We start from the raw sequence: 72089 nt of genomic DNA on the forward strand, positions 1-72089 counted from the left end.
ATAAGGACGAAATATGCAACAATCTGCTCAAAATAAAAATGTGATGCAGCAGAGGAAGAGACTAGGCAATACACCTGTGCTCTGATACCATGAAAGAAATAAGAGAGTGATATTGAGAGAGTAAGAAAACTCTTGTATTCAATATATCTGAAAGTGTAAGAAGAGACTCCATATATAGGAGCTGCTTTATACAACATCATTATGAAAGCAGAACATATAATAATAGAAAGGAGCCGAAAGCAGCCGAAAGTGAAGGCAACCGAGGCAACCGAATATAATCCTATGCTCTGTCATCCTATAACTATATATGATACATTAATATAATATATACATTATTATGATACAGCTATATATGATACATTAATATAATATATACATTATTATGATACATTAATATAATATAATATATACATTAACAATTGCTATGAGATATCCATTCCTTGTATTATCGTAGGGATAGATTTATTTATTTATTTATCAAATGTGGATAAGGAATATATTCGAATAGAGGCAAGTTTCATTGGAATCCAAGGAAGCTTGTTTCACAGTGGTCCACAAGAAGCCTCAATAGTGTCATTGTTAGCAACCAAATTAGTATTTACCAGTAATGTTAGGAATATAGAATGAGTTACAAAGTGATTCACAGAAAATACAATGAAAAGATAGGAATTAAATCCAGTTATAGAGATCCACATTCAGAAGAAATCTCAACTAAACATTACCCATTTTGTGACTAATTTTATATTTTAATAATATGTTCTTAACATTCGTAAATAACTTTTGTTGGGGTGGCATACATAATGTTTTTTTGTTTTTTTTGGGATCTAGTCTCCAGTCCATTTTGTGGATTGGATAGTATGTTGGGTCCCGTGGGGTTCACCACGGGTCCTGTTTCGATAATTCAAATCATTAATGTATAGAGCTCGTCTAGTGTTTTACTTTTATAAAAAATCATGTTGATCGGATATCGATAGCTACTTGATCGGAACAGATTTTTGTCAACAATTTACTTTGAAAATTATATTTACTATTGATAAAAATTTGATCCAATCAAATAGTTATCGATATCCGATCAATGTGATTTTTTTATAGGGATACAGTACTTGATAAGTTCTACACATTATACGGTTTAAATTATCAAAACAGGACTTATGGTGGGCTTCCATGAGCCCAATAGCACACTATCGGACTGGAGAGGAGCTTGGCCTTTTTTTAAGAAATCACATCGGTAGATCTATAACAAAAACCAGTAGCAGTACATGAAGAGAAACAACAGCAAAAGAGAGAAAACAACGACAAACACAGAAAGCAAAACAGCAAAAGAGTTCAACCATCTAATACTCTTTTTGCAAGAGTATAAGCCGTATTTGGCGAACAACAGCATATCACTTAACAAAAAGATCCCTCCCCATGCTGACATTGCAAATCTTGAATCAATTCCAAACAGGCCGTTGCAATTTTGACTCTGCATACATAATGTTGTAAATGAGAGTTGAATCAAGCCAAGTCATGGTGTTTTAAGCTTGTTTTTGAAAATTTATTAAACTTTTAATTCAACATATATTCAACTGTGTTTGGTTGGGGATTTGGGGAGAGATTTGGAAAGGGAAAGGAAAAAGGTGTGTGAAATTAAATGAAATGTAAATATATTTTATTTATATTTCACCTACATTTTCTATTTCTCTTTCTAAATCCTTCAACCAAATATAGCATAATGAATTTATTTTTGAGTGAATCTCATATGAGTTTTAATCAAATCAATCACTAGTCAAATAGTTTGGATAGTTTGACTTTTACAGTCTACATAAATTTATTGAGTTGAATTCAAACCGATCTCAAATAATTAAAGGGTTTTAAAATATGCTCAAACTTAATTTTGACAAAGGATATTGATCTAGACTTCACTTTTCTTGAACCAAGCATGAGTGGTACTCTTATAACTAGAATTATTTTACAACCTTATATATATCACTAGTATTAACACGTGATATGCAAGGATCAATATTACAATTTATATTTTATTAATAAATATGTAGAACTATAATGTTAATTTTAAATATTTATATAATATGTAAGATCACTTAGTCGATTATACTCTACAAGATAGATTTATAAAAACTAACAAGGTTTGATTATTATATAAATAGATAATAAATGTATAAAATCAAAATAAAATATAATTTATGAGATTTGCTCGATTGGTTAGAACTATAATTCAAATTGGGTTTTATCTATGTATTTATTAGTATTATTTATATTTTAATAGAGTACAGCAACTCCCTAACATTTATGTTATTTAACATGTATTGCATCTGCTCAGCATATTTTTCACTCCTAAGGATAATGAAACTAACAAGGATATGTGTACTAACCTTGTCCCACAGCCCAACCCCACCATGGTTCCACCAAATAATTATATATTGTTGTATGGTTCTGTTTTCTTCTTGAAATTTCAAAATGAGTCAAATCTTCTTGGAATTTCTTGTTCAAAAGTCAACAACTCAAGTAGATAATTGTAAATTTGTGTATTTGTTAGTATTCTTAATATTATTCTAAATTTACAAACACGTTTTCTATATTTTAAAATTAAAAAAAAAAAGAATTCAATACATTTTTTTTTGTATGTGCTGATTACAGAATTAATTTTAATCCCCAATTCCAATACTAAACGATGCACCCCACTAGTTTGAAGTTCTTATTAGCACCAAAGATTCACAAGGAAAAGTTTTAAAATGAAATAATATTGTATATGTTTATAAAATTTTTAAAACTAATGAAAAATTTACTCGGTATATGTTTTTGTTTAAGAAAGAGTAAATAATTTTCAAAATAAACTAAATTCTAAAAAACAAAAATTGTTTTCATTTATTTTTAAAATAAATTTTCATGACTTTTTCTCTCTCCCTCATTCCTATTGTCTACCCCGTCACATTTAGCCACTGCAATAGATGACCCCCTCTAACAATCACCACCATCTCTTACTGCTAATAGTCATCATTTGATTACCATTAGTAATTGTTGGTAACAAATTTTGACTATTGAGAATCACATTCATTCACTACCTCATCCTATTTTCAAAATAAATTTTTTAAAAACATGTTTTTAGGAAACATGCTTTTTTAAAAATAGAAACATATTCAAAATAATAAATTTTAAACACAAACAATTTTTTTTTATTGGATCAAATACTACATTATCACACTTGACCTACCAATTTAAATTGTCCCCCCTCGATACCTTGTGTAGGAGAGGGTTCAAGAAAGGAGCTGGAAAATTCGAAGATCTTCGAAGATCCTTGAAGAACAATTTCGAATTCTCTAGAAGAAATGTGAGAGGCTTAGATTCTTCAATGGTCTCAACTCAAGAACACAAGAGTAAAGGAGATGATGGAGATAAGAGATTGGGTGAAGAAGAAGGCAAAAATGGCTAGAGAGAGAATAATGGCAAGGCTCTCCTATGGATCTTCCACTTTCACTCTCAAGGTTGATAATGGAGAGGGGAAATTAGTTATTTCCCAAGAGTTGAAAAATCTCCAAAATCCATCCCTTGTAAAACTATGGGTGGGTGCTATTTATAGGCACCTCATGATGTAGGATGGAGCCCATGTGCAAGGCACATGGGGAATATTCTCTCTAACCACCTTGTCCGAAGAGGTGACCTCTTCGGGGATGAGGAAAACCCCGAAGAGGAGATCAACCCCTCGGCGAACCCTTCTTCTTAGCCACACCTAACCAATGATCCCCAATCATCCCAAAGGGTCAGGGGTAGTCCCAGAGGACGTCCTGCCGCATAAGGGTCAGGGGTAGTTCAAGAGAACGCCCTACCGCAAATATTGCCGAGTCTCAGGGTCCCCCTAAATCGTGCCACCTCGACCCGGGTATAGGCTAGTTTAACCGAAGAGTGAATTTATCTCCACTCACCGTCCTTAGGATCGGGTCCTTTGTTCGGACTCCATTACGCCCATGGTTCTGGTCCGCAGATCCCGAAAAGCTCCGAGCCCGCAAGTGTTATGGGACTCATTAATGGAGCGACTTCTAGATTGCGTCTGAATCAGTTCGAAGCCAAGTCCTTCGGATCTCTAGATTCGTGGATCCGAATCCCTTCGAGTCCGAGTGCCTAGGATCTTTAGGCTTGCTCAATACCCTTTCGAGTCCGGGCCCGAGTAAGTCTCTAGGTTCGTGGATCCGAACTCTTTCGAGTCCGAGTGCCTCAGATCTCTAGGCTTGCTTCATACCCTTTCGAGTCCGGGTCTGAGTAAGTCTCTAGGTTCGTGGATCCGAACCCTTTCGAGGCTTAGAGCCATTTAGCTCATTTGATGGTGACAAATTCGGGCCCACCAATCTTAGACTATTAGACCTAATTAATTTAATGGGCTCAAATTAACCTTCTTACACCTTGTAATGTACCAACATGACATATGGACCTACACAAAAATCATGACTTTCAATTATTTTTCATGTAATGTATGCTCTCTAAAATATTCATGAAACTTACACCTCGTGGCCAAAGCAATAATATAAAATTGGGTGTATCATATTTTTACATTCTTTCAAATTTTATTTTAGTCTTTTATTTTCTAATTTTAACATTTAAATCTTTAATCTTTTGAACCAAAAAAAAAAATTCAATCTCTTGTGTTTTGATGTGATAAGTGAAAGTTAGAGACTAAAAAGTATATAATTTTGGCATATAATTAAAATTTAAGTAAAAGTTAAATGTTGAAAAATGTAATTCATATAATTTTTTGTCTTTAATGTGTCTAAAATGTGCAATTTTTGTCTAAATTATAAAGAATAAGTGATGAATATATCATATTAAAATATAAAGAAGATTATAAAAAAATAAAAATAAAAATAAAAATAAAAATCTTAAGGTTTGATCTTTATAAGAAAATAATTTTTTAATTTTGTCAATTTAAAGTTTAAACTTTTGACTTGTTTTCAATTTAAACTATTTGCATATTTTTATTAAGTAAAAACAATAGAAAAATAGTATTTTACTCATTAAAGTCAATAAAAAAGTTAATGTAGACATTTTATGTATACTTACATTATGTTTAATAATTAAAATATTATTTTTTATCGATTTTATTTAATCAAAATAGGCAAAATAAAGGTCAAACTTAATTTCTTTTTTCTGGTAATTTTTTCTAAAATATAACTTTTTTTTGCAAAGATAGTGTTACCGTGTTATTACTTAGATTACAATATAAATCAATGTCTGTCTGTAGATTTAAATATGAAATTTCACCCTGATACCTAAGACCATCTTCAACGTTGTATTAGATGTTTTATCAAATTCAAATTTGATGAAAAACAGAAAAAATGTCAACTCCAATGTTGTCATCAAAATGATATCAGATAGAAGGAGAACCAAATATTTCTTCAAATGAAGGGAGCGTTTATCGTTCATCAAATTTGTAGATGATCGTTGGGCAGACATCCTCCCTGGACAATTAAGAATTTGATAAAAATTTTGAAATCAACATTGAAGTGTATCATATCAAATCAAACTTTTCATTAAATTTTTATGAACACTTGGATTAGTGCTGGGTAGGGGTGTAAATTTGGCCCGCGAACTCCTGTCAAAATTCAGACCGCCCGACAGGCTATTAAATTAGGCAAAGGCTCATGGGGTATTCGGGCCTCAGGCCTAGGCTTAAGCTTGGGTAGGACTTGAACAAATTTTTTTTTTCTATTTTTTTTACCAAAATTTTATTTTTTTTCATAAAAAATGACACTAAGCCTCAGGCTAGGTTTTGAGTGGGCCGATGGGTCAGGTCCTAAGTAGGCTAGGCCCATGGACCGGCCTAAGTTTCAAAATGATGGCCCAAGCCCAGGCCCAACGTCCTAGACTGGGCTCGGATCTGGGCCTACCCTATGCCGCGGGCGGATTTTGGGCCACCCACGGGTCATGAGTCATTTTTACACTAGCGTTGGGTCTTCCCTAAAATATAAATTAAAGTATGAACAACATTCAATTATTATAATTGAAAAAATAAGAGATTAAAATAAAATAAGAATAAATGCTTGAGAATGAAAAAAATGAATAAATTTATTACCATAATAAAAAAATATGAAAAGCGGCGATGATATGGATATATCAGCATTATTAAGTTTCGTTTGGTTTTAGATTTTTGGTGAAAAAAGTACAAGAAGATAAAAGTAGCTACATAAGTTAATAAGGTAAAATATCACATCAAAATTATAATCATTACATTTTTTCTCAAAAAAAATCAAAAAATTAAAAAAATCAAACCAAACGAGGCTAAAGAAGTTCTAATACAAAAAAGCCAACTAAAAAAACTAATGCCTAACGTTTCCAATTTCTTCCACCTCCACTAGCACCCTCAAAAAGTAGAGCGAGAGTGAGAGGTGTTTTGAAAAATTAGTTAAAAGTTAATTTTTTGACTTTTTTTTAATTATTTTGTCTTTTTATAAATAAAAAATATAAAGTAATGTGACTCAAAATAAATTAAAAACTAAAAACTAAGGTCAAGTTTGGGAAGACTAAATAAGTGCACTTTTTGACTTTTTATGAAATATGGGTTGGATTTGGGTTGGGTTTGAAATGATGTGTTAGAGAGGTGATGTGACTTAAATAAGATGATGTGACTTAAATAGGATAGTGACTTTTTGACTTTTTGAATTTTTTGGAGGATGCCAAACTTAGCCTAAAAACTAATTTTTAACTGGGTTGCCAAAACAATCCTTAGCCACAAAACACAAGTGTCCTCATTCCCCTTTAGAGTAATTATTGGGTGTTTAAGAGTAAGATTCATAATTTTATATTAAGATTTTATTTAAGAATAAATTATTTTAATAATTTTTTTATTTTTTAATTAAAATATAAGATAAAAAATTTAGTATGTTTAAGATAATTTTTTATAAAAATATATGTAAATTTTTTTTGATTTTTTTATATAATTTTTATAATTTTTAATTTTTTAATAACTTTTTAATTTTTAAATTGAAAAATAATACTTCCCAACGAAACTTAAATTATTAAAAAATATTAAAAAAAAAATATAATATATGATTAGGTAAGCAACATAAAACGTAACAGTCGAATTGATGGTGTTTGGGAAGTTTCAGCTTTGGTTTTTTATAATTTTTTTCACAAAAAAATAATTTTTTTTTGTAAAATTAAAAAAAATACATTCAAATAAAATATCATATTTAATTTCATAATTATTTTATTTTTTTTTCTTACAAACATCACATTCAATTATAAAAAAATTTAATTATTTTTTTAAATATAATTTTTTTTTTTCTAATAATACCTTTCAACTAAAAAAACATATTAAAAACTTCCTTCCCAAAACACCCACGTATTTATTCCCCTCTCTTGGGAACCCACGTATTTATTCCCCTCTTCTCTATCCTATAGATAAGCGCGCAAAGGCACACCGCTTCTGAATAAAAACAGTCCTCGCTCACTGTCTTCTCTACTCTCTCTGTGTCTATCAATTCACTGTTATATGTATTGAGCTACATACATATGTGTATGTATATATATATATATATATATAAATAGAGAGAGAGAGAACGAGAAGGCCATGGATGCGTGCGCTATTCATCTGGCGATGGCGGCTTTAGTCGGAGCTTCGTTCGTGGCGGTATCGGCCTATTACATGCACCGCAAAACCCTAACTCAGTTGCTGGAGTTCGCGAAGGCGGTGGAGAGAGAAAGAGAGGACGGCGAGGAAGAGCTCGGCCGTGACGACTCGCCGGAGCATTTCAAGAAGTACGTCGAGAAGCGGCGAAGCCACGGCGGCCGGAGAAAGGGGAATGGCTATTACCGCCGTGTATCGGCATCGATGCCGGACGTTGTGGCGATTTCCGGTTATGTTGTCGATGGCGTTGAGGTCGGGTTGCCGAGGCTGCAGACGCTTCCTGAAGGTATGTGTATATCAGATTTCTGAATGGAGTGATGAAACTGTTCTGAATTTATATTCTTAGTAGCCTATGAGGAAAATGTGCAGTGAAACATGTTTCATTCAGATAATTGAATTGAAATTACTAATGATATAGCTCTGATTGAGCATTTCTATAATTCAATGTTATGCTGAATTGAATTCTTATAAATGTTCCATTTTATGTGTTGTGGAAATAAAATAAAATAAAATAAATTGAAAATGTGTAGTATGTAAGTGGGCTGACAAGTGTCTGGTTTATGTGATCGTTGGATCATGAATGTTCTGTATATGTGAAGTTAGGATCAGGCTTAGTTGGATATAATTCAATTGAGTGCATGTTCATTTTTGGCGTTTGGAAACAATAGTTATAACCATTATTCTCTTTGATCTCTATTGATACAACATTGCTAGCTGTGATGTTGAAACTTTGTTTAAAATCAGGGATAATGCTGTTGAAAAGTAGCAGACATGAGTACAATACAGTTAAGTTGTCCCTTCTAAACCTTTTCGGACAAGGGTGCTTGATAGGATTGATGAGGAGTTAGGATGCAGAAGCAATGAAACTTATAAACAAAAGTCGGGCTGTGATTTTTGATTTTCTAATATGGGAAATTGGGTATTCATAAAAATGAAAACTTTGACAAATACTTTTATTGGTAATAGAAAGGGCCACAACTTGCTTGCAATGGGAACCCTTTGTTTGATTGGTCTTTTTATGTAGCAACTCTAGAGTAGTTTGCTTGCAATGAATATCTGGTATTCAACTTGCTATGTCTCTGTGGATTTTGCATTTACATTTTTTTTTTGGCAGTCAGATTGCTTTTTCACCTTAACAATGGCAATCTTCTGTTTTAGGAAAACCTGCTGGCCATGTGGGTTCAACCAAAAGAACTGGGCATCTACTTAAACCAACTTCTCCCAAGTCTCCGGTTGCCAGTGCTAGTGCTTTTGAAAGTGTGGAAGAATCAGATGATGAAGATAATATGACTGACAATGCTAAACTAAATACGTATACTCATACTAACGGAAATGCTGTAAGTAGTTTGAGTAAACTCTCTCTCCTCCCAGGCCATTGATGCTTCAATTGACATGGTGTTGTTGCATCAATTGCACGATATTATTGCTTTCTGAAGTCCTGATTGCTCCTACCATTTTTCATTTTTTACTGCATTTGTTATTGTGTGATCTCCAAAGACTTCAATTTGTCCTGAATTGTAGTTGAACACCTTACAATGAGCAGGGTGCAGGGTGTAATAGCATGTTCCAGGATGTACCAAACAACAATAATGCGAATGGAGAGCAAATTGCTATAGCCGCATCAAGTATGATCCGTACACATAGTGTATCTGGTGATCTGCATGGTGTTCAGCCTGACCCCGTGGCAGCTGATATTCTTAGGAAGGAGCCAGAGCATGAAATTTTTGTTCGACTTAACCTTAGCCCTAATGGTATATGCTTTTGTTTTCTCCCATTGGTGTATGTCATTCTTCTGTGCACTCATTCTCTTAATACTCTTTAACTTTTGAGGGTTTTGTGTTTGATGTGTTCCAAATATTTATTAATTTTTTTTACAGAATATTTAATGAAGAAATGGTAGGTGGGAGGAGAAAATCTTCGAACTTGTTGTGTTGTTGAACTAGGTTATATTATATCTTGAGGAATTGCTAATCACATCCTTTCTGCATTAGTCTGGAACCAGTCACTTCCTCATATTTTTTGCTGAAAATTGGTGCATTTTGCTATTTCGTTAAGGAGAACAAAAAGTAATAAATCTGTTGAAGTGGGCAGTTTTCTTTGCTTCTAGAATAAAAAAGTGAGCTTGAGATCTATAAGCTTATAAATGCATGAATATGTTTGAATGCTTTCATTTGATCCTTATTGGGATATTTCTAATTTTATTTTCTTTTTTCCCTAAGAGAAGGGTCTAGAGAGGTAAAAAAAACTATAAATGGACCAAAATAGCTTCTAATGCTGCTTTTTGGTGACAAGGTTCTAGATTTTGAGTGCAATTCTTTAATTCTGAAGGACAAGGAAAAACTTTTTGGTTTCTAAAAGAAGAAAAAGATGTTGAACTTAATATCTAAGAAGGTTTTCTATATCGTTAGTATGTTACACACAAGCAGCTCCTCCGACATAGACACGACATGACAAGGAAATGTTGACAGGATAATTTTCAAAACATGTCGGACACAACACATTGGGGACACACATAATAAATAGTGTACATCGTTATTATCAAATTGAGAATTGCATCGTGAATCACATGCCCCTAATTTTAAGAACCATGAATCTAATTGAATCAAGAATTGTGAGATTTAAAATTATAAAAAAATGATGTTTAACAATCTTGTATAAAATAAATTGGGCTTGGTACATGTTGTACAATGGTTCTTATAGAAGGACATGATTACATCATCTAATTAGGAGGACATTATTGTTTTCGTAGCAAGATATGTGGGTCCATATCCCATAAACCATAAAATTATATAAAAACTAATATTTTTGAAAAAGAGAATATATAAAAGCAAGGATGGAGGCCATCTAGGAGAGATGGGAGCCATCTCAACAATAGGTTAACTACAAGAAGAGTTCCAACTAAAACACACACACACACACACAACAACAACAACAACAACAACAACAACAACAACAACAACCAAAAAAAAAAAAAAAAAAAAAAAAAAAAAAAAAAAAAAAAAAAAAAGAAAAAAAAAAAAGGGACAACTAGGTCTAAGCATTTATAAAAATAGAGGTTAGGAGTTTCAATTCTCGTTGAATCCACATATTTGATTGGGTATGGGGAATACCTTTCAACAAGCAGAGGCGATATTGAGCATTCCTCATGATCTCCTCCATGACTGTTTTGGCATCCTAGTAAAGGTTCTTGTAAAGTGTATAGTTCCTCTTCTTCCACACAGTGTACACTGTCGCTGCAAGTAGACATTGGCATAACACCTTTCCCAACATTTTGCCTATATACAATTTATAGTTTCCCAGCTGATCATACCATCCCAACGCGAACAAGGCCATTGCACACTGCACTTACAGCAAAGTTGGTCCCAAATGCTCCAAGTAAAAGGGAAATCAAAGAAAAGTGCTCATGGTTCTCCACATTAGACCTGCAGAAGACACAACTTATAGAGTCTATTTCGTGGTTAATGGTAAATAGTAGCCATGACTGTCAAGAGTCCACAACACCATATCATCTCTACCAGCTGGGGGAGCCACAACAAATTGCGTCTCACGTTTTAGCTCAATCAGTTCCATAGAATTTGTGCACAACCATTGCCAACAACCCTTGCAGATGATGGCGAACACTTTTGCCTCCCTGCCAAGCCCAATCAAACCGCAACAAAAGTTCTATTACCGTTACCCATGCGGTGCTTTATGTAAGGCCTCACACATTCTCGCAGCCTCCTTAATTTCCTCTAAGCCCAGTAGCAATCACTAGGTATCTTAACATTCTGAATGGAATAACTTTTTAATAAGTTAAAGGACTGCCATTTCACCCTAAGAAGAGCTCTTCTTGTCACAGATTAAGAACCACAGATGTTTTTATTCCAGTCGCAAAGGTCTTTGAAACCCAATCCTCCTTTCTTAAGGGGACAACACATAGCAACCCATGCCACTTTAGCACCAATGGTATCATGGTCAACACCTTTCTAGAGGAAATCCCTCAGAATATTCTTGATACTAGCAAGTACCTTCTTTAGGGCCACCCCTTTGAAAAATAGTTATCGATGACAATGATTTTAAGAACAAAACTTTAGGGCATTGTATTGGATGGAGTTTGATCTCATGGCCAATGTTTTTATTATTTTGATTTTTTCTCCCTCTAATTATTATTAGAGGCACAGCCATCACTTGAGGAAGCGGATGTCTATAGGAATCTGCAAGCTTGCCTTGAACTGCGACGAAGTTACGTATTTAGGGAAGTTATTGCTCCATGGGAGAAAGAAGTTATATCAGATCCGAGCACGCCGAAGCCTAATCCAAATCCATTTGATTACACCTCTCAGGGAAAATCCAATGTGAGTTTATACTTTTAATTTTTTGTTGTTATTGTTTTCTTGAATTCTGGACCACAGTTTACAGAGGCTTGTTTCCAATGTTAGTTTTCTGGCCAATGACATATTGAGTTGTCGTGCAGCATTATTTTGAGATGGAAGATGGAGTAGTTCACGTTTATGCAAATAAAGATTGTAAGCGGCCAAAAATTTTGATTACTTGATCCTTATTGTTCAATTTGATTAGTTCAGCTCTGTTTGACTTAGATTCTTTGTCTGTTCTCCAATTCTTTTCGTCTCTTTCACAGCAAAAGAGAAGCTTTTTCCTGTTGCTGATGCAACAACCTTTTTCACCGACCTGCATCACATTCTTAAAGTAATAGCAGCTGGGAACATCCGAACATTATGTCATCATCGGCTGGGTCTTTTGGAACAAGTAGATCTATTCATTCTTTCTTTCCTTTTATTTCTTTAATTAAATGTATGCTAAGGCCTCGTTTGGGAACCCTCCCATTTAGCCAAAAAGTCAAAAAGTTACTAAAAAAGCCAAAAAGCCAACAACTCATACCAAAAAGTCAAAGATTCTCTTTTCTCTCTACTTTTTGCACGTCTTTTCGTAAAAAGCCAAAAAGTCATCCCAAACATACTAGTTTTTTTTAGCTCATATTTTAGCCAAATAGCCAAAAAGCTACTAAATTAGCCTGTTCTCAAACGAGGGCTAAGTTTATTATGTTGAGAAATACTGGTATGATGTATAATAAATGCTTATCTGGACATCCATTCAGAAATTCAATCTTCATTTGATGCTTAATGCGGATAGGGAGTTCCTAGCTCAGAAAAGTGCACCGCATCGTGACTTTTATAATGTCAGGAAAGTTGACACACATGTTCATCACTCAGCTTGCATGAACCAGAAACATCTTTTGAGGTTTATAAAGTCAAAGTTGAGGAAGGAGCCAGATGAGGTAATGGCTTGGATCTGTCTGCTTACGCTTCCCAATGCACTTTTTCCCTGCTTGTTCTGATTATAAGTTTTGAGCAGTGAACTTTGGACTAGTTATGTTTTCTAAGTTGGGTTTCTAGACACATAGGAATTGTTGTACTTGACACTTATCAAATGTAAACAAATCTTTGCTTGCTTAACTAATGATAAAAATTTCTTTAGTGAAGATGATGTGATTAGCAATTTCACTTTTAAATCTGAAGCTTTCTTCTATTTATCAAAAAAAAAAAAAATCTGAAGCCTTCTTCTGCTTGTCTTCAGGTTGTTATATTTCGAGATGGGACATATTTGACATTGAAAGAGGTTTTCGAGAGTTTGGATTTAACTGGGTAATGAAGTACTCCTATAGAAATTTTCAACCGAAGATATGAATATCATCCTCCACTCTGTGATTATTATCTCCATTTTTTTTTTTTTTTCAGTTTGACTGGTCATGAGATGCTTGTAATAATTTTTATTCATATGTATCTAAACAGGTATGACCTGAATGTCGACCTTTTAGATGTTCATGCTGACAAGAGTACCTTTCATCGTTTCGACAAATTCAACTTAAAGTATAATCCCTGTGGTCAAAGTAGGCTAAGGGAGATTTTCCTTAAGCAAGATAACCTTATCCAGGGTATGTACTGTTTGTTTCCTCAGTCATAGGGTGAGATGCTGAAGTTAAAGCTTTAGAAATGATTTATTTCATGCTATATATGTTTTATTCCCTGGACTTCCAGTAACTGCCTTGCATCTTAGTTATCTTCATTTTGAAATCCAATATATAAGCTTGAGTAGTTTGAAACAGTTCTATGTTAATAATAAGTTGTGGTTGAAGAACTACTGACAAATATGATAGCAATTGTGCTGTGTGGCAATTGATTATACTATGTCGCAATGAATTCTATGGCACTATGCAGCAGAGACACTGCTATGGAAGAGCCGTGTTGATGGCCAACACTTTGTCAGAATGGTCACTTTTCATGTCAATGTTAATAATATATTTCTTTTGGTTGGTCTTAGAACTTTGTTCTTCTCATATGCTATTATTAATTTTTTATATATAGTTTAATTATGTACAACAGGTCGTTTCCTGGCTGAGCTGACACAGCAAGTTTTTTCAGATCTTGATGCAAGTAAATATCAGGTGTATTCTTGTTGTTTTTTTTAATGGATATATTCACTACCAGATTGTCTTAGATTTTATGAAAATTTGCTTTCTGCTTTTGTCTCTGTTGTTTGCTCAGATAGTGGGGATGAACGCTGAATATACATAACTTGATTCACATCATTGCAGCAATTCACCTATCCTGTTATTTTATTTTAATTTTTAAAATTGTTTTCTTTCCCTTTTCATGTTTCTTTGAGTTTTTTAATTTTTTTCGTTCTTTGAAGGGTTTGTGCATGAGGGTTATGAATTTTGTTAAAATCCACCTACTCTCCACCTACTTCACCCACTTAAACCTACTCCACTAAACCTAACCCACTACACCACTACCACCTCACCTACTCCACTAAACCTAACCCACTACACCACTACCACCTCCACTTCACCTACTCCTTACCTACTACACACTCACCCTCTTCTATATATAGGAATCATGAATCATTGTAATAGATATCAATACATGAATCAATAATACAATTCTTTATTTCTCTTTATACATTAAATTTCTACATGGTATCAGAGCCATAAGATTTAGGCCCGTATTTTGTTTTCTCACCGGCGGGCAGCCGGCCGGCAACCTTGCCTCCGCTGCCCGCTGGAATTTTGTACACATACCTTCACTTTCCTGCCTCTTCCAACTTTCTTACAACTGTTGTCCCATAGATGGGCTTCATATCTACCGGTCCATCTATGCCTTGTGACACCTCTATACTGTGAAGTCCTCTGTCCAAATGCATCAATGGACTTCCTATGGACAACCTGCTTCTGATCAAGCTTCTCAGACCCTCTTTTCTTCCCCTCCTTGAATGGTGTTTGGTACACCTCATGGCCTCTAAATGCATAGTAATCTGAGTATTGCTGGGCTAATAACGAAGGCCTCTCGAGCAACTGAGATGGGGCTTCATATTCCCTTGCCCATCCAGCATCCATAACCATCACTTTGTCACAGTCCATAACTGTGGGTATTCTGTGAGCTATGCTGATTATTGTAAACGACACAAAGTCCTCGCGAATGGTTTTCTGAATGACAACATCGGTCTGGGAGTCGACAGAAGCCGTTGCTTCGTCCATAAACAGAATCTTGCTGTGTTTTAGCATGACTCTCCCCAAGCACAGAAGCTGTCTCTGTCCCACACTCCAATTGTCTCCGCCATCAACCACTGATGCATTGAGTTTTTCAGGCTTTGCAGCCACAACATCTTTTAGTGGTACTGTTTTTGTGCGAAGGGACAGAAATCATCACATTTCTCACCTTTTTTTCTTTTATTTTGTCCTCCACTTTACACCTCACATGCCTTCTCTCTGTCTAAACAATAATTTTTCACCATCTCCCTCTTTTTCTACACAATATTTTTGTACCACCGCCCACTCCATGATACCAATATCAAAAAAAAAAAAAAACAAAAAAAAAAAATTTCATTCCAGTTAATTTTTCTGCATTACCACACCTACCATTCGAGTTTGCCAAACACACTTGCTTTATTCATATCGGGACTCACCCCGATCACCATTTTACATCCAAAAAAAAAAAAAAAAAAAAAAAAAAAAAAAAAAAAAAAACAAACAAACAAACAAAAAACAAAACAACCGCACCCACAGTGGGATTTTTCTTCTCTACTCTACTGCGGGTCTCTTCTTCTTGCTTTTCTCTTGATTGTCCCGTGACTGCCCAGCCTCCATGCTTCCTAGACCACCAAGCAAGTTGCCTCCTCCCTGCTCCTCCACTACAGCATATGGCGGCCCTCCAAATCGGAACATAACAGTGGCCTTCCGCTTCAGCTCCTTGTTTTCTGCCTTTAGCACACTTATCTCTGCTCGCGCATCCTTATACATGCGTTGGAGCAGAGCCAGCTGGGAGTTTAACTGTTGCACCTCATTTGTCCTGCTCTGCAGCCGGTGCGACAAGTTTGTGACCGCAGTCATGGTTTCCACACATGACTTCAGAGTATACTGATTGGCCTCAATATCAGTTTGCACCGCCATTTTTTGCTCCACCGACCGCATCGGAAAGTTCAACGGAGCAAACACAGAGGTGTTTGGTTGAGGTTCACTGGCCACCGCACCAGTTCTCTCTCTTGTTGACTCATTGAGGTCGGGAAAGAGAGTGAGTAGACCACGGGATGAAGAGGCCATATTCTGGGTAGCTGAACGGGAAGAAGAGGCCATGTTTTTTGGGTTGCTGAGTGTTTCCGAGAAGGGTTGGATACAGAGTATTTACAGATTGTTTCAGAATAACAAGTTCAGAGGTTTCAGTCTGGTTTGGTTTCCTCCGCCTCTGCATTGGTTTATATTGACACTGACGACGCGGCCGACACGCCGCTCTGTCGCTCACGTGCCTTGCCGCGTCTCCGGCTCACCTTTTGATGGCTCGACGCTTTCTGTCGGGCACGACTTTTGATGAAGTGGGCGCGCCTTTTGAGGGCGCAACTTTTGATGGCACGTCTTTTTATGGATTGGGCACGCCTTTTGATGGCACGCCTTTTGAAATATTGGGCACACCTTTTGAGGGTGCGACTTTTTAAGGGTCCGACAAGACTCTGTAAACTGTCCCGACATTGATTCCGGTTAGCTCCTTCATGGGTCCGACAAGACTCTGTAAACTGTCCCGACATTGATTCCGGTTAGCTCCTTTATGGGTCCGACAAGACTCTGTAAACTGTCCCGACATTGATTCCGGTTAGTTTCTACAAGGGTCCGACAAGACTCTGTAAACTGTCCCGACATTGATTCCGGTTAGTTTCTACAAGGGTCCAGCAAGACTCTGTAAACTGTCACAACAACTATCACAACATTGTCTGCTACAACGGTCCGACATGACCCCATAAACTGTCTTGACACCGCCATCCAGTGTCCTCTACACTGTTATGACACCACCATACAGTGTCCTCTACATGGTTATGACACCCCCATACAGTGTCCTCTACAACGTTATGACACCATCATCCAGTGTCTTCACCAATGGTCTGACACGACCATACAGTGTCACCTATCCTCTTTTATTTTTATGTATTTTCTTGTTTTGTTACTCTCTCCAAACTCAAGTTGGTTAGTTCCTATCCCCCTTGAGTTTGCGGGGGGCTGTTAAAATCCACCTACTCTCCACCTACTTCACCCACTTAAACCTACTCCACTAAACCTAACCCACTACACCACTACCACCTCACCTACTCCACTAAACCTAACCCACTACACCACTACCACCTCCACTTCACCTACTCCTTACCTACTACACACTCACCCTCTTCTATATATAGGAATCATGAATCATTGTAATAGATATCAATACATGAATCAATAATACAATTCTTTATTTCTCTTTATACATTAAATTTCTACAAATTTCACTTAGAAAATATGAGGAAGAACAACTCCGAAAATATGAGGAAGACGGAATATATTTCTGTTATATTCAAAACTTCTTATTTTACAAGACCAAATGACACTCCTTATATAGGAGATATTACAAACATCATTATAACCCATTATATGCCACATATTATATATTACCACTATCTACCACTATCATATTATATACATGCCACTATCTACCACCAACACCACTATCATATTCTATACATGCCACTATCTACTACCAACACCACTATCATATTCTATACATGCCACTATCTACCACCAACACCACTATCATATTATATACATGCCACTATCTTATTATATGCATTAACACAAATTTCCAGCACTCCCCCTCACGCTGGTTTGAAGATATCTTCCATAGCCAGCTTGCTAGTCAGCTTATCAAATTGCTTCTTGTGTAGTCCCTTCGTTAGCACATCAGCTAATTGTTCACCTGTTGGAAGGTAGGTCATACAGATTATGCCAGCATTGATTTTCTCCTTGATGAAATGTTTATCCACTTCTATATGTTTTGTGCGATCATGTAGAACTGGATTAGGAGCTATATATATAGCTGCTTTGTTGTCACAATAGACCTTCATAGGTGTCGGGTGAGAAAGCTTTAATTCTTCAAGAATTCTTTTAATCCACATTACTTCACAGATTCTATGGGCAACAGCTCTGAACTCTGCTTCTGCACTACTTCTAGCTACCACATTCTGTTTTTTACTCCGCCATGTAACTAGGTTCCCACCTACAAAGGAGCAGTATCCGGATGTTGATCTCCTGTCTGTAACACTTCCTGCCCAGTCTGCATCTGTGTATACTTCAACTTGAAGATGTCCATGTTTCTTGAACAGTAAGCCTCTCCCTGGAGTTTCTTTCAAATATCTTAAGATCTTATAAACAGCCTCAAAGTGCTCTGCCCCTGGTGAGTGCATGAACTGACTTACCATGCTGACTGCAAAGGCAATATCAGGCCGCGTATGAGACAAGTAAATCAATTTCCCGACAATTCGCTGATATTGTTCCCTCTCTTTGACTTCTTCAGCCTTAGCAGCTTGTAACTTCAAGTTAGGCTCGATCGGAGTCTCCACCATCTTACAACCAAGCATACCTGTTTCTCCAAGGAGATCAAGAACATATTTTCTCTGATTAACGAATATACCTTCCTTGGATCTTGCAAATTCCATTCCGAGGAAATACTTGAGGGCTCCCAGATCCTTAATGTGAAATTCTTTTGCGAGTTTCTCTTTGAGGGCTGCTAACTCTGCTTCATCATTACCAGTTAAAATGATGTCATCAACATAAACAATCAAAATTGCAATTTTACTGTTTTTTGAATGTTTATAAAATATTGTGTGATCTGCTTGACTCTGCGAGAAGCCACAACTGATAACTGCCTTCCCAAAGCGTTCAAACCACGCTCTTGGTGATTGTTTGAGTCCGTATAATGACTTGTTCAATCTGCATACTCTGTCGCTTCCAAGTCTCTGCTCAAATTCCGGCGGTAGGCTCATGAACACCTCCTCTTCAAGATCACCATTGAGAAATGCATTTTTAATGTCAAGTTGATGTAGAGGCCAATCTGAATTTACTACAAGAGATAACAGTACTCTGATGGAATTTATTTTAGCAACAGGAGCAAACGTCTCCTGATAGTCGATCCCATAAGTTTGAGTGAAGCCTTTAGCCACCAGTCTCGCCTTGTATCTCTCAACGCTTCCATCTGCGTTACATTTTATCGTAAACACCCATTTACACCCAACTGTTTTCTTGTCTTTGGGTAGATCAACTATCTCCCAAGTACCACTTCTCCTTAAAGCATTCATCTCCTCCATGACTGCTAATTTCCAATTCGGATCATCCAATGCTTCCTGTATATTCCTTGGAACAAACAAGTGTGAAATCCTAGATGTGAAAGCTCTATGGTTTTTAGACAGTCTTTGATAGGAGAGGTAATTTGCAATAGGATGTTTAATGCAATTTCGGACACCTTTCCTAATTGCTATAGGAACATCAAGGTCGGAAATAGAAGGAATAGGATTATCTAAAATTTCGATGCCAGAACTCGGGTGGACATTCGGGTCATTAGGATGGACATTCGGGTCATTATTCCTCAGATGAAATCGCTTCCTAGTATAAACCTGAAGCTCAGGATTTAGATCATTTTGTAGTATTTCTCCCCCTAAACAAGAATTTTCTTGACTAGGCACCATAGAACTTGGTTCTCCTAAGTGATCATTATCAGACGGATGTGGTTTTTGTGTAGGATAAATGACATTTGGGGAGCGGGATAGAAATATCCCAAAAACGGTCTTCTACTCCACTTGTCTCCCCCTGAAGAGAAGTGTTGGGGAAATAAGATTTTGTTTCCACAAATGACACATCCATACTCACATGAAATTTCTTGGTTTGAGGATCGAAACACTTATACCCCTTTTTATTTGAGGAATAACCCAAAAAAACACATTTTATAGCACGGGGGTCAAGTTTTGAACGAAATTGACTGGGAACATGAACATAGGCAGTACATCCAAAAACTTTGGCGGGTAAATCAGAAAACAACCTCGTGTCAGGAAAAAAAGTTTTGAGGCAATCGAAAGGTGTTTTGTATGTTAACACCTTTGTAGGCATCCTGTTTATCAAATAAGAGGCTGTTAAAATTGCTTCACCCCATAAATATTTAGGAACATGCATGTAAAACATTATAGCACGTGCTACTTCAAGTAGATGTTTATTTTTTCGTTCTGCAATGCCATTTTGTTGAGGGGTATCCCGACATGTAAATTGATGAAAAATTTCCTTATTTTCTAAAAACTCACCCAACTGCTCATTGAAATATTCTGTTCCATTATCAGAATGTAAAATACCAATTTTGGTTTGAAATTGGTTTTCAATCATATTGTAAAAATTTGTGAATAAATTTTTCACGTCAGATTTTTTATTCATCAAATAAATCCAACATAAGCGGGTATGGTCATCAATAAATGGAGCAAACCATCTTTTACCAGAAAGAGTAGTGATTTTAGAAGGGCCCCAAACATCACTATGAATCAAATAAAAAGGTTTGGAAGCCTGGTAAGGTTTTGGCAAATAAGTAGAGCGATGAAATTTTGCAAAAATGCAACTTTCACAATGAAAAGAAGAACAATCAATCCCTTTAAATAATTCTGAAAATAAATGTTTCAGATAAAGAAAACTAGGATGTCCTAGCCTATAGTGCCATAGCATTATTTTTTCTCGAACAGAGATTGAACTAGTACTATTAAAGTTCTGAGCTTTTTTATTACTAGCAAGTACTTCATCAAAGTAGTAAAGACCTTCAAGCATCCTAGCACGCCCAATCATCATCCCCGAGTTCTGGTCCTGAAATTCACAATGGGATTCAAAAAATGTAACACAACAATTAGAATCCTTAGATAGTTTACTGACAGACAAAAGGTTACAGGCTAAGTTGGGGACGTGAAGAACAGCATTGAGATTAATTTTCTCAGTTAGTTTAATAAATCCTTTTCCTGCAATAGGTGAAAAACTACCATCGGCTATTCTGATTTTGTCATGACCAGAACAAGGGAAATAGGTACTAAATAAATGGGAAAAACTAGTCATGTGATCGGAGGCACCGGAATCTATGATCCACGGAGAGAAGTTTAGGCAAGAGAAGGCTTTAGGATTTCTACCTGTTTGTGCCAACAAAACACTAGGAGTACCGGATGAGGAGTTGGATTTTATCAGCTTTAAGAGTTGATCAATCTGCTCTTTGTTGAAGGGACCTGAATCGGCTTCATTAGCGGTAGGAAAGCCACGATTCTTCTCTCCTTGTTTGCTGCTTTTCCAGTTGACAGGTTTGCCATGGATCTTCCAACACGTTTCGCGTGTATGGCGAGGCTTGTTGCAAAAATCACACCAGACCCGTGGCTTATCATCAAACCTGCGCTGGTAATTTGCAGCCTTGTTGGCCGCAACATCGCTAATTAAAGCAGAAATTTCAATTGATTCACCAGTACCTTTTTTCTTAAGCATGACGCTCATTCGGCTCTCTTCCCTTCTGACTTCGGCAAATACTTTGCCAATGGATGGGAGAGGAGGTCTGCCAATAATTCTTCCTCGCACTTCATCGAACTCAATGTTGAGGCCGGCAAGAAACTTGTAAATACGGCTGTCTTCCACAGTTTTCTTGTGGTGGTTGTAGTCGTCAACCGATTTCCATTCGTATGTGTTGAAGATGTCAAGATCCTGCCACAACCTTTTCAATGAATTGAAATATTTGGTGACGGAATCATCTCCTTGACGAATCTCTCCCAACTTCAAAGTTAATTCGAAAACTTGAGATTGATTTCCTAGGTCAGAATACATCTGACTAACATTATCCCACAATTCTTGTGCAGTAGGATAGCACATGTAATTAGAGCTTATATCCTCCTCCATGGAATTGACCAATCATGTCATAACCATGGAATTTTCAGCGTCCCAACTGTCGAACAGCGGATCATTAACAGCAGGAGCTTTCTTGTCACCAGTGATGTAACTGATCTTTCCTTGCCCACGGATATACATCCGGACAGATTGTGACCAGCGGAGAAAATTATCACCATTTAGGCGGATGGTGGTGATTTGGACAGAGTGAGAGTTGGACGTTTTCACCGGAATGGCAGCGGCAGGGGTTGAAGTGGTTTCGGACGTGACTTCCGACATGGCTATGACGGTTTTAGGGCTGCTGTGTTTTTTGTTGCTCTGATACCAACTTAGAAAATATGAGGAAGAAGAACTCCGAAATATGAGGAAGAATGAATATATTTCTGTTATATTCAAAACTTCTTATTTTACAAGACCAAATGACACTCCTTATATAGGAGATATTACAAACATCATTATAACCCATTATATGCCACATATTATATATTGCCACTATCTATCACTATCATATTATATACATGCCACTATCTACCACCAACACTACTATCATATTCTATACATGCCACTATCTACCACCAATACCACTATCGTATTCTATACATGCCACTATCTACCACCAACACCACTATCATATTATATACATGCCACTATCTTATTATATGCATTAACACAAATTTCCAGCCCCTTCGAATTAAATGCAGATGCTCATTTACGACAACTTGAATTAGAGAATTTAACGAGTTATTCGAATATTTGGCACATAATTTTGTTTCAAAATTATGGTTTCCTCTATTCCTAGAAATTGGTTAGGCATTACTTTGTATTGTGCCATTTTCATATTCTCTTGTCAATGATGTTTTCTGCATGCTCTAAGCTTGATCTGGAAATCAATACCAAAATGAGAGTGAAATGTAAATTGTGTTAGGTCTATATGTCTTAAAAAATCTAGTATTTGAATTCTTTGTGGTATAGGTCGATATGTCTTCTTCAACAGCACCAATCCAATTAAGAGCTTGCTTTGGCTGAAAATTTTCGTTGGAGGTTTACGTAAATTTAATGTGGGCTGTTGGGTGGTGGTACAATGGTTAATGCTTGGGTTGCCAAGCGTGGAAACTTGGGTTTGAGTTTTAAAGCTTCCACTTTGTGCAAGTAATGTCAAGGTTAGGTCCATATGCAGTTCACCTCTCCTAGCATCACTTCTTAATGGGGACTAGCATTGAGGGGTGATCTTTTTATATTTTCATTAATTTTTATGTTCTTTCAACTATCTTTAAATAGTGTACTTTCGGAAGTATGGATGTTTTCTTGATGCCCAACTTTTGAAATTTTATCCCATGCCCGGTTTAAGTTATAATATACTCACCTTCTTGTGACTTTATTTTATGGGTCTTTTTTGTTTGTTCATCATTTTATTAGTTATTTCTGATGGTTCTTCCGTGTTAAATTGTTGAAGTTGCTGTTGTTACAGATGGCTGAATACAGGATATCGATATATGGTAGAAAGATGAGTGAGTGGGATCAAATGGCAAGTTGGATAGTGAATAATGAATTGTACAGTAATAATGTTGTTTGGCTTATTCAGGTACTTGATAGAAATTCTGTTATTTAAAATTCATCTTTTCTAATTTGTAGTTATGGTTTTCTATTTTATTTTTGTGAGTGGGGGGAGGGGGTAGAAGAAAGGTTGCTTTTCATGGTGCTTTATGTTTTTTCTCTCTCAAAAGCTACTAGGTTTCTTGTGTGTATCTCAAAAGAAAACCTAACCCAAGTGATTATAGGATTTTCAAGAATCATAAACCAATTTGGACTAAAATTCATGTGCTCATTGAGGGGGTTTTGAGTGCAGCTCGTAGTACTATTGTAGGCCAGTGGAATGAAGCATATGTAAAAATTAATGAAAGGACCAAGGGTTCGTTCTGAAGCACTGATTTTAAAGGAAGATCCTTTCACTTGAAGATTGGCACCACTCAAGGTTCTGAAAAGCGGTTGCGGTCGCCGTAACGGTGGTGGTGACGCGGTTGCGGTTGCGGGGTGTAAAGGCCGTAGCGTAACGGTTGCGGTAACCGGAACCGTGAATTTTTTTATTTTTCGCACAATTTGAAAAAAACTTACCGATACGCACATTTTTTTTCCATGATCATATTTATTGGGTTTTAAAATAAATATTGATTAATTTTTATAAATTTTTAAGTTTGATCCAATATATTTCATATTTTTAAATCACTAGAAATTGAGTTTTTTACATTTTATTTTAATAATTAATGACTTTATATTATACAAAAAATCAATCGCTAACTATTATATATAAGATAAACAATGACAAATGTAAGAGAATAAATAAAAGCCTAAATATATATATATATATATATATATTAATCAAGCCAAATAGATAATGACCACACTTATTATTATTATTATTATCATTTTCAAACAATATATAGATAGACACACACAAACAAAATGGTTGAGTGATAACAGCTGAATAGAATAGCATAGGTCTTACAATTTCAACAAATCAATAACATGTTCTTCATCTTCCCTATTCTCTCTCTCTCTATCTCTTGTTCCTCCATCTTCCCTATTCTCTCTCTCTATCTCTTGTTCCTCCATCTTTCCTTTTCTCTCTCTATCTCTCTTTCCCCATTTTCAACTTTTTTTTTTTTTTTGTATTTTTTCGAAAGAAGCAATTTAAAACCGTTACGTAACGGTGCGTAACAGGCCGTTACGGCACCATTACGACTACTATAGCAGCCGCTACGGCCGATACACCTGTGAATTTCAATCACACTGCAAAAGCGGCCGTAACGGGTGGTGGTAACTACCACAACCGTTACGTAACGGCGTTACGTAACGGTTGCGGCCGCTTTTTAAAACCTTGGCACCACTTCTTCTGAATGTTCTTCTGAAGCTTTCTAGATTTTTCTTAATGGGTTTAAGATTTCAGAGTCATTGTTGCTTATGTCTGGATAGGTGAATTTTCTGTTTTATTTTAATTTGTTATTTTTAGTTTAGTTTACTCAACAGAAAGGTTCTTTTAGTGCTATCTTAAAATCATGGTTTTTCTCTTCTAGCTCTGCTTTTCCAAAGGCTGGAAATGCCTATATTTCATAACGTTAATGGTTCTAAGATAGAAATGCTTTCACAAATTAAAAGCATTCAAATTTCCTCTTTTTCCAGCTTCCGCGATTGTACAATGTGTACAAGGAAATGGGAATTGTGACATCATTTCAGAACATTCTTGATAATATCTTTCTTCCTCTGTTTGAGGTTACTGTTGATCCAGATTTGCACCCTCAGTTGCATGTTTTCTTGAAACAGGTATGCCTTCTCTCCTTTATATAGATTTTTCATTATATCAGTAAATCTTTACTTTGTGCATGTCCAGAAGAATCTTCAAATTGGAAAGATTACTATTGTGTGTTGAACTGAAAAATCATTGTTGGGCTGTTTACTTTTACTTGTGCTCTGGAACAAAGTTTTAGGAGTAAGTTTTTTATTTTTTTTCCCCCACTAATCAGAGTTCTTTTGTATCACTTCTTTCTTTGATGCCTGTTTATGTTTCCTTATTTAAATAGAGTAAAAATCTTTTTTTTAGGCTCCATTTGTTTTGATGTAAAATATTTGAAAACCGTTTTCCCTACATGTAGCTGTTTGGTTGTACAAAAGTAAGTAAAATACTTTTGTAGGGAAAATAAATTTCATTAAAAGCCCAAAACTGATTTACATTTTGGAAGTCTGTAAGTTGTTTTTCCAAGCCGCTCGACTCAGGATGTCTTCAGCTAGTTAAGTGTTGATTGGTTGGTTTGTAGTTTATGATGGATGAAGGATGAGAAGTGCTTACTTTGTTATGGAACATATTATTCAAATGTCAACCAACAATGGGAATTGAAAAGAAAAATATATTTTTATGCAAAATAGAAAAATAGTTTACATCGTAAAATCTTTTAATCCAAATAAAAACAGCCTTAATGTTTTTTTTGTTTTGATAGAGAAAATAGTTTTTATATAGAAATTGTGAAGTACCACTTTTATTTTGGCCATTACTGAGTAGAATTAATTTCCAGCAATATTAAGCAAGAATGACGGCTAGGTTTTGGTCAATACCCCGAGTCTCAACTTTTTAGATGTACAAAGTAGTGTGATATATAGGGATGGATCCATACGTGACATATACGCCTGTCATGGTTATAGTTGAATGGGTGAACTTGTTACATATTGTAATCCAAAAAAGGGCGTTCTAGTTCACAATGTATTCATGTTATTACGAAGATAATACTGCATAAGCAAATTCTACTTTACTATTGTTACGAAAGTGAAAGATATGTATCACAATCTGGTCCTAGTCCCTTGTTCTAAAATCTTGGTGTTGGACAAATCTGAAGACAGAAACTAGACCTAACATGTATATTTGAGTACATGCAATGTTTATGAAACTGCAATCATATGCTGTTGTGTCCATTTTAAGTTGTATTCTGGCTTTCTTTCTGAAGGACTTAACATTACTGACTATGATATTTGTCCCTGTCATCTGTTTGGGATTTCAGGTTGTTGGGTTGGATTTGGTGGATGACGAAAGCAAGCCTGAAAGACGCCCCACAAAACATATGCCCACACCGGCTCAGTGGACTAATATATTCAATCCTGCATTCTCATACTATGTGTACTACTGTTACGCAAATCTTTACACTTTAAATAAGGTGAATTGCTTACCTTTGAAAATAACCGTATAGAACTTTTCTACAAAATGCTAGCAAGACATCAAATTTGGATTCTGCATGCTTTCTTCTCTCAAAGAAAAACAGTAGTCATTATCTTGCCTCATTGCCTCATCCATATCAATACTATTGTTTTGATAGCCATCACCATCCTCAAAAATGAAGATTTTATGGGTTTTGTGTCTGTTTGGTCCTCCATGTTCTAATTTTGTCAGTTCAGTTCCTAAAATTTCTAATTTGAGTCTAAATGGTTCAATTAATAGAAATTATGAAAATTTATTTTTAAATTAAGACACATCTTGGAGTGTTATTTCCAAGACTGTCCAAGAAGTTCAGCATCCAACATGGGCACGGCTTCTCCCCACTACTTAAGTTTCTTCCACATGTCTTGACAAGTACTGGGTCTAGTAGTAGCTGTAGATCTGCTTAGGTTGCCTTTCTTTTTATTCCGATCCTATGCCAATTATGTTTGTTGTTTTTTTTAAACAATAGATACTTGTTTCTTGACATGACACAGATAGATAATCCTCTGCACTTCATTTGGTTCTTGGTTCTTGCAGAAATGTTTAAAACTTAGTAGCAGGAATCGTTCATGCTGCTCACGATTCTTCGTCAGAAGCGTGATTTTGCCTTTTAACTCAAATTCGTTGAAGAATCGCGATTTTGATGCAAAAGAAACGCAAATCTGATCACAAATCTATCTTCTTCTCAGTCGGAGCTCCATCGCTGGCCATCGCAAGACCCACACAGGCCATCGCAGACTTCTCCCTTCCTCTTCGCTGGTCTTCGTGAGTCGTACACAGGCCATCGTGACTTCTCTTTCCTCTTCGCTGGTCTTCGCGAGTCGCACACAGGCCATCGCGACTTCTCTCTCCTCTTTGCTGGTCTTCGCGCGACGTCTCTCTCTCTCTCATCTTCTCTTCTCAGATTAAAGATATATATATATATATATCATATACGTATAATGTATATATATATATATTTGTCTTTATAAATATATGTTTTTATTTATATATTATATATAACCATTATAAATTATATATACATTATATATTTGTGTTTATAAATATATGTTTTTATTTATATATTATATATAATCTTTATAAATTATATATATATATCTGTTTTAATTTATATATTATATATTAGCTTTATAAATTTATGTGTATTTATTTATATATTATATTTATTGAATTAATGTTATTATGCTATTTTTTTAAGAAAATAACATAAAACAAATAATTTTTAACAAAAATATTTTAGAATAAATAAATAAAAAAGTAATAAAAATATTTTAGAATAAATTAAAAAAATTCTAATAAAAGTATATAATTAGAATATTTTAACATATAATTTTTTATAATTCTTATTTATTTATAACATGTATAGTCCCATAAAAAAATATAATCTTACAATATATTTTTATATATTATTTAAAATATATACAAACGCTCATAACTAACGATTCTTGAAATGTCTACGATTCTACGCTCTCGCTCTCGCTCCCGCTTCGTGCAACTAAGGTTTAAAATGCTTGAGAAATGGAGCTTCATTCATCGTTTTTTTTTTAGTTTGGGATGTTTGCAAATTTTCCTGTTCCATTTCCAGTGTCACTAACAAATTTGTTCAGTTCTAGGTGCTTTTTCCCTTATATTTCATTGCATCAAATTCTGAAAGTTTTAATATTACATCTCAGCTTCGTGAGTCAAAGGGCATGACAACTATTAAATTCCGTCCACATTCAGGGGAGGTATTGTTGGAATTTCCATTCAACCTGGTTATGATTGTCAGATTATATTATATGAAATGCTCATTTGTATTATTATGTTCAGGCCGGCGATATCGACCACCTTGCTGCAACATTTCTTACGGCTCAGAATATTGCTCACGGAATCAATTTGAGGAAATCTCCTGTACTTCAATATTTGTATTACTTGGCTCAGGTATAACAAAGAGCCGACTTTTTTTTGTTAGATTCTGGCATGTTGAGTGTATGACATTTCTAGTTATCTATGTTTATTTGTTGGTCAACAGATTGGTCTGGCCATGTCTCCTCTGAGCAACAACTCCTTATTTTTGGACTACCATCGAAACCCTTTACCTATGTTTTTCTTAAGGGGCCTCAATGTTTCCCTTTCTACCGATGATCCGCTACAAATCCACTTGACAAAAGAGCCCTTGGTGGAAGAATACAGCATTGCTGCATCTGTAAGTGGCCTCTCACCGTCTCTTTGCACTACTGATACACGAGGTAATGTTCAAGTAGATTAACTCCTCTCTTACAGGTTTGGAAGTTGAGTTCATGTGACCTATGTGAAATAGCCCGTAACTCAGTCTACCAATCAGGTTTCTCACATGCTCTGAAGGTACACAATCTTATCCAAAAAAAGTATAAGAAATTACTGACAGAAAACTCTGTCCAATCTCTACTTTCACCTGGTGGTGGATCTGCTTCAATCCTCTCTTTTGGGTGGTACCAGCAACAAATTGTGTGGTGCCTGGTGTGATTAGTTATACAAATGACAAAAAAGAACAAGAAAAAAAAAAGAGGATCTGTATTTTTAGGGCTGTTGCATGATTCAAGGAAAGTTTGTATTAGCATGTGGACAAGAAATAGTTATAAATATTTAGTTTAAGCTGAATTATTAAGGAAATAGCCTGTTTGAACTAGATCAGGTAACTTTGAAAATCAGTCACCTAGTTTTGTCCTGTCTATTGAACCCGCTAATGGATTATCTCAAAAAAACTCTCGTAGTCATTTGCTTTTGACTTTATTTACATCCTAATAAGGAATGTGATGGGCAGAAGAAGAGACTGTCCAGAAGTTGATTATTTGCGATTGCACTATCCATTCTAGGCATAATATTCTTCGTTCTTACATTGTTTGGTAGGTTCTCTGTTGACTAGACAGTTTGGTGGATTCAGTAGACTATGTTGCTACTTAGAAGCAACCGTAAGCTATATGTGGCTAGATAGAGACTGAATTTTGCAGTATTTTTTGGTCTACTAACTCAGTTCTTATTTAAGTCGACCCCAAATATTTTGGACAATGTCGATGTCATTGATTGTAATGTGGCTTTTCTTTAGAAATTCAGATTTTTCTCCTTTTGAGGAATTTATGTACTTTTTATTATTATTATGATTTATGTCGATACTTTCGACCTTCCAAATGTTGTATCTGAGCAACTAAATTTTGTGTTCTTAGTCCCACTGGATTGGGAAGGAGTATTACGAGAGAGGACCTAATGGAAATGATATTCACAAGACAAATGTGCCACATATACGGCTGGAATTCCGTGATATGGTATGTGCCAGTTTTATGGAACCTTTATGTCTGGTTTATTAAATGCTATTGTACTCCTTTTTGTAAAGTTCTTTTTTACTTGAAAGGTTCAGTTTGAAACTTCATGGCATTAGTAGTCTGATAATTGTTGATAACAGGATACATTAGAGAATGGATTTCATGCCTCTTTACCTATGTTGTTAACTTCTATGATAAAACATGTTGAAAATCAGAATCAAGTAGAATCAAGTTGAATACATGAGTTGTTCATATCCTTTTCTAATTTTGTTTTCTGCTGGAACAAACCTAGCCTGAGAGATTAACAAGTAACCAGTGAAACTTTACTATTGCAGATATGGAGAGAGGAAATGCAAAAAGTTTATCTGGGGAATGCCAATTTTCCTAAATACAGAGACCCATAATGCGCTTAGCTTGTACATTTGCAGATTCACCATTTCTTACATTTCCAGAGGTAGTTATCAGAGTCTTATTTTGTTACTCTCTTATTAGTTGGTTAGTTTGGGGATTTGGGGTTGCTGCCGCTCCGCCAAAATGGTGCTATTTTGTGCTTTAAAATGTGAAATTGTGCCGTTTGGGGATGCAGCAAGCAGTGACTTATGTTGGGGATTTCTCCTACGCAAAGTTATTCTAGTTTTTAAATGTTATCAATAACAAAATAATACATCATTAGTGGATTTTGTATTATAATGGTTATCATCGCCAAGTAAAATTTATTTGCTTAAATTGTTCGATGTTTTTAGTTTTATGAATTGAAGCTTTCTAAACGTTTTTGTTTTTTAAAAATTACTCATATTGTTAACTGCTTTACATGATAACTACTAATAATTATCAAATTCAATCTATCTGCTTCATCCATCAAATCATCAAAAAATGTTTTTAATTCATTTCAAAATTACACAAAATCATGTCAAAAAATAGTGTTTTTCGGTACTATTTTTTTTTTTAACAAAATAGTTTTAAAGATTTTTGATATATTTTGCTTAAAGCATGTATGGATTATAGAAAATTAAATCACTCAAATTCAACTAATATTTGGTTTGTTAAAAGCTCATTCAAGATTTAACTAATTATATACATAAAATCAAAATTAAACACATTTTAAAACTTGTAAAGTTTTCAAACTAAACTTACTACTCACTCGAGCCAGCTCAGCCTAGCTACAAGCGGTTATTACTCATAGATTAATCGCAGACTTTCAACTCTATGTGTGTACAAATTGCAAAAGTTTATAAGCAAGCGGATAGAAACAGGATGATCCAACTCATTCAAACCAGGGTTCCACATTCTTAGGATACATGCTACAAGACTAACCAAAATGTCATTGACTTTAATAACAGACTACTGATCCATTAACATAAAATTATGTCCATATCTCCCAAAATTACAATACCGCTCCCGCCCATCAGAAGTCAGAGCAGGATGAAACCAAAAGAGAGCTCAAAACTCTTATACAATCTATCTGTAGAACATGGGTTCTAACTACAGCCAAGAATCACTGATTTTTAAATTTCTGCAGCAAAAGCAAGAAACATGTTTAGACAGAGATCATGATCAATGACAAACTTAAAAACTCAGTAACCAATACCAGCACTCTCACCTCAAAGTTTTTCGACAAATCTTTCATCTGATCAGCAAGTTCTTGCTTCTTCTGGGCAGCTGAAACAATTATCCAATAACAACATTAGCATTGTCTTCAACGCTGTAGTGTACAACAAAGAACTATTATTGAATGGAAATGAAAAAGTAAATAATTATATACCCGTATTAGAAATATTCTCAATCGTCTTTGATGTTCTCACAGTGAATCTCTGGAATGCAGGGCTGCAAAAACAACAGAACAAGATGAAATTAGCAAACCCCCCTAGTTTATTTGTTTATCCGTTGATTATTAAATCCTGCCTCTCTACATGTGCACGTTCTCTTCTATGTAGATTCAACAGAAATATATCGGATTTGGAACTAAACGTTAATATATGAAAAAAGACATGAAAAGGGAATTGCCAAAATACACTCAGCGGTGTGGATGGCTAAACCACAATTTAGCTTGCCGAAAAGACAACAAATACGGCTAACCTTGAATGGCAAAGTCGGCATCAAATAGGTCCTGTAGCCAACCAAGGCAACAGATAATCAGCCTAATATCAACTGCCATATTGGCGTGGAAGACTCCTACTGAAAAACTGAACCAACTAACCCAAAGAAAGCCACCTGACACATTATGCAAGGGCAGCATGCCAAAGCAACGTTGGTGAAGTCCTCGTCGGAATGTGAGAGCTAACACATCCAAGCAAGAGCATTGAGGATAGTCCTCATGTGCTCAAACATGGTCCAGGAGAGAGAAAAGGTGTTTATCGCAAACCATCCCACCTCTATAACTAGGGAAGGAACAATGATTGAAAGGTATGTGAAAATATATCCTCTAAGGTCCGTTTGATTGTCCGGATTGGATATAAAGGCTTGAGAAGGATATGTAATACCTAAGGATAAATATGAGATATAATATGTTGTAAGATATGAGATGAATTATATATAATGTGGGGTCACTTATATTATGTTTGGTTTAAATAGGATATAGGATGGGATAAGAGAAAGTAATTAATTTTGACATTTGGATGAAAGATTCTCTATATCTGACGGTGGGAGATATACAATACCATAGGGGATTGGTATTGCATAACCCCTGTTCGGGGCATATACCATCCGGACTCCCTATATCTGGAGCAATCAAACACGAGCTATAAGAAGACAAGAAAACATTTGGGACCCACCTCATATTATATCCGGTCTCCCCTCATATCCGCCCCTTATATACCCTTAACAAGGAAAGGAGCTAACTTAGTCATCAGAGTGCTCCCCTGGCCAAACTTCCAGACAGTTACTCTGGTGGTTTGATTCTTGGGCATGAAATACAATCAAGACCTTAGTCTCACTTTGGGAAAGAAGGTGCTAGAAATCATCCCACCACAAGAATTTTTAGGTTAATTGCAAATCATGAACAACTTCTTCCATTAATATGGCTATGGTCATTTCCACAATAAGTACAAATCTATCAAGTTATCATATCAATACTATACACCCGTTTGGATTAGGTGATTTGGGAAGGAAAAAAAAAAAAAACCTTCTCTTGGTTCGTATCACCTATTTAGATAAGTAAAGAGGAGAGAAATGACCATTTCTCTTATAACCCTCATTTTGAATCTCTCCAAAAGTGGAGAGAAATTGGGAGAGAAAAGAAACCAATAAATTACTACTTTTTGATCTTTTTGATAATACCAAAACTATCCCTTTAGATATAGAAGCAATTAAAAAAAAAATTAACACCTATATTAAAATGTTATTTTGGTAATATATTATGAAAGGATTTCTTTGCTTTTCTTTTATGTAGTTTAATCGAACAAAATAGGAGAGAAATCATTCTCTTTTCTCTCGCTTTCTTTCCTATTTATCCAAACAAGAGGGAGAGAAACCAATTTATGTAATTATTTCTTTTCTTCTCTCCTCTCCTAAGTTCACACATACATGCATGCAACTTTCTCCACATAACCCAACAAGTGCAACAACAATTGTACTCATACCAACTACTTGATAGACAACTAAAACAGGGGGAGGAAAAAAAATTCTTTTTGTTCAAAACAACCAAAACAACCACATCCCCACAAAAGATTTGGATAATCCTCAGTGACATAAAATTCTACTAAAACAAAAATCACTTGATAACAAGTAATAACTAACAACAACACTATCTTAATCACAAGTATATATATTACAAATGATCGAAGGGATTACCTATTTGCAAGTCCATCCACAACGACCTCATTGACGAGGTATGATATGACTCTTTGCATGAAATTCCCTCCCGCCATGATCGGACCTTAGGTAGTGTATATATCTTCTCATACATTCAAAAAATAATTAGGAAAAATTAGCAGTAAAAGCAACTAGATTTCATGATTCGATTGCAAAGATTACAAGAAATTTCAAGTCAGAGTTTCAAAATGTTAAAGGGTTTTAGAGAATTAAATTCCAAGAAGTGATGTGAGAGATTCAATTTCAAGTGTTAAGTGAAAAACTATGCCGAAGCGGAAAACCCTAGCTCCTGCTTCTGCATCTGCTTCTGTTTCTGGAACCCGCTCCAGAATTGGGGAAAAAACTTGCAACGGCCGAGATTTGTCGGGTTTATCACCCAGTTTATTCGGGTTTGGCTTGTCATCGCAATTTGAGATACTGTTTGGACTTCACATATAATTTTTCAAATTAATTTTGATGATTTATTTATTTTTAAAATTTATTGAATAAAATATTTATATAAAAATTAAGATGATTATCAATAATTATAAGTTTGAATTATATTTATTTTTTAAAAAATATATGACAAATATAATTTTAAGAATAATTATTTATTTTTTATATTACAAATTTGATTCAAATATCTACTTATCGATTATCTTATTTTTTAAATGAATATTCTACTTAATAAGTCTTAATGTGACAAGTATAATGCGATACTCTATTGTGGTAGATATTAATGTGACATTCTAAAAAATTTAAAAACTCCTTAGTATACTTTTTTTTAAATGTGATAATGTAGCGGGTATGATTTGACACTCTAAAAATTTTATTCCAAAAAAAATAAAAATTCTTTAGTGCTCTTTTTCTTAATGTGATAATGTGACAAATATGACGTGACACTTCAAAAAATAAAAACTCTTTAATGTACTCTTTCTTAATGTAACAACGTGATAGGTATAATGTGACATTTAAAAAAAAATAAAAACTCCTTAGTGTACTTTTCTCAAATGTGACAACGTGACGGATATTCAAAAAATAAAAACTCTTTAATGTACTCTTTCCCAATGTAACAGCGTGATAGGTATAATGTGACATTTTAAAAAAAATAAAAACTCCTTAGTGTATTTTTTTCAAATGTGACAACGTGATGGATATGATCTAACACTGTAAAAAAATTTAAAACTTCTTAGTGTATTTTTTTCTAAATATGACATGTGACACTCTAACGTGACGAGTATGATGTGACATTCTAAAAAAATTAAAAAAAATTTAGTGTACTTTTTTTTAAATGTGACACTTTAACATGACAGGTATGACGTGACACTAAAAGATTCTTTAGTGTATTTTTTTTAAAATGTGTTACTCTAACATAGCGGGCAAATAAATCATTAAACATCCAAAAAGACTAAGAGGTGGTTTGGGATGTTCTAAATAAGTGTACTTTTTGACTTTTCATAAAAAGATGTGTAGAAAAGTAGTGAGAAAATGTTGATTGATGTGACCTAAAAAAGATAAAAAGATAAAAAAATAGACTAAAATAGTGTATGCTAAACAAATCCTAAATAGATCTCAAAAAAAATATAGGACTATATGGATTATAAGTCCAAAATATGAGATTCATTAGTCAATCTCCCTTAAAAATTATCAATAATTTTTTTCTAAAAAATGATATGTGATTTAAAATGTAATTATTGTAATTACATTTATACGATACTTTTCTAATTGTTTTTCTAGATAATTTTTTGGGAAAATTTATTCAGAAATTTTTATTGATAAACTTTCCCATTGATAACAAATAAACTTTTGGGGGTAGCGAAAATAGGCGTTGTTGTCACTAAAAATAAATGAACACTTATTAAAAAATAATTAAACAGATACTTAATTTTTTTTATACAATTTATAATAACATGATAATTAAGTTTTAAGTTTTTAACCAATAAAAAAAAATTAAATTTGTTATAAATGTAATTACTTATAATTACAATTTTTATTTTCTTACAACATTTTTATTCTCATCAAATTTATATAAGAAAATATATATATTTTTTATTTTTTTTTTAATTTCACTTTTTCATCATTTATGACTTTCTAATCAAACGGAAGGAAAACAACACCTCCCTTGGAAAAAATGGACTACAGGATTTTTGCGAGATTGTTTCCGCTTTGCCTGGGAGTGCTCTCATGTTTTAGGATTGTCTTGCTTTGAATGGCAAGAGATACTTAAAAACGTAGTAGGGATGTTTTGGACAAAAATTAAGATATGTACTTATTAGAATAGTCAAAACAATTTGAATTTAGTAAAATAAAATACTTAAGAATGAGATTTATCAAAAAAATCTCCCTAAAAACGAGGTAAAATATATTATTTTATAACTTTTTTAATAACATTTTCACTACATTACCGTAATACATGATTCAGCTGCTTCTCATTTTTTTTCTTCAAATGGTCCCATCATTTGTCACTTAAGAACACAAAGGATTATGTGCACTGTATTTTGAGTAAACTTTAAAAGAAATGTTAAAAACACTGATGATTGTGTGCACAGGATGCACAGCCTCCTCATATGATGATGGGGCCATTTCTCATTTCTTAATGTATTCATAATTTATATAATAAAAAATACAACAATGATTCATTTCATTAAAAACATCACCACTAATAGCACTAATGCATTAAAAAATAAAAAATAAATAAAAAAATACAACGCCAAGATCAAAACATCACATCATTAATGACGAGACCCACTACCACCTAATTAGTGAGAGCACTAATTAATGCTCCCAAACATTTTTTTTTAAAATAATAAAAACAATAAAATGCACCTCTTATTGATCCCTTGCACACCCCCCCCCCCCCCACCCCAACACTGTTCTTCAGGGCAACCAAAGTAACATTCACCCCTTTCTCTCTCTCTCTCTCTCTCTCTCTCTCAATTAATCAATTAATTAATCGATGAGTTCATTAGAAGATAAGAAAGCAGAAATGCTTTTCTTGCCATGGATAATGGCAAGAGGGCACATGATTCCAGTGATAGACGCAGCAAGGATTTTTGCAGCGCATGGAGCTAAAGTAAAGTGACCACAATCACAACTCCAGGCTACGCTCAGCTTTTCCAAAAACCCATCGAGGGAGACCAGTCATTAGGCCATGATATCAGCTTCCACACCTTCAAATTACCCACCGCCGAGTTCGGCTTGCCGGATGGCTGTGAGAATCTCCTCCACGGCTCCGTTGGCATGATGGAGAAGATTTACTTGGCCGTCCAGAAGCTTCAAGAACCCATACAACAACTCGTCCGAGAACGCCGCCCCGATTGCATCGTCAGCGACATGTTCCATCCCTGGACCGCCCATCTCGGTGCTCGCCTCGGCATTCCCAGGATCTTGTTCTATGTTACAGGTTTGTTCCCTCTCTCTGTTGTCGTAAAATTGATCTGAATAAATATAATTTTTATAAAAAAGGAGATAAATTACAAACCCCTTTTCTAAGATTTATTTAAATTACAAGTTCTCTCTTGTGATTTTATAAATTATATTATAGCCCTTAAGGTTTCGAATTTCGTAATAAATAGGTCATTTTATTAATAAATCACTAATAAAATTTTATTTCAATAAATAATTTAAATAATTTTATTATTGTATGAATAAATTGTTATGAATTTTACTTTTTTAATTAATTATGTTAAATAAAAAATTTTAATAGGAAGATATTTGTAATTTTTTAAATCACAAAAAATAATTCGTATTTTAAATAAATTTCAAGAAATGTATTTATAATTTATCTCAAAAAAAAAAAGAAAAAAAGAAAAATAATGTGACCAAATAAATATACTTGTCTCAAATAGTGCCTCATCATACTTAGTTGATTCCACCATCTGATATTATACTGACCTTTTTGAGATTTGGAATGAAAAATATTAGGAGCATCAATTGAGGAATTCTAATCGATTCTAATGATATGAAATGAGGTGGACACACCCTCCTCTTTTTATTTTTCTTTATTTTCTCTCATTCATTATTGGTCAAAAAAGTGGTGTTATATTAAGAGAGATAGAATAGTTTTAAAAAAAATATATAACAAGATTATAATTTTGATATAGGTATACCGGTACCTTTTAATAAGGTTTTTGAAATTGAAGTCAATGTGTTAGTTAAGAAACTGAGCCACAAACATTTTGTTTTTATATACAATAAATTAATATGATAATGACATTTTTAAAATTAAAGTCAATCTTGAAAATGCAAGCTTCTGACTTAAAAATACCAGAACCTAAACTATTGTATCATTGATAAAAATCTCGTATGAACTTACTTTGTGTTTGTATATCACTATTTTTAAATTCATGATTCTACGTTACAGGTTTTTTTGTTCCCTCTCTGTTGTGAAGAGAACCTTCGGCGGTACGCACCGCACGATAAGGCAAATTCTGATACAGAGGCCTTTGCTTTGCCGGGTCTCCCCGACGACAACCTTATTTTTACGAAGAAAAGAACACCATTCTGGTTTAAGGATAAAGGAACTGGTTGGGGACAATTTCTTGACATGGTTATAGAATCTGAGCTCAAGAGCTATGGGGTTATGGTCAACAGCTTTTACGACATGGAGCCAGCTTATGCCGAATATTTCAAGGATGAAATGGGCAGAAAGCTATGGCTCTTAGGACCCGTGTTTCTCTTCAACAATGAAGTCGAACAAAAGGCTGAGAGGGGCCAAAAGAACTCGATTGAGGGAGGTACAGTTTTGAATTGGCTCGACTCCAAAGGAACCAAGTCAGTACTTTATGTTAGTTTTGGGAGCTTGGTTAGTATGCATCCTGAACAGTTCCTCGAGCTTGCTCACGGGCTCGAGGCTTCTAGCTGCCCATTCATTTGGGTGGCCAGAGATGAGTCAGAGTTTGGCCAAGAAAAGGAGGAGGCGGAAATGGAGGTAGAAAGTTTCCAGAGGGATTTGAGGAGAGAATGACGAAGTCCGGGCAAGGGTTGATAGTAAAGAGCTGGGCACCACAATTGCTAATCTTAGAACATGCAAACATTGGGAGGGTTCTTAACACACTGTGGATGGAACTCGGCAGTTGAGGGGGTAGGAGCGGGTGTTCCGATGATTACATACCCCTTCGCGGCAGAGCAGTTTTTCATTGAAAAGTCTCATCGTGGATGTGTTGAAGACTGGGATTCGAGTGGGAAACGAGGAGTGGTTATCGTATACTTGGGAACCCAAGGTGACGGTGACCAGAGAGAAGGTGAAGGCAGCAGTAAAGTGGCTGCTGGGCGGTGGTGGTGTTGGTGAAGTGGAGGAGATGAGAAGGCGAGCAAAAGAGTTGAGTGTGAAGGCTAAGGGTGTGTTTGGTAACGTTTACGTTTTTAGTTTATATTTATAAAAATTTTATAAACTGATTTTTGTTTATTTTTAGAAAAACAAAAACTACAAACGCGTTTGGTAATTGACAAAATGTTTAAAAATATTTAAAAATATAAAAAAGAGTGAGAAATAGCAAGTGGCGGCGGAAGACGGTGGTGGAAAGTGGTGACGGTGGGTGGTGGGTAGCTGGTGGTGGTGGCTAGTGGCGGGTGGGCGGTGGTGGTGGTGGGTGGGTGGGTGACGATGGCGGGTGGTGGGTGGTAGCGAGTGGTGGGTGGTGATGGTGTCAGGTGGGTGGCGGATGGCGGGTGGTGGTTGGTGGTAGCAGGTAGGTGGCGGGTAGTGGTGGTGGGTGGGTGGGTGACGGTGGCGAGTGGTAAGTGGTAGCGAGTGGGTGGTGGTGGTGGTGGGTGGTGGCAGGTGGGTGGCGGGTGGGTGGTGGTGGCAAGTAGGTGGCGTGTGGTGGTGGCGGGCGGTGGATGGTAATGGCGGGTGGTGGGTAGTGGGTGGTGACTGGTGGATGGCTGGTTGGTGGTGGTGGTGGTGGTGGCAAGGGGTCGGTGGTGGCGGGTGGGTAGGTGACAGTGGCGGATGGTAACGAGTGGGTGGTGGTGGCAGATGGGTGGCGGATGGCGGGTGGTGGTGGGTGGGTGACGGTGACGGTGACGGGTGGTAACGAGTGGGTGGTGGTAGCAGGTGGGTGGCGGATGGCGGGTGGTGGCGGGTAGGTGGTGGTGGTGGTAGGTGGGTGGGTGACGGTGGTAGGTGGTAGCGAGTGTGTGGTGGCGGCAGGTGGTGGCGGCAGGTGTGTGGCGGGTGGGTGGTGGTGGTGGTGGTGGCAAGTAAGTGGCGGGCGGTGGTGGGTGGTGGCGGGTGGCTCATCTGATGCTGATGTTGTTTCTTTTGATCAATGAGCTTAAGTCTCGTCGGAAGCGTTTGTGCGAATAATTTTTGATCTTGTAATCCAAGTCCTACTTGCCAATAAAATTTATAGGGGCCAGAATAAGACTACCGATTACTTTTCTACTTCTGTTATTTTTTGTTTTTGTTTTTGTTTTTTTTTTTTTTTTTGGGGTGTTTAGTGTTACGGGCTAGAATAAGGCTATTGACTCGAGTCATTGGTCACCGATTTCTATTGTAATACTGTTATGTTTTTTTATTTTTTGTTTTTTGGTGTCTAGGATATTTATAGGGCTAGCTTGCTTGGTTTCAATTTTTAAAAAATAATTTTAAAAAAATTTATTTTTTTATTTTTCGTATTTTAATGTTTTCAATGAATTTTTTTTAATATTTTAAGTAATTTTTTTTTTTTAATTTTTAGACACACCTAACATAAACAAACTTAAAAAGTATAATATTTGTGAAAAAAATCTTTAAAAAATACACTAAGGCCAAGTTTGACTATCCTAAATAAGTATACACTTTTTATATTTTTATCTTTTTTTCATCACATCATCTCTATACTTTTCTGCACATCTTTTCGTAAAAAGACAAAAAGTGTACTTATTTAGGTCATCCCAAACAACTCCTAAATACCAAAAAATGCAAAAAAAATTATGAAAATTTAATACATTTTTATATTTTTGTGTATTTATTAATTTTTTAAAATATTTTTTCATAAATATTTTATTATTTAGATACATCTACGTAAAGTGCATCTAAAAAAGTAAAAAAAAATACTTAAAATTTAAAAAATATTCACTAAAAACAAAAAAATACGAAAAACAAAAAAATAAAAAAACTCAATTTTTAAAAAATTGAATTAAAAAAACTGAAACCAAACACATTAATTGCCTCTTGAGTCATTAGTCACCGATGTAACTGTTGTCGTACGTTATCCTATAATGGTTACTTTGTAATAAACTACTTGAATTTGCTTGAGTAATAGCGGTAATCTTATGGTAAGCCATGTTCGCCGTACTGGTAATGTGGTTGCTCACCGGTTGGCTAGATTGGCTATCTTCTCTCGGGGGTTGCGTGTTTGGATGGAAGAGGTTTCGAATTCGGTTGCTTCGGCTGTTCATCTTGATGTTGCTGGCTCATGACTCCCCTGTTTATTTTTCTTTTGGTCATTTCGTCTGTTGTTTTTGTTTATTCATACACTATCTAAAAAAAAAAACAGTGGTAATCTTATCATTGATAAAAATAAATACATAAAAAAAATTGTTATTTATTTGAAACATTATTACATTCAAAATTTGAATAATGTGGATACAATCCAAAAAGATATGAACTTAAAAATCAAACACAAAAATGACCATCTCACTAATTTTAAATCTATATTATACATTTTATTTTTGAAATGAATTTTGAAGTAAAAGTTCAACATACAAGCATTTTTGTTATTTGGCTGATGGGAAGTTGTAATAACAAAACTTTATGACATTTGTCCCAAAAATTAAATTAAATCTGTAATTATAGTCACATAATTTTATCAAAATTGTTTTTAAACAATAGACGGTCATCTGTTTCAGAACAGGAAATGTGATTTGTAATGATTCCACGGACTCTAATTTAAGTGTCAAAAGAGAACTAGAGAGAAGTTGTGTTATATTAGTATCCCATATGGTTATATTATCAACTAATATTAGATGGTATATCAACTATAGTATTCTTCACAATAGAGAGGGAACAAACCTGTAATGCAGAAAAGGAACCTGGGAATGCCAAGCGGAGCACCAGCGTCCGCTGTCCACGGATGGAACATGTCGCTGCCAATGCAATCGTGGTCCTTCTAGGAGGAGTTGCTCGATGGGTTCTTGGAGCTTCTCAATGGCCACATGAAAAGCTTTTTGATCATGATGATTGAAGGCAAGCCGGTGGTGAGTACTTTGAAGGTCTGGAAAATGGTGTTATGGCCTAATGATTTGCCTCGATCGATCAATTTCTTGAAGAGTTGGGCGTGTGGTGACAGGGCTGGTCCTGAGTTTCATAGGACCTAAACAAAATTATATGCGAGGGACTTTTTACATATTTACCAAAAAAAAAAAAAAAAGGGTAAAATGGTATATCTTCATTTTTTTTTTCCTAGCATCCATACAGAATTATTACAAGAATTCAAAAAGATAAAGTTTAGTTTAGGAAAATCTAAATGAGAAACAAAAAGCATCAAAAACGATATTGTCAGTAAACAAAGCCCAATCTAATTTGATCAAATCATATATGTTATCCATTAAAAATGATATTGTAGATAACTAGATTACAAAAGTTTTGTATTGTAATTGATAAATCTTAACAAGTGTCTTAAAAAACAAAAAGAAGATATTAAATATTAAAATTTGCGTAAAAAGTATTTGGGAAATAGTAAATGAGTTAAAAATAATCTTGAAATCAATGAAAAGAGTTTTAAAGTATGTAAAAAGTGTATGCATTTTTCAATATTTCTTATGTTCCAAGACATTTGTTAATAACACCTTACATCATTTGGAATTTTTTTTCTTCTTCAAAATATGGGGTCTCAAGGTGCGTAATTTTAAGAATAGTAATATACAAACAAAAATTTATATAATTTTTTTATTGAAAATAACATTATTTAAAATCAAAATCTTTTTTCATGATTGCTTTTTAATTTAAAAAATGTCATTTCCACATGTCTATAGGTAAATTACAAACACACCCCTTGAAATTTACTTAAATTATAAATTACTCTTTGTGATTTTAAAAATTACATTAAACTCTCTAAAGTTTCTAATTTCATAACAAATAGATCTTTTTATTAATAAATCATCAAGTTAATTAACAATTTTTAATAATGTTGCAATTTTAATTCAATTAATAATTCAGATAATTTTATTATTGCATAGGTGAACAGTTACAAATTTTACTTTTTCAATTAATTATGTTAAATAAAAAATTCTGACAATGGGTATTTATAACGTTTCAAACCACATGGAACAATTTGTATTTTAAGCAAATCTTAGAAAATGTATTTGTAATTTATCCAAATTATGCTTGTAGATTAGATTGGATAGGCTAGTTTCGACTAGGGTTAATACCCAATTTTGCAGCATATATTCAAAATTAGAAATTTTTTACTTTTGCAATATAATCGTCATATTAATTTGGATTAATTACACGAAGACCCTTTAACTATCCGTAAATATTACTTTACCCTTTATCTATAAATTCGCATATTTAGACTCTCAAGTATGAAAATCGTATAATACCCTTATAATTGAAAGGGTTAAAATATACGAATTCATAAGTAAGAGATAAAATAATATTCACTAATAATTAAAGAGTATAAATTTTGATAATTCCCTAGTCTTCCTTTGAATAAAGTGTTATAAACTACTTTTAAAACAATAATCACTTGGTAACAACTAATATTAACAGCGACAACACAATCTTAATCACAAGTATATATATATACATATCTATTACATAATAATAAGTATATATATTGTGTGTGTCAATTTCCGACTACACTGCCAATCAAGCACTCAGCTGGAGAACACTAGTAGAATAGATTAAGCCCGAACAACCTGTCACAAAAAAAAGAGATTCTGTCGGTAGTTCGTCCACCCGGGGCACTCGGACGATCAAGTCAGTTATCTCTCAAACATAGCAAAAGAGCTTAACTCACTATTCAGAACATAAAAAGCATACCTTAAAACCATGAGGGTGCCTCTCTTTTATAGCCAACACAAACCTAGTCCTAATAGAAGCCTAACTTCAATGGACTTAGGATTACTGCTAATCTTGGACTCCCAGTAGGATTGGGATAAACTCTCTAAGAGTCTTATCTTTACCCAAACTGAAGTCCTCTCTCATTTTAGGACTCTTGTCCTTTATCCGCTTATCCCGGATTCTGGTATCTTCGCAGATAACCTCGGCCTAGCCAAGATCATCTCGACATCATGACTAGGACACGTGGCACCTCGGCTGGCACATCGGTGACACTTCGGTCACGTGTTGTCATTCAAAAATTATGTCCCCACAACTGCCCCTTAGGTTCTATTACCTCGGCATCCTGAGGTGATGGAACCTATATCATTCCTTCCTTTAATCATGACCCTAGTTTAATTTCAACTTGTAAATTTTTCTTAAAATTTCAACAAGTGTTAAACATGACCTTGGTTTAACTTTAACTTGTAAATTTTTCTTTAAAATTTCAACAAGTGTTAAACATGTCCTCGGTTTAACTTCAACTTGTTAAATTTTCTTAAAATTTCAACAAGTGTTAAACATGACCTCGGTTTAATTTCAACTTGTAAATTTTTCTTAAAATTTCAACAAGTGTTAAACATGATTTCAGTTTAATTTCAACTTGTAAATTTTTCTTAAAATTTCAACAAGTGTTAAATCGATCTTGGCTTGAAAATTCTAACTCCCAAGCATTATTCTCCTGCCCTCTGCATGGCTTCCACCTACTCCTTTGTGGACCTTATACAAATAGTCTTTAACTTAGGCTGAGCTTTTCTCTTCTCGGACTTAATCATCTAGGTCGAGATCTTGTCTTTTGGAATCTAGGATCTGCTTACTTTAGGCTGAGCTCTTCTCTTCTCGAACCTAATCATCTAGGCCGAGATCGTGTCTTCTAGGATTCTCCATGCTCGACCTCCCGCGAAGGCCGGTGAGAATGTCCCTCGGTCCCGCCATGCTGAGGGACTGCAGGAACCGTTTTCTGCCCCTATTTCTGGGCACCTTTCTTGGCCGCTGGAATCGGCGTATCTTGTAGCGGGAACGGTGGCTGCATGATGTTGTTCTGCATCAGGAAATTGACGATCGTTTTGCAGGTCCGCCAATTTGTTCGTCATTCTCTTCATCTCGTCGTCCCTCCGTAGGCATCTATCTTTTCATACTTGGAGGTCGTCCTCGTTATAATACCCGCTTCGGTCCGATTTCTTTGGTACGTAGCCCTCTTGGCTGACGTTTTTTTTTTCCATGATTCTTATTACGAGTCTCTTCATGGCAGTTGTCTTCTTCGACGTCAAGGTCAATATGTTTCCCACTCTCAGTAGGGGTGTTGTCTCCAACCTTCTCTTTCTGTCCGTCGTTGGACATCTATCCTTACTAAGTTCCACAGACGGCGCCAAATTGTGTGTGTCAATTTTTGACCACACTGCCAATCAAGCACTCAGCTGGAGAACACTAGCAGAATAGATTAAGCCTGAACGGCCTGTCACAAAAAGAAGAGATTCCGACGGTGGTTTGTCTACCCGGGGGCACTCCGACGATCAAGTCAGTTATCTCTCAAACATAGCAAAAGAGCTTAACTCACTATTCAGAACATAAAAAGCATACCTTAGACCCATGAGGGTGCCTCTCTTTTATAGCCAACACAAACCTAGTCCCAATAGAAGCCTAGCTTCAATGGACTTAGGATTAATGCTAATCTTGGACTCCTAGTAGGATTGGGATAAACTCTCTAAGAGTCTTATCTTTACCCAAACTGAAGTCCTCTCTCATTCTAGAACTCTTGTCCCTTATCCGCTTATTCCGGATTCTGGTGTCTTCGCAGATAACCTCGGCCTAGCTGAGATCATCTCGGTGCCATCACCAGGACACGTGGCACCTCGGCTGGCACTTTAGTGACACCTCGGTCACGTGTTGTCATTCAAAAATTATGTCCCCACATATATACATATATATTACACAATAGAAAATAAGAAGAAGAAGAAGACAAATGATTGAAGGGATTACCTAATTGCGAATTATATATGTAATTAAAGTCTTTTATTATACGAATTAATCGTATTAATTTCATGTTATATAGATTTGACACTAATTCGACACTAATTCGACCTGTTTAATATTTTTATTATTGAGTCGTGTCATATACATATTTGTGTCAGGAAATGGTCAAGCCTAACTTGTTAATTTTATATATTGTTTAATATTTTTATTATTGATTTGTGTCATATACATATTCATGTCAGAAAATGGTCAATCCTAACTTATTAACTTTATATATGGTTTGAGTCTTTTTGTGGTGTCTTGTTACAAATTCTCACCCTTAGCCACAAGTCTCTCTTAAAGGGAAATCTTGGGTTCCACTGGCTCCGTTGGGGAAGAAAAAAAATTGGGCTTTTTTGGCTAAAATAGCCACAAAAAACAAAATAGATTTTTGAGTCTAATAAGACAAAACATCATATCTAACTCATAATCATTACATTTTTTCTCTCACAAAAAAGCTAAAAAAGTCAAAAATCCTTCCCAAACAAGTATTTTTAGCCCTAAGCTAAAATAGTTAAAAAAAGTCAAAAAGCTAAAAAACCAATCCACTTTCCAAACGAATCCAGTATTAGGATTGAAATATGAGTCAAGACTTAAAAGGCTCTGTTTGGCAAGTAGGATTTGGGCTATTTTTTGGCTAAATTTACAAAAAAACAAAATAGGCTAAAATAGTTAATAAAACAAAATGCCACATCAAACCCATAATCATTTTACTTTTTCTCTCACAAATATCACATCAAACTACAAAAAAATTCAATCACTTTCCTAAACACAAAAATTTTAATCTACTAAGATGACCAAAAACTAAAATAACCTACCAAAATAGCCAACTTTCCAAACACCCACAAAGTGCTTTCATTGAGAAGGTGATAGTTCAGCCCCTCTAAACTGCTAATCTAATAACAAACTATTAACTTTCACAGATAAAAAAAAAAAAACAAATGTGAAGGACAGTTTAGTAGTTTTAGGAGGAGATTTTTCATTTTCTATATTTTTTTTTCTGTTCATTTTTATTGTAATTAAAAGAAAGATCCCACTCACATGTAAATATTTAACCCACAGGCCACTGTCTAGAAATTTTTTCAAAAGCAAAAAAAAAAAAGGCATCACCACTTGATGATTATTATTTTTTCCCAGCAATGACAATACTGAGTTGATTCAGGAAAATCCAAGTAAATTACTAGAAACAAATTATTCAGAGACCTCGCATAAGAGCATCTCAAATGAAGAGGTTAATTTGTATGTTATATGATAAAAAGTAATAAAAGTAAGATACACTGTAGAGAGAGAGGGGAAACAAACATTGAGCCAGATTGTAGAAATCACCCTCTCTCAGCGGGGCTATATTCCATCGGAGCTATATTCTGGAAATTACCACCGGAGATTTCTTAAACTATGTGAGAGAGAGAGAGAGAGAGGGAGAGAGAGAGAGAGAGAGAGCTTGGTGGAAAGAAGAAGATGTGTGTTGAGAAGAAGAAGAGGAAGAGGAAGAGGTGTGAGAAAGTGTGGAGTTTCAAATTTTGAAATCAAAATCAGTGACAGCGAGAGAAGAAGCCTGTGATATGTGAGTTGAGGCATGAGGGTAGGTTCCAAAAAAACTAAATATGGACTATGTGTGTCAATTTTTGACCATATTGCCAAACAGGTACTCAGCTGGAGAACACTGACAGAATAGATTAAGCCCGAACGACCTATCACAAAAAAAAAAAGAGATTCCGGCAGTGGTTCGTCCACCCGGGGGCACTCCGACGATCAAGTCAGTTATCTCTCAAAGATATCAAAAGTGTTTAACTCACTATTCAGAGCATAAAAAGCATACCTTAGAGCCATGGGGATGCCTCTCTTTTATAGCCAACACTTACCTAGTCCCAATAGAAGCCCAGCTTCAATGGGCGAAGGATTACTGCTAATCTTGTACTCCCAGTAGGATTGGGATAAACTCTCTAAAAGTCTTATCTTTACCCAACCTGAAGTCCTCTCTCATTCTAGGACTCTTGTCCCTTATCCGTTTACCCCAGGTTCCGGTATCTTCACAGATAACCTCGGCCTAGCCGAGATGATCTCGGCTTCATGACCAGGACACGTGGCACCTCAGCTGGCATTTCGGTGATTCCTCGGCTACGTGTTGTCATTTAAAAATTATGTCCCCACAACTGCCCCCTAGGTTCTATTACCTCGGCATCCTAAGGTGATGGAACCTATATCATTCCTTCCTATAATCATGACCTTGGTTTAACTTCAACTTGTAAATTTTTAAAATTTCAATAAGTGTTAAACATGTCCTTGGTTTAACTTCAACTTGTAAATTTTTAAAATTTTAACAAGTGTTAAACATGTCATCGGTTTAACTTCAACTTATAAATTTTTAAACCTTAGCTTGTAAATTCCAACTCCCAAGTATCATTCTCCAGCTCTCTCTTTATGTCCGTTGTTGGCCATCTATTCTCATTTCTTTCCCACAGACAGCGCCAAATTGTGTGTGTCAATTTCTGACCACACTGCCAATCAAGCACTCAGTTGGAGAACACTGGCAGAATAGATTAAGCCCCAATGACCTGTCACAAAAAGAAGAGATTTCGGTGGTGGTTCGTCCACCCGGAGGCACTCCGACAATCAAGTCAGTTATCTCTCAAAGATAGCAAAAGTACTTAACTCACTATTCAGAGCATAAAAAGCATATTTTAGACCCATGGGGGTGCCTCTCGTTTATAGCCAACACTTACCTAATCCCAATAGAAGCCTAACTTCAATGGACTTAGAATTACTGCTAATCTTGGACTTTCAGTAGGATTAGGATAAGCTCTCTAAAAGTCTTATATCTATCCAAACTAAAGTCCTCTCTTATTCTAGGACTCTTATCCTTTATCCGCTTGTCCCGAATTCCGGTATCTTTGCAGATAACCTCGGCCTAGCTGAGATCTCGGCTACATGACCAGGACACGTGGCACCTAGGCTGGCACTCCGGTGACACCTCGGCCACGAGTTGTCATTCAAAAATTATGTCTCCACAACTGTCCCCTAGGTTCTATTACCTCGGCATCCTGAGGTGATGAAACCTATATCATTCCTTCATTTAATCATGACCCCGGTTTAACTTCAGCTTGTAAATTTTTCTTAAAATTTCAACAAGTGTTAAACATGATATTGGTTTGACTTCAACTTGTAAATTTTTCATAAATTTCAACAAGAGTTAAACATGACCTCGGTTTAACTTCAATTTGTAAAATTTTAAAATTTCAACAAGTGTTAAACATGACATCGGTTTAACTTCACCTTGCAAATTTTTAAAATTTCAACAAGTGTTAAACATGACCTCGATTTAACTTCAACTTGTAAACTTTTAGAATTTCAACAAATGTTAAACATGTTCTCGATTTAACTTCAACTTGTAATTTTTTTTTAAAATTTCAACAAGTGTTAAACATGTCTTCGATTAAACTTCAACTTATAAATTTTCCTTATCTCAAACTCACCTTACATGCACTTAGCAAATTCCTTACGCAAGGTTTCATTAGTAGCACAAAATATAATGTCATCCACATATATTTGCACAATAAATAAATCATCATTTTTAGTTTTAGCAAAAAGTGTTGTGTCAATCGTTCCTTTAGAAAAATTATTTTCAATCAAAAATTTACTTAATCGTTCATACCATGCACGAGGTGCTTGTTTCAAACCATATAAAGCTTTTGATAGTTTAAAAGCATGATTTAGAAAAGCATGATTTTCAAAACCTGGGGGTTGTTTAACATAAACTTTCTCATTTATAAAACCATTAAGAAAGACACTTTTTACATCCATTTGATAAAATTTGAAATCTCTAAAACATGCAAATGCAAGTAACATGTGAATGGCTTCTAATCTAGCAACCGGAGCAAATGTTTCATCGAAATCAATACCTTCTTCTTGATTGTACCCTTGTGCAACAAGTCTAGCCTTGTTTCTTATAATTGTGCTGGATTCATCAAGCTTGTTTCGAAAGATCCATTTGGTACCGATAATGGTATGATTTTTAAGTTTTGGCACAAGTTCCCACACTTTGTTTCTCTCAAATTGGTTAAGCTTTTCATGCATAGCTATCATCCAATGTTCATCAAATTCGGCTTCTTCAATCTGTGAGAGAAAAGCTAGGCTACTGCAAATGTTTCTAAGTGAATAGCAAGTTTCGATACCTTTTGTAGGGTCACTTAGGATTAAATCCTTAGGGTGATTATGAACAAACTTCCATTCTCTTGGCATATCATCATTGTTTCCTCATTTTTCTTGAGGTGTGAGAATAGGTTGTTCAATCTCTTTGTTCAATTTACATGGTTGGTTCTCTTCTTTGTAGATACTTGAATATTTCACATTTGGTTCCAAATCTATATTATCACTAACATTTTGCTTTTGAGCAGAGATGTTAGTTTCATCGAATGCCACATGTATAGATTCTTCCACAACAAGAATTCTTTTATTAAAAACACGATAAGCTTTGCTAGTTAAGGAATAGCCAAGAAAAATTGCTTCATCAGATTTTGAATCAAATTTACCTAGGTTATCCTTACCATTATTATGCACAAAACATTTACAACAAAAAACATGCAAGTGACTAATGTTGCGCTTTCTATCATGGCAAAGTTCATAAGGAGTCTTTTTCAGAATAGGTCTAATTAATGCACAATTTAAAATATAGCATGCGGTGTGAACGACTTCGGCTCAAAAATATTTAGGAAGATTATTTTCGCAAAGTATTGTTCTACTCATCTCTTCTAAAGTTTTATTCTTCCTTTCTATTACCCCATTTTGTTGAGGGGTTCTAGGTGCTGAAAAATTATGTCCAGTACCATGCTCATCACAAAACAATTCAAATTTCTCATTTTCAAGTTCTCTACCATGGTCGGTTTGAATATTAGTAATAAGAAAGCCTTTTTCATTTTGAATTCTACGATAGAGTTTTGTGAAAGAAGAAAATGTTTCATCTTTGTGTCCTAAAAACATAACCCATGTAAATCTTGAATAATCATCAACAATAACAAGATAATAATGTTTACCACCTAGACTAGATGTCCTTGAGGGACCAAATAAATCCATATGCAATAGTTATAAATGTCTAGTTGTGGAAATATGAGATTTTGATTTAACTAATGTTTTAGTTTGTTTTCCTTGTTGACAAGCACTACAAAAATGATATTTTTCAAATTTAATTTTTGGAAGTCCAATGACCAAATTATTTCTCGAAAGTTTAGCAATTAAATCCATATGAACATGATCAAGTCTCCTATGCCATAACCAACTATTTTCATTATTAACATATAAACATTTAACATCAGTAGCATAGAGATCATTAAGATGAAAAATATAAACATTATCATGGTGATTACCAACGAATAAAGTTTTATGATCATTTGTGCTTTCAATTGTGCAATGCGATTTATCAAAAATAACTCGATTACCTTTATCACATAATTGACTAATACTAAGTAGGTTATACTTAAGTCCATCAACAAGTAAAACATTTTCAATAGAAGGCCTATGAGAAATACCGATGTTACCAATACCGATGATTTTTCCTTTCTTGTTGTCTCTAAAAGTAACAAATCCTCCATCTTTCGATGATTGTTTAGTAAAGAATGATTTATCTCCGGTCATGTGTCTGGAACATCCACTATCAAGGTACCACTTCCCTTATTTAGCTTTGGACTTAAAGCAAACCTATAAGATGACAATCAAGTATTGGTTTTTGGTACCCATAGGTTCTTGGGTCTTTCTTGGTTAGTTTTGTTAGAACCCTTAATAATTCAAATCTTTTTAATTCCCATGTTCATATTCTTTTTGAATGGACAATAAGATATATAATAGTCTTTTCTTTCTACAATAATGACAAGTAATATGAGGGTGTGTCATGAGAGGTGCCTTTTCAAAAATTGAATTGAGATTATTTTGTTTCTTAATAGGGTCATATCTAATACCCGCTTTATCAAAAACACATCTTTGATTTCCAAAAAGCATGTTGAGATTATCTCTACCTTTTACAAAATTTTCAAGTGTTTTTGTTAAATTATCAACATTGTTTTTTAAAGTAGTTTTCTCATTAGAGATAGTATCAAAATCATTTTTCAAAACAATTTTTTCTTTCTTTAATTCTTCTACATTAATAGATAAAAATGCAACAGATTTCTTCAACACATTATTTTTGGCACGAACTTTTCTAAATTCATCTTGTAGTTCATGGAATGCACTTTCAAGTTCTTCATAAAAAGTAGTTACCTCATCTTGAGTAAAGTCTTCATCTTCAAGAGTCATGAGACATAAGTTGGTTACTTCATTTTCAATTTCATTACTTGAGCTTTCATCTTCACTTTCTCCTCAAGCTGCTACCATGGTCTTTTTGTTTCTTCTGTAGTCTTTTCCATGATTCTTCAATTTTGGACAATCTATCTTCATATGTCTAGGATTTTTGCACTCATAGCAAATAATAGGTTCTTTTTTGTTATCTTTATTGTACTCTTTCTTGAAATGTCTTCTTCCTCTATAATTGTTTTTCTTGAAGTACTTTTTGAGATTTTTACTAAACATGGCATAGCTTTCATCCTCACTAGAGTTTTCATGTTCTTCTTCATTTGATGAGACTTTGAATGCAATTCCACTTTTCTTTTTGTTTTCAGCATCCTCATATCCTTTCATGGTGATCTCATGAGTCATAAGGGAATCCACAAGCTCATCCAATCCAAGTGTGGAGAGATTTTTGGATTCTATAATGGCCGTGACCTTTGCTTCCTAATTCTTTGGTAAACACCTAAGAATTTTTCTCACCAACTCACTGTTAGTATAAGTTTTGCTAAGAGATTTCAAAGAGTTTACAATTTCAGTAAATCTAGTAAACAGACTTAAAATAGATTCATCAGAGTTCATTTTAAACAATTCATAACTATGAACAAGCATATTAACACGAGATTCCTTTACTTGGCTTGTACCTTTATACGTTACCTCAAGTTTGTTCCAAATTTCTTTTGTCGAAACACAACTTGAAATTCTATTATACTCCTTAGAGTCTAATCCACAAACAAGGGTGAGTTTGGCTTTAGCATTGGCTTGCAATAATTTATGATCCCTCTCATCACATTTATCTTCAGTTTTAGGTACACTAATATTGTCTACTAATTTGATAAGAATTTTGGGACATTTGGTGATAATAATCCACATGGCATAATCAGTAGCTTATATTCCAATGACTATGGTTGTTTCCATCAAACAATGGTGGCCTATTTGTGGCTTGCCCTTCAGCTAAGGTTGCCATGAATCGAAACTCCCAGATGGTTAAATCTAAAACAAGAGTCTAGGCTCTGATACCAATTGTTACCCAAAAGACAACTTAAGAGGAGGGTGAATTAGGTTTTTACAATTAAAAATGAATAATACCCTAATAAAAATTATGACTAGCACAATAGATAAATATAGTTAATGAAATAAAAATAATTAAAATAAGTGTTCTAACAACTATGTCAGTTAATGATTTTAGCACAGTGAAAATGTGAAATATAGTGACAGCAATTTAAATAAAATAAAGAGACAAGGGAGAGAGAGGCAAATAAATTTATAGTGGCTCGACTTCAACTCGGCCTACGTCCACTCCTCAAGATTCACTTGAGATTTTCTACTATGTTCTAACTTCACGAGGGTTCTAGCAACCCCTTTACAAATGGAGCAATCCTCCACGGATTTTACACAGACTTTCTAAGTCAAGAACACTGAGTGTACTATACTTTTACCAGGTTGAAAAGAAGGTGATTTTGCTTTCACAGAAAGGTACAAGAATTATCTCTCAAAAATATATATAAAAGTGGAACTCTGGTTTTTCTATAAACCTCACATAGGAAAGATAGGCTTAAAGCTATACGTCTCAGTGTATAATTTCTGAAAGAAGATGTAAACAAAAATTGAAGAACACTTCTCAGAGAATTTTTCAGAGAATAGAAATGAGTGATTATAGATCAAAGAATATTTTCTGATTTTTTTTTTAACTTGTTTACATTAAAGGCTTTGGTATATATAATAAAACTTATAGCCGTTTATAACCGTTGTATTCATTTGAATTTATAGCCGTTTAGAGCCGTTATATTCAGTTGAATATCTTCTACTCCATCATTAATAATTTGAATATCTTTCACTTGAACCTTTTGAACTGCTACTGTGCTGGGCTGTTTGAACCTCTATTTTGGACTGTTTGAACTTCTGATTTAATCAAATATTAAATACATTCTAACAACATTTAGGATAAAGGTTTAGGTGAGAAATAATGGGACAAAATAAATTTTGATTTTATTTTTCTCTTTCAAATAAATTAAAACATAATTAAATAAATCATCAAAATAAATTTTGATTCTATTTTTCTCTTCCAAATAAATTAAAACATAATTAAATAAATCATTAAAATAAATTGTGATTATATTTTTCTCTTCCAAATAAATTAAAGCATACTTAAACAAATCATCAAAATAAATAAGTCTAACAATATAAATGGAGTAGGGCGGGGCAAATTAAAGCTCATTGTCAACTCAAAAATAGGATTAAAATTTTTTTCCAACTTGGTATTAAGATGCAAATATATATATTTTTTAAATCCTAAAAATATTATACTGGACTAGTGTCACGTACTGACTCATTAGAGATGCGCGTTTTACACCAAGTACCTTACAAGCACATTAGTTTGTGAGCGGCAAGACATACAGGGAAGATCCCTATTATATTATCTAGGTTATTCTTTCGGCATAATGTACAGGAGTATGCAGTACCACTTGTGGAGCTAGCTTCTCAGGAGGATAACGAGCATCCAGTCTATGAAAAGTGGTATCAAAGCCAGCCTAGGGGCATTGTGATGGGGACGGTACGTGAGACTTACACCAAGCACCTTCATTGTGGGTCCGTACCAAGGGTGGTGTTCACGCATGGCGGGTTTCTCATAGGTAGGAGAACGAATAAACATGGAGGAAGGCATAGTAATGTCCCCCAGATAAGGGCGTCAAGGATTGGCGGTAGTAGCATGTCACGTATCGACTCATTGGAGATGCAAGTTTTATACCAAGTACCTTACAAGCGCATTAGTTTGTAAGCAGCAAGACAAGCAGGGTAACCCCTATTGCATAGGGGTGTTCACGATTCGTTTGCGGCAGAGGAACCTTCAATCCACCACCCGTTCGCCCGATTGGTGTATATGAATTGGTGAATCAATGCGAATCGGTTTAGCCGTTTAAACTTTTACAAATTTTGAACACAATACAACATGTCAACATTTTTTTTTTGGATAACAATCCAACCCAACATAACCAAAAGATTATCAAGTAACATGTTAAATATCAATAATAAATACATATAAGAAAACCATGCATTATTAAAACTATTTCATTACTTTTTTTTTATTCAAAAACTATTTGATTTGATTTTTTTAAAAAAAATGACATAATTAAGCGTTATATTTTCCACACAAAAATATCAAATATCAACACTTGCCATTTGATAAAAGGATTTTCAAATTGAAAACACAACAGAATATCTAAACTCTTTTTCAATTGAAAACACAAAAGAAAATCTAAACAAATTTAAAACACAAAGTTTTAGGAATTACTAAGGGTGCTTGCGGTTTGGCGGTTCGGTGGTTCGGTTGCGGCTAAAAGAACCTCAAATTTGCCATCTGTCCAAAACTAGGTGGAATAGAAACAATCAATCTGCAACCGTTCGCTCATCATTACGCATCCGTTCAAAATGGGACGGATTGATTCGATTCAGGTGGTTTGGGCGAATCAGAATATCTGCTGAATACTCCTACTATTGCATTACTTAGGTTGGTCCTTTGGCATAATGCACGAGAGTACACAGTACCACTTGTGGAGCTAAATTTTTTGGAGGATAACAAGTGCCTTATCCGTGACAACTAGGCAAATTAGGCATACCTGATGTTCTATGATTAGCAATTGTGGAGCCCAGCTCCTTACTATCAAACCTTTTTCGGACTTCATTATCCTCGCCTCAAATCCATCTAGAAGCTTTTTGCTTTCACAACTCTCTCCCGTTGTTATTTTTTCCCTCATCACCATATTCTGACATATCTCTAGCCACCCAAATGAATGGGCAACCAGAAGCCTCAAGATCATGAGTAGTCTTAAGGAATTGTTCGTGAACATACGAACTTGGCTCTCGAAACTAACATAAAGTTCTGACTTGGGTTCGTTGGAGTTTAACCAATTCAAAACTATACTTCCATCAATGGAATTCTTTTTGCCTCTCTCAATCTCATGTTCATTTTCTTTGTTAAATAGACATAGGCTCTCTAAGCCAACTTTTTGCAAACTTTATTCGTAAAATACTCGGCATAAGTTGGCTCCAAGTTGTAAAATGTGTTCATAGGTCTTTGACTCAGCCTATTGAATATTGTCCTCAAGATGTTCCAAACTAATTTTAGCCAATTTTAGCCATATACCAGAACAGAAGTTGATGCTTTGTAAATTTGATGTTGTTATTGGGGAGACTCAGCAAAACAAAGGCCTCTATATTATAATTTACCATATAAAAACTATATTCATCTAGTTTGATTCAATGTTTAGAAAATCGAATTAGACTGGCTGGTTCAATCGGTGACTGGACCTAGTTCTAGTCGGGATGATCCTCTAAAATCGTTTGATGTCCAAAATTAGCCTTATTTGTCAAAACTGGGAATCAACCAATACCGAGTCATTATAACCAGCCAGGTTTGAAAAAATCTTAAAAAATTGAGGCCTTATTTGTCAAAACCAGGAATCCACCGGTTGAACTGGTACTAGATCATTATAACTGACTGGGTTTGAAGAAATCCTAAAAAATTGGAGATTCTTCCAAAAATATGTTATGTCACGACCCAAACCCGCCCCTATGGGTTTAGCACCGTAACCGGCCAGTAATCCGAGATTACCGAAGGCCTGCTTAACAGTAAAACAGTAGTACAGAGTACATAGGCATGGCGGAAGCCAAAACAGTAAATAAACAATGTCCAATGAGCTGTGACAGTCTGTATGCAAAAGACTTTTCATTCGTATGCACATTCATAACGAAACAGTCCATACATATATGTACAATCATTCAGAGCAGGGACCTAATCCCTATTATAACAGTGCAGTACAGTGCTATCAGTCTATGCAGTAGCACAAAACAGATACAGAGGCAAATGGGGGAAATTAAAACACCTCTAAGCCATAGCTTGGCAGGCTCGGAGCCTCACAGTGAGGCATAGTGGTTGGCTTGACAAAAGGGGGGTCTAACCCACGCTCCTAACTCTGGTCTGGTGCCTGAACACCTGCATATATATATATATATAAACAGTGAGCTAAAGCCCAGTGAATAACATAATGCATAAAGAGGTTAAGAATGAATGTCCTCACAGTAATGAAAACAGTTCATTAATTCAGTATATCAGTCATTTAGTCATAACAGTCATATGTGGTACATCCATTAGCATAACAGTACAGTAAATAGTAGGTCTTAAAGACCGAACAGTCAATGGTGGCCATCATAACAGTAAATAGTAGTGGTTCCAACATGGGAACCGAAATAGATCTCTGTAACAGTAGCAGTAACAGTAACAGTAGTTGCTAAGGATGCTACATTATAGTTCAGAATAGAGGGCATACATTCATTTAATTAACAGTAACAATTCAGAAAGCAGTTCAGTTAACAGTCAGAAAATATTCATCTTTGAATATACCTTTATGACATCGTTACTCACAGAGTTCTGGGCTATAAGCAGCTAGAGCGCGTCTCCGAAAGCCAACCCTATATAGTGACAGAACAAACACACACTAAGTTACACATTCGGGAATCAAAGACTTAGTCCCTACTTAGACTTGGTGTGGATCTACATCTATATCCTCATTAAGATGCCTTAAACTAGGCCTAAGAATGCCTAGGATGGAATGAGGATGCAAATGTGCACTTTAAAACATTTTCCAGAATTTTCGGAAAACAAGGGATCCGCTCGAGCGCAGGTTATCCCGCTCGAGCGTACAGGCAAACAAAATACTCCGCTCGAGCTCGCGTTACTCCGCTCGAGCGGACTGTAAAACATAACAAAAGTACTGGATGTGTGAAAATCACGCTCGATGGGCGCTCGATAGCCGCTCGAGCGTGAGACACAAGGTCCCGCTCGAGCGTCCAATACCCCACTTGAGCGGACTACAAAACAGTGCATAGTGCTGGGAGCACGAATTCCACACTCGAGAGCCAGTCACCCCGCTCGAGCATGAGTTCGAAATTTGGAATTCCCAGATTGGAACCTCAAGCTCAAATTCAATTCAAATGAATCAAATTCGATTCCTTTGGGCCCATTTCCTGAAAAACACTTGCAAATACATAGTACGACATGATTCAAAGCTTAATTTGTAAAATCAAGGCCCAAAGGTAGTTCAATTAAATCCAAAATCAAACCAATTTTCATGAACATGGCTTCAATGTAACATGCACGGGTTTAATCAATTTCAAAGCTTCAATTCCATGCTCTAATGAGTCAATATCTTCAAAGACAAGATGAATTCATGGACTTTAACACAAACATGAACATGCATGCAAGATTTTCATGAAATCAAACTTCCAAACTCAACAATGTAAACATACATCCAAGAATAAGCTCCAATTCAACAACTTAAGCTAGTTCTAGAATCAATCCCCTAATTTTGACATGAATCATGCAAGAACAAGCTCAATTCATAAACAAGAAGGTGACTATACTACCTTAGGTCTCCAATGCAAGATAAGGGATCTCAATTTGCAATCTATACTTCAATTCTTCAAGCCAATTCACAAAACCAAGTTGAAATCACTCCTATCCTCTCACTCTCTCACTCTAGTCGGTTGTGGCCTCTAGAATGGCTGAGGGAAAAATGTTATGTGATCAAGTGTAAGGCTCAAATGTGCTAGGTAATGGGTCACTAGGATGGCTTGTTGGTAGTTAAGTCCAACTTACATAGTTAATCATTATTTAATCTAATTTAATCACACTAAATCACATTTTGGATAAATATGCCATAAAATCACATAAATTATGATTAACACAAAACATCAATCAATTTTGAATTCAGCTGCTGAAAATGCTTTCAATTTGCAGTTTAAAGCATACAACATAAACAGATAATTTTAACAGTCAACAGATAGGTATGCATTTAAACTAGCACATTCAATCAGTCAGTTCAGTATTTCAATCAATTCGATTACTAATCATATTCAGTCTCAGTTTAGCAGTAATCAGTAGGGTTATCAGTGATCAGTGGTGAGGGTTTTTGCAGTTGTGGGGAGGGTTTGAACATGGAACCAAGTACATAAGAAATAAACACTATAATCACTAAGCTATTAACACAATTATTGAAAATGTAATAAATATATATACTATATATTCAATATTAGCTTAATTATTTTTTTACTAAACATCAATGTATAAAAAATGTAAAATAAATTCTAAGAAATAAATTTTTTTTAATTGTTTAATTTTTATTATATTTAGAAATTTTAATATATTTATGATATAATTATGACATCACGGTTCAATTCCGATTCACCCACGGTTAAACTAATGATCTATTCCCCTGAACACTATTATGGCTCGCTCGCCAATTTGATTTTCAAAACATTTTTTTGATTTAAAAGGAAAGAAAACCGTAACATAGAATTTACGGGTGTAAATTTGGCCCGACCAGGCCCAGCCCAACCAGAATTGGGACCGATCCTAGGCTTAGGCTAGCCCATATCGGGCATGTAGGGTCCTGCCAAAATTCAGGCTTGGCCAACCCATGGGACAGAAAATTAGGCCCAGGCGTAGGGGGTCCTAGGCCTAGGCTCGGGCTTGGACTAAGTCTAGGTGAGCCTGAACATTTTTTTATATATATTTTTATTTTTTTCACCAAAATTTTATTATTTTTCACTAAAAATGACACTGGGTCTCAAGTGGTGTGAGCCTCGGGCCGAGCTTTGGATGGGCCTTGAATGGACCGATAGGCCAGGCCATGAGCTGAACCAGGTGGGCTAGGCCTATGGACCGGATCAGGCTTCAAAATGACGACCAAGGCCTAGGGTCCCGAGATGGGCTAGGCTGGGTTGGGCTCAAGCCCGGGCCTAACCGAGACAGGCCCACCCTAGACCGCATGCGGGTTTCAAACCGCCCATAAACCACGAGCCATTTTTACACCCCTAATAGAACCATGGTTTTAAAAACCATATTCATCTAGTTTGATTTAAATTTTTTAAGTTGTTAAGTTTTCATGTTTTTGCATCTTTTTTTATCTATAGTATATTCTGAGTTCAAATCTTTTCTAGCTTCTCTCTCCAGCCCTTCCTCTAGAGGACGGTCTAGATTGGGCCACGTCATTCCACTAAAAATCTGTGGCTCAGATTAGCTATAAAAAAAATTTTAAAATTCCCTCTGACACTCTCTCTCTCCCTCCCTCCCTCCCTCACTGGCACGTGCACACCACTCACATACACACACACACACACACACACACACTATCTCTCTATCTCTCTCACATTTCTAATAAAAAAATAAAAAAACAATTTTAATATTTTTCATTTTATTTTCATAATATATATAATTTTTAATATAAAATTTTAATTTTGTAAAATTAATACCATTGAAAATATACCTTTAAAATGAGACTAATATTAAATATATTTAATAAAAAATTAAAATAAATAAAAAGTAATTACTATGTTTAGTTATGTTTTCAAATTATTATTTTTTAAATATAAAAATTAATTTGATGAAATAAAAATCACAGATTATTATGTTTTCAAATGATTTTTGAAAGCACATAAACTTATAAAATTAAATATTTTTATTTATACATTTTTTATTTATTTTAATTGTTTATTAAATATATGTAATATTAGTGTCATTTTAAAGGTATATTTTCAATGATATTAATTTTATAAATTTAAAATTTTATATTAAAAATTATATATATATATATATATATATATTATGAAAATAAAATCAAAACGATTAAAATAGTTTTTAAAATTTTTTATTAAAAATGAATGAGAGAGAGAGAGAGAGTAAGTGAGTGTGGAAGTGGTGTGCGTGTATCAGTGAGAGGGAGAGAGAGAATATTAGAGGGAATTTTAAGCCTGGTTTGGCAAGTCTTAAAAAACATAAAAAGTCAAAAAGTTATTCAAAAAGTTAAAAAATTATCACTATTCATTAAAAAAATATTAAAAAATTAATTTTATACATAATTAAATTTCAGACAACTCTGACGTTCCACAGGTGCAGCTGACTTTTTGAAAAAATTGCACTTATTTAGGTGCACAAATAACACGATGTTGTTCGGCTTGTGAGGGCCCATCACGGATCCGTTTTAATAAGTTGAACCGTTGTATAACTCGTTGTGTACTATATGCCTGTAAAAAATCACATTGATCGATTATCGTTAACTATATGATCAAATCAGTTAAAATTTATAAAATGGATGGTGTTATAGTTAACGGTTGACAAAAAATTAATTCGATCAGATAGCTATCAATGTCCGATCAGCGTGATTTTTTACAAGCATATAATACTCGACGAGTTTTACACATTAAACAGTTTTGATTAGCAAAACAAGACCTATGGTGGGCCCCCCCGAAAAGCAGGGAATCATATCCCAGTTTACACTCTGTACACGCTGTCCTGAATTCATCCCACCATACTGCCTATTCCATCCCAATCTTCTCCTATATACCAATTTATACAATTTTTTAATACACATTTTTTTTTTTATAAAAAGTCAAAAAGTTATCTCAAACAACCATTTTTTTTCTCAACTTTTTAGTCCAAAAAGTTAAAAAGTGCGCTTATTTTGGACACCCCAAATAACATATATATATATATATATATATTTATAGCTAATTTGAGCCAGAGATTTTTAGTGGGGTGACGTGGTCTAATCTGGGTCGTCTCTCGGAAGAAGGGCTGGAAATGATCTGAACTCGTAAATTATCTCCTTTTTTTTCCCTTCTTCTTCTTCTTCTTCATATTGGTAAAAAAAAATTACTATTTAAATGCATCTAAATTAAGTGCATCCAGAATAAGTGGAAATTTTTTTGTTTTTTGAATATATCAATAACATGATCAATTGGTGTTTTCTGTTCATAATGAGCAATGCTATATATGCAGAATTTAGGAACAAAACTATACCAAAAAAATTCATTTTGAGGTCAAGATTAATTCTAAATGTGAGCATCATTTCTTATGTGCATGTACGGGGAGCAAATATTCTGCCGAGCTCGTACTCCTTTCCACCAAGCTCCTTGTCTGTCCGATCGACCTGCGAACACAACGGCGGTGAGCTACCCGGCGGTGTGTGGCCGGAAAACCCCTCCGACGGTCAAGTTAGCACACACTTAGGGATATAGAGAGAGAGGAGAGAGTTGAATGTTTAGGTTGTTCTTACCAAAAATAATGTTCCATGCTCAGCATGGGGGGCGCAGACACGCTTATATACTTTTTGCGCCCAAAACTGCTCCCACTAGTCTCTTGACACGTGGTGCTGCTCTCCCATCTGTCAGCACAAATCCTGCAATCACCACCTAACCAGACCGTTAGGCTATATTAGCAGAGCCCGGCAGACCAGCGGAACCACCTCGGCCTTTCACGACCGCGCTGCGCAGCATACCCGAGTGTTCAATTCACCGAGCTCCAGAACGACCGAGCTTGGTAGCATTCCGGAAAAGCCGAGTTCAAGATAGGTCGAGCCAGTACACCGAAGGCCCTCTTGCCACGCTAAACGCGTGAACCGTGGAATCCAGAATGACAGGTAATCATCTCGGCCGAGCAACTCGAGTAGCTCGATTTTCTACATAGACAAGCCCAAGTAGCTCGGTCCCACCATGGTCCTGGGCCTCAACCGAGCAATACCCTATCTGACCGAGCCCAAGCTATCACGGCCCAACCATGTTCGGCCTCTCATTTTGCTCGGCTTTTACCATGGTCCATTCCCACTCATAAATCTCCCTCTCAATTGCCCCTTAATTCCATCCGCAAAAGTGTGACTGGGATTACATGATCCGACCGGGGTAGGCAGAGGACTTGACCGCTCGACCAGGCTAACATCTGGTTCGCTCGAGCGACCGAGCTCCTTGGTTTACCTTTCTGACCAAGGTGGTCTGGCACTCTACCTGACCGAGCTAAAGTCAAGCTCGTTTTGCGCTCCCGCTTACACTTACCTCATTTTCCTGCAAAGTCCAAGGGGAGCACACACCAATACCAAGGCTCTCAAAGACCGAGCAGCCATCAAACAAGAGTCTGTGCCAAACCATCTCAGCCGCGCTAAGTCAAGTCGGCTACTCATGGGGCGCTACCGCTTCCTGGTCGATACGTCGGTCGCTCTAGCCACGTTCTGGGAAGAGTACAGTATCCCAGCCAACGTACATCTCGAGCTCGGTGCTGAGGAAACAACCCCTTGGGGAAGACTTGACCAGTGCCCTTTCACCGTGTTCTCCATAATAGAAGGTGGCCTCCGCTTCCCGGCTAACCCTCTTATGTGCGAGTTCTTGCGACACACAGGGCTAACCCCAACCCAAGTCTTAACCAACACATTTAGGATAATTAACGGGATCCATGAACTAAACAACCGGCTAGGAACCAACCTAGGATTAACCGAGATACTCCACCAATATACCCTCGGGCATACAGGCGACAACCTTGCCCATTATTTAAAGATCAGACTAGGCAAGGAGAAGATAGTGACCGGCACCCCGGACAAAGACATGCACGATGACGAATTTTTCTGGGTGTTCGGTAATTATGAAACGGCCGACATGCCGGGCTGGTATATAAGCAAAAACTTCGGCGAAACATGTAAGCCATGCTAACTGCTCGGTCAAATTTCTTCCTTTCTAGATTCCGTACTTAATATCTTTTCTTCTTTTGCAGTAATTGAGGCTTTGCAAGCCAACTACCATTATCCTAACAAAGTAGCCATCAGAACCATGCTACGGTACCGAAACCGAGATTGTCACGAACTTCTCGGCTACGTACCGACCTACCGATACTCTACTCCACACCGGAGTAGAGTGACAGACTTCCTTTGAGCGCCGTCGCCACCTCTTGATCCCACATTACCCAACGTGCCCCTTATTCGGCTGACCGAGGCAGAGGAGATGGCCAAACGAAGCCGCATCAAAAATCTCATCACTGCCACATCCACCGATCCCACTTCGCACTTCAAGAGTCGGGCAAACATCTGACGCCGTCATTGCCTTGGCATCAACCCCCCTAACACAGGCTAGCAAGGACACCCGTCGAGCTGGAAAAAGGCCTCGAACCGCCGATCCCTCAGCCGAGCTTGTCGCGGAGCTGAACACCGAGCAACCCACGGTCACAACCGAGCTACCACCACCCTGGAAGCCACAGTTAAAGCACTGGGGAAAGGAGATCCCGGCAACCGCCTCGGCCAAAGGCGACAAGGAACACCTCCTAGCCTTCGACCTGACAAAAGCCCTCCTACTACCGAGCGACGTGGTCGGCAGCGATCATGTGCCCGATACCCGGCTGGTGAAGTCCTCGGTCAAGTCCATGACCCGGGAAAGAGTTTTGCATGCTTTATTCAAAATTTTCCAAGTGTTGGCTCGGTTCCCTCTCTAATCAAACTCTCTTCTTGCAGGCCATTCAAAAATAACACCTTGTAATAAAGCGGATTCACAGACTTCGGCAGAAGGCAATCGACGCCGCCAGCCAGGTTAAGCACATTCGAACTGAGCTGGGGCGATTCAAAGCTTCTTTGGAGATCGCAAACTCTGACAACTCCAGATTGCTCGGCCAGCTTGGTGCCGCCAAGAAAGAAAGGGACGCTCTCCGGGCTGAGCTATAAGCGTTAAAGCAATCGAGGAAGGACGAACTGGACAAGGCAAATAACGAAGGTTTCAATGAGGCCGAGGAAAACTATACCAAGCAAGTGGAGGCCACCAAGGACGTTTTCTTCAAGTCCGGGTGGAAAGCTGCTTGTGAACAACTCGGCCAAGGACCTGGGACCGACGTGTTTGCCTTTCCCCCCATCGCCTTTCTGCTGGCATACATGGTGCCAGACGCCAATGATGTCTTCAGCGCGTTGCAGGCTGAGGCCGAAGAGGAAGAAGGCTTGGAGGAGGCCAAGGAAACTGCCGAGGGAGATAACCGCCCAAAGCAGACTGGGAGGGCGAGGCCGGCGTCCAAGAAACCACTACTACGGTCAACTTGGAGGCAACGACCACCGGGGATGAGTTCGCAGACCTTTCTCCCTTAGTGTAGTTTTCCGTCTTTTTTTGTTTTTAACAATGTAACCGGACTGCCAGTCCCACCGTATGTAATTCTATTTCACATCAATGAAATGTTTTGATTTCGTTTAGTGTTTGTATTGTGTTTAAGCTACATAACTTCAGCCAGGATAAACTTCCTCGGCTAAGCAAATCACCAACTCATCTAGCCGGGATAAACCATCTCGGCTGAAACCAAAGAGTTGAGTAACTCATAAACTAATTTAACCGGAATAAGTCATCTCAGTTTAAATCTCAAAGTTGAGTAAATCATCAACTCATTCAATCCGGAGTAAAACATCTTCGTTGAAATCTCAAAGTTGAGTAAATCATCAACTTATTCAATCCGGAGTAAAACATCTTGGTTGAAATCTCAAAGAGTTGAGTAAATCATCAACTCATTCAACCAGAGTAAAACATCTTGGTTGAAATCTCAAAAGTGAGTAAATCATCAACTTGTTTAACCGGAATAAGTCATCTCGGTTCAAATCTCAAAGTTGAGTAAATCATCAACTTGTTTAACCGGAATAAGTCATCTCGGTTCAAATCTCAAAGTTGAGTAAATCATCAACTTGTTTAATCGGAATAAGTCATCTCGGTTTAAATCTCAAAGTTGAGTAAATCATCAACTCATTCAATCCGGAGTAAAACATCTCGGTTGAAATCTCAGAGTTGAGTAAATTATCAACTTATTTAATCTGGAGTAAAACATCTCGGTTGAAATCTCAGAGTTGAGTAAATCATCAACTTGTTTAACCGGAATAAGTTATCTCGGTTTAAATCTCAAAGTTGAGTAAATCATCAACTTATTCAATCCGGAGTAAAACATCTCGGTTGAAATCTCAGAGTTGAGTTTATCAACTTATTCAATCTGGAGTAAAACATCTTGATTGAAATCTCAGAGTTGAATAAATCATCAACTTGTTTAACCGGAATAAGTCATCTCGGTTTAAATCTCAAAATAAGCAATGGAGACAATCGGAATGCCAAGGCAAAGAACAGACACTTCTATTATATTGACAAAAAGAATATTACATTCTGAAGTGTGAGGCAAACAAAAAGAACACAAACTATGAAAACTAAAAATAGTACAGTTTAAGGTTGGCCGCGTTCCATGGCCGGGGTATTCCTCTTCCCTCAAAATCTTCCAAGTGGTGTGTCCCCTTGCCCGCCAGACCGGTGATCTTGTAAGGCCCTTCCCAGGTTGCCTCTAGTTTGCCTTCACCTGGCACCAGGGTGTTGCCCATGACCTTTTTTAAAACCCAATCCCTAACTTTGAACGATCTGGAGTGCACCGTTTTGTTGTATTTTCTTGAAAGCTCTTGTTGGTACGCGGCTACATGGAGGAGAGCCTTTTCTCGACACTCTTCCACTAGGTCTAATTCCAGGGCGATGGCTTTAGAGTTCAGCTCCGACTCAAAATTTTCACTGCGGATGGTGGGCATGCCGATCTCTAATGGGATGACCGCCTCCATGCCGTATGCTAGGGCAAAAGGAGTTTCCCCGGTAGATCGCCATGGGGTCGTCCGGTATGCCCAAAGAACACTTGGGAGTTCCTCGGCCCATTTTCCTTTGGCTTTTTCAAGTCTTTTCTTCAACCTATCAAGAATTCTACCATATCGGTTCTCTCTTGGGTGGTAAGGCTTGAGCCGAGCAAGAAGTACTTGCTCGGGCTTTCTGTGTCAATCCGCATTTCTACCAACTCCTCAATAGTTTTTTCCTCGGCCCTGGCACCCACGTCTTCAAGGACTCCCCGGTCTTCCGGTCCTTCGATCATTTGGACGAAGCCTTTGGTAGCTCGGCTCCCGTTTACTGCCACGAAGCATTACTTCGACATGACTTGATCGCCCCAAACTTCTTCAATTACCCCCATAGCCGAGGGAAATCTCATAACCTGATGGTAGGTCGACGCTACAACCTGCATCGCATGAAGCCATCCCCTACCGAGTATCAAGTTGTACGTAGACGGTACCTGCAATACCCAGAACTCCACCTGCTTGACCACGGATCCTGCTTTGACCGGCAAAATTATTTTTTCCAAAGGCCACTCCGGTTGCGAGTTGAAACCAACCAATGGCGAAGTTGCCGGAGCCAGGTCTGTTTCTTGCAGTTTGAGTTGTTTGAACGTGTCGTAGTATATAATCTCAACCGAGTTTCCCTGGTCAATCAAGATGTGCTTGACGTCGAATTCTTTGACACGGAAGATAACCACTAAGGCGTCGTTGTGTGGCGTCTGAATGCGCTCTAGGTCCCTTGTGGAGAAACTGATCATGTCTTTCTCCTCGGTCTTCCCCCTCTTGATCGCGGGCTGGACCGACAAAACTTCCCTCATGTGTTCTGCTTTTTTGATCATTCCTCAAAGCTCACTTACACGCGCCGACTCCACTATGCCGTGGATCACTTTAGCCACTCCTTGGGGCAGCGCCTCCAACTCCTTCGGTCTATGTGGATCAGCCGAGACAGGATTTGCAGCCTTAACACCCATCTATGTAAAGATCTAGGTGGCCGGCTGCGACTAACTCCTCCAAGTGTTGCTTTAAAGGCAAATAGTCCTCTGTCCGGCGTCCTCGCTCCCGGTGGTACGTGCAGCGGTATCATGGATTGAAGCCCTTTTGCGCGTCACCTAACTTAGCGAGAAACCAGACGTAATCTTCATCACGGATTTCACTAAGTATGCGATAGATTGGAATCTTAAAGACTGCGATGATGCCCGTCCGAGCTTTCAACCTTTTGTTGGCATTAGCTGCGTCATTGCGGGGGTATTCATCTTGGTCATTCCGTCGTCCCCTTTCCCGATTTCGACGATTCGACCGTCGGTCAGATTTCTTGCCGCGGTCATTTGGATGATTAGTCTTCTATTCGACCGCGTGCACCTTGCCAGCCGACCTCTTATCTGTTCCCACCAGAGTTGTCCTCGCGGTGGATGCCACGGCATCATCCTCTACTCGGATGTGCTCATTGATGCGCTGCATTAGTTGGCCCATGGATGTCAGCTGGTTCATGGTAAACGAGTCCCGCAGCCTATGTCCGACCGGGAGACCGCACTTATACTGGGTGATTGCCAGGTTGATCGGGCAGTCCAAAATCTCATTGAAGGTTTCCCAGTACCTGGAGTAGTATGCCTTGAGTGTGTCGCTCGACTCCATCTTGACACTGAGAAGGTGGTCAACTTCTTTTGGTGTTTTGGTGTTGGTCTTGAAGCGAGTCACAAATGCTTCCGCCAACTGTTGCCACCTTGCGATGCTTCCCACCGGCAGCCTTTCAAACCATTTCAAGCCCAGATCGACTAAACTCGACGGAAAGATAAGGCACATAAGAGCGTCATTGCGCCTATGTCCGGTCATGACCTGCTGGAAGTGGCTTACATGCATGTATGGATCGGTCTTTCCGTCGTAGAGCGTAAACTTGGGCTGGTGGAAGCCTGCAGGAAGAGGAGTGGTTTCTATCTCAAGGGAGAAGGAAGTGGCGCTCAGTCTCACCAAATCTGTGTTTAGAAGGAGGGGCACAGCTGGGCAAGGTGGTGGCATTATGACCTCTTCACTGGCATGGCCCCCGTAAGATAGTCACTGGAGCGTCAGCACCCTCTGAGTCTCTCGCTGGCGAACTCGCTCCTTCAAGACAGCCCGCAAGTCCTCTGAGCAAACAGAATAGGAATACCTCGACGTCGTTACTGGACGTGAGGGCTGGTAGGTACTGTCTTGCACGCTAGACCTCTTTTTAGGCGTTTCGGACTTTCCAACCCTGTAGCTTCTGGTGATAGAAAGGGATGGAGTGCGCCGTTGGCTCTGACTGCCTGAACGGCGTGGTTGGGTGCGCTCACTGTGGTCTCACACTCCAGCAAAACCCTTCCTTTTGACGTGCCATTTGAGATCTTCCATTTCCGTTGCCATTCTCCGGATGATGGCATCTTGGTCCCTTAACTTGTGCTCCAGACGCCTGGCGTGTGATTCTCTCCGCCGCCAGTGTCCGTTTGGTCTCCGTGAGTCACCAAAACTCCTTCCGCGTTTATCCCGCGCATCTCTTGAATGTCCTCCTGGGGAAGTCTCCAGGTCCACCATGGGTGGAATGACGGGGAGTCCGTCTCTCCATTTGGCTGACCCTGGGGTAACTCTATTGATGGCGGACAACGGTATCTCGTCGTTGTTCGCCATGGAAGGCGATCAGATGAGCTTGGAAGACAAAGTTTTGTCTATCAACTTTCCACAAACGGCGCCAATTGTACGGGGAGCAAATATTCTGCAGAGCCCGTACTCTTTTCCACCAAGCTCTTTGTCTGTCCGATCGACCTGCGAACACAACGACGGTGAGCTACCCGGCGGTGTGTGGCCGGAAAACCCCTCCGACGGTCAAGTTAGCACACACTTAGGGATATAGAGAGAGGAGAGAGTTGAATGTTTAGGTTGTTCTCACCAAAAATAATGTTCCATGCTCAGCATAGTGGGCGCAGACACGCTTATATACTTTCTGCGCCCAAAACTACTCCCACTAGTCTCTTGACACGTGGTGCTGTTCTCCCATCTGTCAGCACAAATCCTGCAATCACCACCTAACCAGACCATTAGGCTATATTAGTGGAGCCCGGCAGACCGACGAAACCACCTCGGCCTTTCACGACCGCGCTGCGCAGCATACCCGAGTGTTCCACTCGCCGAGCTCCAGAACGACCGAGCTCGGTCGCATTCCAGCAAAGCCGAGTTCAAGATAGGTCGAGCCAGTACACCGAAGGCCCTCCTGCCACCCTAAACGCGTGAACCGTGGAATCCAGAATGACAGGCAATCATCTCGGCCGAGCAACTCGCGTAGCTCGGTTTTCTACATAGACAAGCCCAAGTAGCTCGGTCCTACCATGGTCCTGGGCCTCAACTGAGCAAAACCTTATCTGACCGAGCCCAAGCCATCACGGCCCAAACATGTTCGGCCTCTCATTTTGCCCGGCCTTTACCATGGTCCATTCCAGCTCATAAATCTCCCTCTCAGTGCACATATATTTGCTCTTATTGAAGTATGGATTTGGACATGGTTTTAAAAAGAAGAGGATAGTCTTTATATTTTGATTCTTGTGTCGTTTTAGTTTTTATAATTTTAATTAGTTCAATTTTAACTTATAATTTATGATTTTGTTTCAATTTGATTAAATTGATTACAACTCTTAGCATTTTTTTATGACAAATATGCACATAAATGTCATGTGTTATAATTTTAAGAGCAAAAATATAAATTTATTTAACTCAATGAGTTAACCTCAATTAATTTAATAATATTTTTTTTAAAAAAAATACTAATAATATTATCAATTACACCAAATTGACATAAAATTTAAAATTAAGAGTTAAAATTGAGCTAATTAAAAATGTACGAACCAAAACGACACAAAGGATAAAATATAAGGACCATCGGTGTAATTTTCCCTAAAGAAGAAAACGAAAAGCCATGTGAAATGTAATTATATTTCATTCATATTTCAGTTACTTTTCTAAAACTTTATCTAAATTTATGATCCAAACACAATCTTAATCCTCTATTATGAGACCCACATTCCACTGATGAGAGCTCAGATAAACATCATTTAACTTCAACTCCTTTGTCGCTTTAATATTGAAGGCAGAGAGATGTTGCACACCAGGGGCAGATGATCTGGATTCATGACTACAGAGATGCCCTACGAACACATAAATAAAAAACTAAACACAAAATTGATATAGTCGAACAAAATTTAGCATAGTTTTGTTAGTGGAGCCTGATTTTAAAAAATTATTGGCCATGTAAATTCTATATACATTTCTGTGTTTGATTTCTATGTGATTAACCTTCTTGGCGGCTTGTAGCGTGGATGTATTCAAAGATTTTTAAGTGTTAGACAAAAAAAAAATTCCATTAAAGCTACTGGTTACAGATTTCAATAATACGCCATGCTGAAAAGTATATCTATCAGCATGCATACAAAATCTTCAGATTTCGAATGTATACTTTACTTTTTGAATAATTTTTCAGATAAATATTCCAAGCAATTCGCATTTTTATTTTTATTTTTATTTTTGATCAGGAATATAATCCTGAGGTTATTCAGACAAATCATTATTACAAAGAAATCCAAGCAACCTCGATAGATATTATTATTAGACAAATCCAAATAGTTTACTTAGAAACAAACCATTATTCAAGCACCTACCATAACACTACTAAAATTTTAGATAAAATGGCAAGCATCTACAATAACAAACCATTTTTCTAGATAAAATTTTAGAAAGGTTTAATTGGCAAGTAGCTTTGAAGGATTCCAGGGTCATAAATTATTCGCAAAATTAGTCCGACGAGATTTAAGCTCATTGATCAAAGCAATGACATCAGCATTAGACGAGCCACCATGGTCTATAGCTTTCTTAGCCTTCTCACTCAACTGCTTTACTCGCCTTCTCATCTCCTCCACTTCATCACCACCACCGCCACCCATCAGCCACTTCACCGCCGCCTCCACCTTCTCTCTGGTCACAGTCAACTTGGGTTCCCAAATATAAGATGACCATTCCTCATTCCCCGCACGAATCCCAACCTTCAACACATCCACGACAAGGCTTTCAGTGAAGAATTGTTCCGCTATGAACGGCCATGTGATCATCGGAACACCCGCTCCTATTCCCTCAATCGTCGAGTTCCATCCACTGTGTGTCAAGAACCCTCCAATATTGGCATGTTCTAAAATTAACAACTGTGGTGCCCACTTCTTTAATATCAACCCTTGTCCGGACTTGGTCATCCTCTCTTCAAATCCCTCTGGAAGCTTTTTGCCGCGATTTTCATTTCCTTCTTTCTTTTCTTTCTCTTCTTGGCCGTACTCTAACATATCTCTGGCCACCCAAATGAATGGGCACCCAGAAGCCTCGAGCGCATGAGCAAGCTCGAGGAACTGCTCTGGAGCCATACTAGATTGACTCCCGAAACTAACATAAAGTACTGACTTGGGTTGTTTGGAGTCAAGCCATTTCAAAATCGCAGCTTCATCAATGGAGTTCTTTTCGCCCCTCTCGGCCTTTTCTTCATCTGCTTTGTTGAACAGATACACCGGTCCTACGAGCCATAGCTTTCTACCCATTTCATTCTTGAAATACTCAGCATAAGCTGGTTCCAACTCGTAA

General features: G+C 36.6%; 3 protein-coding genes across 7 annotated transcripts in view; 2 read left to right on the forward strand and 1 right to left on the reverse strand.

Annotated features, from left to right (window-relative positions):
- The first annotated feature begins 7314 nt into the window (after positions 1-7314).
- LOC114269944 (AMP deaminase) lies at positions 7315-30593 on the forward strand. 5 transcript variants are annotated; one of them, XM_082919034.1, is made up of 19 exons: positions 7315-7901; positions 8774-8952; positions 9159-9366; positions 11768-11949; positions 12069-12120; positions 12234-12361; positions 12711-12890; positions 13190-13257; positions 13405-13547; positions 13996-14057; positions 23305-23433; positions 25029-25169; positions 26396-26548; positions 28263-28316; positions 28399-28509; positions 28601-28774; positions 28852-28932; positions 29772-29870; positions 30203-30593. In XM_082919034.1, exons 1-19 carry the CDS (start codon positions 7559-7561, stop codon positions 30269-30271), a joined length of 2556 nt encoding a protein of 851 aa, XP_082775160.1. In that variant the 5' UTR covers positions 7315-7558; the 3' UTR covers positions 30272-30593. The 5 variants fall into 5 exon arrangements, with proteins under 5 accessions (XP_082775160.1, XP_082775161.1, XP_082775163.1 ...); XM_082919035.1 differs by having other exon boundaries at positions 23320-23433; XM_082919037.1 differs by lacking the exon at positions 28852-28932 and having other exon boundaries at positions 23320-23433.
- A 5935-nt stretch (positions 30594-36528) lies between these two features.
- Positions 36529-39112, forward strand: LOC114269977 (putative UDP-glucosyl transferase 73B6). The gene is made up of 2 exons (XM_082917590.1): positions 36529-37059; positions 38020-39112. Exons 1-2 carry the CDS (start codon positions 37051-37053, stop codon positions 38620-38622), a joined length of 612 nt encoding a protein of 203 aa, XP_082773716.1. The 5' UTR covers positions 36529-37050; the 3' UTR covers positions 38623-39112.
- Positions 39113-71047: 31935 nt separating this feature from the next.
- Positions 71048-72089, reverse strand: part of LOC114269974 (abscisate beta-glucosyltransferase-like) — a 2634-nt gene continuing 1592 nt past the window's right edge. The window contains exon 2 of the mRNA XM_082919039.1: positions 71048-72089. This exon is cut by the window's right edge and continues 229 nt beyond it. Coding sequence (XP_082775165.1) covers positions 71240-72089 — 850 coding nt within the window. The 3' untranslated portion in view covers positions 71048-71239.

Source organism: Camellia sinensis, chromosome 3 (genome assembly GCF_055761805.1).
Source record: "Camellia sinensis isolate YWXY chromosome 3, ASM5576180v1, whole genome shotgun sequence".
Classification (NCBI taxonomy): Eukaryota; Viridiplantae; Streptophyta; class Magnoliopsida; order Ericales; family Theaceae; genus Camellia; species Camellia sinensis.

What these genes read in the sequence shown, in the direction of transcription:
- LOC114269944 (XM_082919034.1), top strand. Translation starts at nt 7,559, where the DNA reads ATGGATGCGTGCGCTATTCATCTGGCGATGGCGGCTTTAGTCGGAGCT. An exon ending in ATTTGTATTACTTGGCTCAG is followed by an intron (nt 28,510 to 28,600) that starts GTATAACAAAGA and finishes GTTGGTCAACAG; the next exon opens with ATTGGTCTGGCCATGTCTCC. An exon ending in AATACAGCATTGCTGCATCT is followed by an intron (nt 28,775 to 28,851) that starts GTAAGTGGCCTC and finishes CCTCTCTTACAG; the next exon opens with GTTTGGAAGTTGAGTTCATG.